Genomic DNA, 72,089 nt, shown 5'->3' on the forward strand with positions numbered 1-72,089 from the left:
CTATTGTGTACAGAACACAAATATACTTACGTGAATACATCTTGGTGAAAGAATTCAAGGAAACATGGAACTTCAAAGGCTAAAAAATATGGCTCTGATAATACAGAAACAAGGGTTAGGGTTGTTTTTTAGTATATGTAAATAATATATTTTGTTAAATTTGAAATTTGAAAGTACCGTATATAAATTAACGCTGCAAACAGCAATGATCAGGCTCTTACACATTGGGGTGTAGTTGAAGTGCTATGGTGTGTGGAGTGGAGTGTTATGGCAGAGCAACATGATGCAGGAATATACATTTTCATGAATAATGGACATTGCATGTAGGGGAAACAGTTCACTTCCTGTGTCTACTATGTGGTGCTTGAATACACACACACACTAAATGTACATTATCTTGCTGCATATAAAATGCAGACCACATGTTTTAAATTGTATATAAATCTGAATGAATGAAAACTCACAAGTTTAGTAACTTTGAATTACAAAGGTCTTTAGATGACACTGACCCAATTTGAAGTTGCTCTGGTTAACTCTTTAGGAGGAGCTTGTTAAAGTACAATGCCTACAAATGGCAAATGGCTTAGGGTATGGCTCCAAGAGGGTTATTTTTCAAAGTCTGGGCATGACACATATGCTCACCAAATTTGATATATCTAGGTGAAACCTAGTGTGGGGGCTTCAACTTTTTGTGGGGGACGCTATGGAACCATTTTACCACAAGACCCATAAAACATATGTTTCACCACTTCTGACACAAGTTTATGAATTTTCAAGCACCTTTAGAAACTCAAAAATGTGATTGTTTTGGATAAATAATCATTCTTTGCACTACAATAGGTCCTAAAAATATGAAAAACATTGTAATAATCTATTATATGATGATAGATTATATGGTTATATTATATAATCTAAAAATATTTTCTTCAGATTTACAGCCGTGACTTAAAATTAATAAGCACAAAAGAAGTATTTCATTTTCATGTTTATTTACATAGCGTAAGGTGTTGCAATAAAATTCCTTGTCACCATATTATAAATACACCATTTTAAACAAGGCTTGATAACCCTCATTAAAATACATCCTTCAAACCCTTTGCAAGTAATAATAATAATAAAACAAATGGTTTTAAGGATACAACTATTTCATTTTTGCACCTTTTAAATGTTAGTAAATCATGCAAAGCAGAAATATAGAGTACGAAAATAAAATGATATATAGATTGAATGTGTTGCTTTACAAAGGAGAATTAACATCAAAACAAAAATCTGTGTTGGAAAATAGAAATACTGAGTCTGGTGGCAAAGCTTAAAGATCTTTCTCAAACAAATGTTAATAAATGGCTTTCAGCAATAGTGCTCTGTGTAATCATCAATATACAGTACAGTACATATGTATGTTACTTGTCTGTGAGGGGAAAAAACAAACAAATAATGCAAATATTAGTTATTAAACATTCAAACCATACATTTTAGCCCTGTGTGACTATCATATGATATCAACTGACACATTTATGACATAAACTGCTATTATTTTAAAGTTAGATTGTAATACAGTTGGACTGTAAAAAAGGCTTACCTGATAGCACATTAATCATTCAGAGTTATGAGTAGCATTGCTCTTTCAGTCATGCATCAGTCGGTTTACAGTATAATTACTGCACCATCTAATAATATCAACATCCTCTCAAAGTGTTAAACAGTATTTTGCAGGCACTTACAAAGCATGGTATAGGCCTTTAAATGAGTTCAAGATTAGTCTCAAAATGGTCCACTGTTAAAATAATCTGATGAAATATTGTAGGAGCAAGTGTGTTTCTGTACTCTTGCATAAAATCATTTATTACAGTAAAGGTCATTGTCCAAATTAGTGCCATGGGTCTCTGGAAGACATCTGAATAAAGCTGGATCTGGAGAGGAGTGAAGACAATATCTGAAACAGATTTTTTAAAAGACATTACAAAAGGGTATTAGACTCAAGGACGCTAAATGACAAAAACATACCAAGAAATGTAAATCTTTTCTTTACATACCTTGTAAAGTATCCAGAAAGACAGGGACTTTATTTGTGTTATAGTCTTGAGGTTGCATGTGAAAAGTCCAGAATCATCAGATGGTGTTTATCGTCATATTTAGCAACATAATCCTTCCATTTCTGGGAGCTTGCGAATTGCAGTTCATTTTACAAGGTTAACATGTTGTGGTAACTCCAAATTTAATGACAGGCAATTGGGAATGGAGCAGAGTTCAGTAATTGGTAATTGGAGTATTGTGCGGCAGTGTAGCCCAGGAGAGAAAAAGATCTTGAAGCTTGGCATTCTTAAAGCAGACACTGTTAGACTCCTTATTCTGCTCTGCAGAGTGGCATTTTTCTTTCTTTAGCTATTTCTTTTTCAATATTCAGAAATATACACATGCACAGAAAAGTTTGTTTGTACATCCAATTTGGTTGTGTTTAACAATCAAGCTAACAGTCTTGAACACTTTCGGTTATAGTGTTACACAAACAATATTGAAAGTAAATAAAATCTTGTTTGTGGAACAGTAAATGCTTATGATTTCAGACTTTAAAAACAAAAAATATAATGTACACTTGAAAGGTTTGTGATAGTTATTGGAAATAATAAACAGATCTTGAGTACTGCTTACAATACAAGAATCAGAAAGTCTGATAAGACAGAATACACATAACTAAAAGTGAAATATACAAAAAACAAAATTATTCAACTTGTATAAAATTAAATACTAAAACAACCACATGCAGAGCAGAAAAATGGTAGTCTATATTCAACTTAGAATTAGGCATCTGGTGAGCACTGTGGCTTTGTAGTATATCCTTCCCTTACGAATTAATTCCTCAACTTTGTCAGCTGAACTCATCAGTATCTGCGGCCATAGCTTGGTGAACTGTAGGAAGAGGAGGAGAAGGTTGTTGTGAAACTTGATCCTGTGGCATCAAAGCTGCCTCTTCTGGAGCCTGACCTGGAACCAGTCCTGGAGCCAGACCGTGACCCAGTAGCAGAGCCAGACCCACTGATGCTATAGGGACTGTAAAGGCCTTTGCTTGATTGAGATGATGCTTCCAGTAGTCGCAGACCAGTCCCTTCCTCTATCATGCTTCTATCCAGAGCATCCTTGTAAGAGATTTTAAGCTTGGTTTTAGGACATGTGAGGTATTTTGAGTATGCACTAACATCTCGTAGCTTCTGTGCTGTGCGTGCATCTAAGGTGCCCTTCTTCACAGCGTCATCTATCGCAACTCTGTTGGTAACATCTGGTTCAATTAAACCACCTGTAAGATACTGGACCTCAAGGAATCGCTGTCCGGCCTCATAGTACAGCCAACCTTTCTTTAGAGCTTGGGCTGCTGACATTTTGGTTTTGGTTCTAGGATCCTCAAATCCATTATAAGCCTTCTGGGCAAGACTGATGCGGTCCACCATGATTTTATCCACAAGCCCTTTGGTCATTGCATCTGCAACAATGAATTTCTCTCCAGTATTTGGGTCGATGATGCCTCCTGTGCAGGCCTGAGCTTCCAGCAACCTTTGACCTGTTATGTTGTCCACAAGGTTTCTGTGTATGGCCTCTGTGACAGACACCTTCTCCAGTGTTTCTGTGTCTAAGATTCCAGCCACGGGGCAAGTTTCCTCTGTTGGGTCGCTCCATGTGGTTGCTGGTGTTTTGATACTAGGCACTGGACTCATGTTGTAAGAGGAAGAAGAACCAAAGGAGGATGACCGTGATCTGACACCACTCATGTTTCCAGACAGCATGTCTGCAAACTCTGTGATGGACAGAGTTCCTGCTCGGTACTGATCCAGAGCTGACTTGTCAATCAGGCCCCTTGTAATTGCATCATCAATGTCATACTGCCGACCAGACCTTCTGTCAATGATCATAGATTTCACAACTCCATCAGATGAAGTGATGGTAATTTCCTCCCATTCACACTCCTGCTCTGCCAGCTCTAAATAGGTCTGGTGGTCAATTAGCCCTTTCTGATATGCCTCATACACAGACATCTCTTTGCCCGTCTCTGGATCAACAATGACGACCCTACGCTTGCGAACAGATGACTTGGATGATGTCTTCCTCTCCCGCTTCTTTTCTTTCAGCAGCAGAAGAGCAAAGCCGGTTTCTGGGTCTATCATACACCTCTCCATTAGCTGTAGGTAGGTGAGGTTTTCTTCAGTGTTGGGGTCAAAGAAACCTTTTGTGTCATCAGATGGGTCAGTCAGGATTTCATTCATTTCCTCATCAAAGAGGCCACGTGAATATGCAGTTTCAACTGGCAAGCGGTGGCTCCCCTGTGGGTCAATGATTCCACCTGTAGCAATTTGAGCCTCTAACAGGCGAATGCCATGGTCTTTCAGAATAAGGCCCTTTTTCATTGCCTGAAATAGTGAGATGACCTTGCCTGAATATGGGTCCTTGTAGCCAGTGACAGCTCGCTCAGCAGAGAGGAGTTTGTCTTTAAACTCTGGGCCAACAACTGCCATCTTGACAGCTTCTGTGACATTTAGTTTCAGGTTTTTAATTGGGTCAATGACATATCCTGTGGCGGCTTGAGCCTCCAGGAGCTCAAAGGCAGTACCTGGTCTGATCATGTTCTTCTTCATTGCTTGGTAAATAGACAGTCGGTCTTTGCTAGATTCTACATACACGCCAGCAATGCAGCTGGTACCCTCAAGGTATTTCTTAACATCTCTGCTGACCTCCTCCACTGTAATGATGCCCTCAGTGAGTTCGTTGTATGTCTTTTGGCTGATGATCTGAGAACGAAGCAGCTCTTCCACAGTGATTTGCTTTCTGAGACCCTTGAAGAGAAGTTTTCTGTCTGCAAGTGAAAGTAGCCGCAAACCACTTTCTTTATCAACCCTGCATCTTTTCAGTAGCTGAGAATAGGACTGTTTCTCGTCTGTTGTTGGATCACTGTAACCTTGAACATCCCCAGTAGGTTCAGATATTCTGTCAATTGTCTCCTTATTGATGTATCCACGCTGCATGGCAACATCCATGGGAAGGCGGAAGTAGTATTCAGGATCAACTAATCCTCCAGTAGCATTCTGGGCTTCCAAAAGCCTTAGGGCATAATCCTCCGGAATCAGGCCTTTTTTCATTGCCTGGAAGAGAGAGATTACTTTTCCACTGTATGGATCTTTGTAACCTGTAACTGCTCTCTCAGCAGAGAGAAGTTTGTCATGAATTTCAGGCCCCACAAGCCCCTTGCGGACAGCTTCATCAACTGTTAGAAGTTCATCTTTAACTGGATCAATCATGAATCCTGTTGCTGCTTGGGCCTCGAGAAGATTCAAAGCAATTTCAGGCTTTATCTGTCCATTCTTCATTGCTTGATATATACTGATCTTTGGAGGACTGTCTGACATTATTCCAGCGATGCAACCAGTACCAAAGAGATACTGTTTTACTGATGGCATTTCCATTACTTCACGAATAGACATTTTTTCTTGTTTCAAGAGGTTGTATGTGTGCAAGTCAATGATTCTAGCACTGTAAAGCTCCTCAATAGTAATTCGCCTTCTGATTACATCACATGACATGCCTTGCTCAGACTTTAGAGTCTCTCTTTGTTCAATAATTTCAATGATGATGACTAGCATTCTTTCCTTTGTGATTTGTCCCAAGCGGTACTGCTCCATGAGGCGGTGCCTCTCCTCTTCTGGAAGCATATTAGAGTTCATGACTTCCCAAATGGTCATACTCTTCCCTGCAAAACTCTTATGTGGGATCTCAATTTGAGCGTTCGCTAAATCTGTTTGGGCTTGCTCCTCTGTGTATTGATAGGACTTTTCAGCAGGAGCAGGAGTTTCAACCTTTGACAGAGGCAGATAGCACAGACCAGAGTTGGGATCTCTTACACATTTCTCTAGCAATTGCTTGTAAGTGACACTTTCATTGGTGCTGGGATTGGTGAAGCCTTTAATGTCCCCTGATGGTTCATTGAAGGACTTGGCCATTTGTTTGCTGAAATAGCCACGTTGAATGGCCACATCATTGGGAACACGATGGCTGCTGACTGGATCAATGATCCCTCCTGTAGTAAACTGAGCTTCCAGGACAGGAATGGCTTGCTCCCTCAGAACAAGCTCTTTCTTCATAGCCTGGAATAGAGAAATCTTATTGCCTGTATATGGATCTTTGTATCCTGTCACTGCTTTTTCAGCCAAGAGAAGTTTCTCATGAAGCTCTGGGCCAACAATGCCAACCTTCACAGCGTCATCTACAGAGTATTTCAGGTTTTTAACTGGATCAGTTATGAAACCAGTTCCAGCTTGGGCCTCAAGTAGTGCAATCCCAGTGTTTTGTTGCAAAAAGTTGTTTTTCATTGCTTTATATATGCACAACTTCTCATTTGACTCTTCCATTGTGATTCCATCAATGCGGTCTGTGCCTTGCAAATACTTCCTGACCTTATCAGTTTGACCAATTTCTTTAGGTGTCTTTTTACCCTGTTGGAGTTGGTCAAATGTAGCTTTATCAATGATGTTGGAATCAAGTAAAGAGCTGGCAGTGACTGGTGCCCTAATGCCTTCAAAACAGGCATCTTCCTTTGTTTTGGACTCTTTTTCATCAACCATTGTTATGACAATTGTTATCAACCTTTCAACTGTCACCTGCCCCATTCTGTACTGGCGAATCAACTCTATTCTTTGCTCTTCAGTGATGTATTCAGAGTGTATGATTTCCCAAATAGTGACTTTTCTTCCTCTGAAAGGCCCATACTCCAACTCCATAGTGGCCTGGTTCAATGCCTGTTTGGTTTTAGCCTCTGTAATCTGTTGGTCATCTTTTGGCTTTGAGGCCTTCTTTGAGAGAGGAAGCAATGGTAATCCAGTTTCTTTGTCTGTGATGCATTTTTTCATGAGCTGTGCATAGGTTGCATCCTCTTGTGAGTTAGGATCATAAAACACCTTTGTTTCATCAGTGTTCTTGTTCAAGGTCTTGCTGATTTCCTCATCAAAATATCCACGTTTGCAGGCAACCTCATGTGGGATGCGATAGCTTTTATTGGGGTCAATAATTCCACCTGTTGAGAGTTGTGCTTCAAGCAGACGGATGCCATGGTCCTTCTTTATCAGGCCTTTGTTCATGGCTTCAAACAGAGATACCTTTTTTGCTGTATATGGATCTTTGTAGCCACTGACAGCTCTCTCTGCAGACAGAAGTCGCTCATGGAGTTCTGGGCCCACAAGACCCGACTTGACAGCTTCATCAACAGGGATCCTCTCATTTTTGACAGGATCAATTATAAATCCAGTTGCTGCTTGAGCTTCAAGCAGGTTAACCACAGTCTCTGGTGACAGTAATTCTTTCTTCATAGCTTGGTAGAAAGGCATTTTCTCCTTGGTTGGTTCATTTAACAGCCCAGCAATGCTCGGTGTTCCTTGTAGTGCCTTCTTCACAGGCTCCATCTCAGAGATCTCTTTAACTGTTGTCTTGCCATTACTCAATTTGTTGAACAAGTCTTTGTTTATAACTTTAGACTCTAAAAGTTCATTGGCAGATACTGTAGCCCTCAAACCATTGAACACATTTTCATTGTTCTTCTCCTTGTCCTCCACAACAGTGATGACTATTTTGATAATCTTTTCCACTGTGATCTTTCCTGTCTTGTACTGACGAATCAATTCTCTTCTTTGCTCCTCAGTGAAATACTCTGAGTTTATGACTTCCCATATGGTGACAGTTTTTCCTTTGAACTTTCCAAAAGGCACATCAACATTTGATTTACTGAACACTTCTCTTGTCTCTTTATCTGTGTATGTTCTTTCACTCTGAGCAGCTGGTACTGGTAATATGAGTAGGCCTGACTCTGCATCCTTGGTGCATCGCTCCAGTAACTGTTTGTAAGTGAGTTGCTCCTGAGTGCTGGGGTCAATGAATAATTTGCAATCATCACTGGGATCAGAGAGATTCTTATTCATGTCTGCATCAAAGAGACCCTGCTTGTAGGCTGTCTGCAGTGGTACTCTATGACTATTGATAGGGTCAATGATGCCACCAGTTGCAAGCTGTACATCTAGGAATTTGGTGGCCTGCTCCCTTTCAATAAGTCCCTTTTTCATGGCCTCATAAAGAGAGATTTTGGCTCCAGTATAGGGATCTTTGAAGCCAGTGGCTGCTCGCTCTGCAGAGAGCATCTTGTCATGGAGTTCAGGGCCAATTAATTCATCCTTAACAGCCTCATCTACAGAAACTAGTTTATTTTTCACTGGATCTACAATGTAACCAGAAGCTGCTTGAGCTTCCAGGAGCATTGTGGCAGTGTTCGGGGAAATCTTGTTCTCCTTCATTGCCTGATAAACACTCATTTTCTCTTTGGATGGAGTCAAGACACCTCCAACACTGTTCTGACCCTTAAGACATGATTTAATTTTATCAGTCTTTCCGAGGTCTTGCACAGAAGCTTTGCCCTTTTTCAGTTTGTCAAACTCCTTTTTGGTCAGGACACCAATGTCAAGGAGCCTTTCAGCAGGAACTTTCTCTCTTATTCCATCAAACGCTAAGGCTGATTCCCCATCTTTCTTCACTCCATCAGTTTCAACAGAGCCATTGTAAACCTTGTCAGTCTGGACCTCAATTTCCTTTGTTTTGGATGTGCCCTGTTTTGATGCAACCTCAAGAATCTGAAGCTTCTCTCTGAGCTTTTTATTTTCCTCTCCCAAGATTTTTTCTTGTTCATTCCGTTTCTTTTCCAGCACCTCCATTTCTTTTTGCTTGTTTGTCATCTCTGCTTCAGCCTCCTTTTGTTTCTTCAAAGCTTCATCCATTATGGCCTGAAGTTTCTTCTTCTCCTCTTCCATTAGCTTCCGCTGACGCTCTTGTTCATCTTTGAGAGCTTTGGCCTTGTTCACTTCATCCTCAAACTGTTTCTCAAGCTTCTTTTTCTCATCTTCAACAGCCTTTTCTCTTTTCAACAATAGTTCCTTCTCTGTGAGGAATGACTGCTGAAGAATGGCCTTCTGTTGCTCAATTTGTTCTTGTTGGGTATGTGCCATCTATTTAGAAAAAAAGAAAGAAAGTAGTAAAATGTTAACAAAACATCACGCAACAATTGAATGTCAATTGAATGAATGAATGTATAAATATATCATCATCAAACCTAAATTATATATTATATATAATAGTGACCATTTTTACTATGCAGTATTGTGATTTGACATTCATATAAATTGCTGAGAATGTTACAGTATGGCTCTGCAATTTACATGTAATGTTTCATGTGCTTCAACAAATACTGTAGTTAGTGTGTTTGACAGGGTTATGTTAATTACAAGGGTTGTAAAAACTACATTGTTTGACAATGTTATTTCATGTTACAATACCTCTTTAGATTTTTTCTGAAGTTCCTCTGCCTCTTTTTTCAGTTTCTCCCTCTCTTTTTCAAGGTCAGTGATGGCTTTCTTTAAGTCATCCGCTTCTCTGGTGCTCTGTAGTCTCTGAGTCTCCAACTTTTGCACAACAATTTCTGTAGTTTGTTTCTCTGTGCTTTGAAGACGAACTTTTGCCTCATCAGCTTGTTTCTTGAATTTCTTTGCTTCCTCTTCAGCTTTCGCCTGAGCATCACTGAGCTCTTTCACCCTTAATTTCAGTTTCTCAGCTTCAGCAGACACTTCAAGCTGCCTCTTTCGCTCAGCCTCTAATGATTTTTGGAAGCCCTCTGTCTCCTTATCAAGTTGTTGCTGTATCTGTTGTTTGTCCTCAAGTAGTTTTTTAGACTTTTCTTGTGCTTGGTTCTTCTGTTTCTGGAGCTCTTTTGCCTCAGCTTTCAGATTTGTTGCCTCCTGGATGGCTTGCATTTTCTCCTTAAGCATTTTCTCTGCAAGTGCCCTCTGTTCAGCCAAGTCAGACTCAGCAATCTGTCTCTGTCTGGCTGTTTCCTCAGCCTCCACACTGAGTTTGGCAGCCTCCTCTGCCAGGCTCTTCATTTTCTCAGCTTCTTCTGCAAGTAACTTCTGTGTATTGTCTTTGTCTTTCTTCATGAGACGCTGGTTTTCATTCTCAATTTTGAGCTTCAGTTTCAGGAGCTCATCCATTTGGATCTTAACTTTGGACAGCTCATCAGCCACCTGTGCCTTTTGCTTGACAGCATCATTTACTTCACCCTTCACTCGCTGAAGCTCCTCATCTAACACAGTTTTCTGATTGTCAGTTTCATCCAGTTGCAGTTTAACCATCTTAAGTTCCTTCTCAACCTGAGACTTCTGTTTAAGAGCTTGTTCAGCTTCTTTTTTGTGCTTGGCCATCTCTGCATCAGCCTGTTGTTTCTGCTTTAGAGCTGCTGCCTCAGCTGCTGCTCGCTTGGAAGCCTCCTCTTCTGCTTCTTTCTTCAGTCTCTCTGCATCTTTTTGTGCTTGGGCCTGTTTTGCAGCTTCATCCTCTGCAGCCTTTTTCTGTTTTTCAGCCTCCTCAGCTTTTTGACGAAGCAGGGCAGCCTCTTTCTCTGCTTTCTCTTTGGCTTTTTCAGCTGCTTGTGCAAGTTTCTTGGCATTTTCAAACTCATCTTTGAGATTTTTCTGAGCGAGAATGTCTTCTTTATTTTTACTGAGAACATCTTGGGCTTTTTGTTCTGCAGCACTGCATTTCTGTGCTGCTTCTTTTGCCAGAATAGCCTGCTTCTCTGCATCTTTCTCAGCCTTGTCTTTGTGTTTATTTGCTTCAGCAGCTTTCTTTTTCAGGCGGTCAACTTCCTCCTGAGCAGCTTTGCATTGTCGAGCTGCCTCTTCTTCTGCCGCTGTAATCCTCTTCACCTTCTCCTCAGCTTCTTTCCTTTTCTTCTCTTCCTCTGCAGCAAGTTTTTTCAGTTTATCTGCTTCTTCCTCTGCTTTGAGTTTGCTCTTTTGTGTCTCCTCAGCAACACCCTTCAGCTTCTTTAATTCTATCTCCAAACCTGATTTGTCTTTTGATGCTTTCTCAAAGTTGATCTTAATGATACGAATTTCTTCTTCAACAACTTTCTTTTGCTTTATAGTTTCTTCCACAATAGTTTTTTGTCTCTCTAACTCAGAATTAGAAGAGCTCTGCAGGTGTGTGATTTTCTCTGCTATGTCTTTCTTATGCTGAGCAGCCTGATCCTCCAGCAGCTTCCTCTGATAAGCTTCGTCCTCAGCTTGTCTTTTGAGTCTGTCATTCTCTGCTTCTTTAGCTTTCAGGGCAATCTCTGCTTCAGTTTTCAGACGAGTTGCCTCATTGATGGCAGCCAGTTTTTCCTTGAGAATTTTTTCAGCTTCAGCTCTTTGACGAGCTGCTTCTTCCTCTGCGATCTGTCTCTGCTTCTTCGCCTCTTCGGCAACTGATCTCAGCCTGGTGGCTTCCTCAGCAAGTTGTTTCATTTTCAAAACTTCAGATTCAAGAAGCTGCTTGCTCTTCTCAGTGGTTGACAGTGTCTCCTTTTCTGCTTGAATCTTCATATGCAGAAGATTGTCCATTTCACTTCTGACTTTAGCCAGCTCATCTTCCAGTTGTTTTCTCTGGCTTTCTGCAGCATTCACTTCATTTTTTAGACGCTGGAGCTCATTATCCAGCAGCCCCCTCTGTTGTTCAGCATGTTCAAAGTCAGCCTTTAAGCGTATGCATTCTTGTTCTGCAGAGAGCTTTTGATGGGCTACTTGTTCTGCAAATTTCCTTTGTTTTTCCAACTCCTTCTCTGCATTCTCCTTCTGTTTAAGTGCAGCTTCTTCAGCCTTAGCCCTTTTCTTGGCATCTCGCTCTGCCTCAACTTTCTGCCTCTCTGCTTCCTCTTGAGCCTGGCTCTTCTTTTGAGCTTCCTCCTCAGCTTGTAGCCTCAAGCGGAGAGCCTCATTGGCTTTCTGTCTCCATGTTTCAAGCTCCATCTCTGCTTGCTCCCTGGCTTTGCTAGCTTCCTCTTGTTGTTTCCTAAGTTTTTCAGCTTCCTCCTGCAACTGAAGGACAGTGCCCTGCTCTTTCTTGAGAGATTCCTCGAGTTTTGTTGTCTTTTCACTGAATAACACAGATTTACTTTGCAGCTGTGTAGCGGCACTCTTCTGTGCTACCTCCTCGACTACCTTAATCTGTCTCAGTTTCTCCTCCTCGGCCTGTTTCATGCGCCTCTCTGCCTCTTCAGCTTGCATTTTGAATTTCTGAAGGTCATCCAGTGCTTTCTGCTTTTGTTTGGAAGCCTCTTTTTCGGTCTCAGATTTACGTTTCAGCTCTTCTTCTGCATTTTTCTTTTTCTGAGTCTCTTCTGCCACCTGCTTGCGAAGCCTTTCTGCCTCATCCTGAGCAGCTTTCCGGAGTTTCTCAGCATCAGTAGCCTTGTCTCTGAGTTGCTGTAATTCAGCCTCAGCTGTGGTCTTCTGTTTTATTGTTGTCTCCAACTGAACTCTAATTATGTGGATTTCTTCCTCGATCTTGGTGCGGCTGATAAATGCCTCTTCCAGCTGCTGATGCTTGGACTTGATCTCCTGTTCTGACAGACTCTTCAGATGGTCCAGTTCCTGTTGTATGTTTTGCTTCTGTTTCTCAGAATCCACTGCGACATCTTGCCTCTTGGTGGCCTCTTCTTTCATCTTCAGCTTTAGCTCCTGAGCTTCTTGTTCAGCTTTGGCCACAGATTTAGCATGGGCCTCAGCCAGCTGCTTTTGTTTATCTAACTCGGCCTGTATCTCTGCTATCCTTTTCTTCTCCTCTTCTTTTAGTTTTTCAGAAGCTTTCTGTATTAGTAGAGGTAAAGATGGGGTAAAAGGAAATTGAGAAAATGTTAGAACTGTTAAAAACAAATCTTCACTATCAAAGTAGTTACAAAACATGTAGGTACACTGACATGTTTTAAATACTTGTGAATAGGTTACAACTATAGTTATCACTTCTTTTATCTAGAAGGAAAAATACTATATTGGGAAATTCATGTCATGTTTATTTAATGTATGGCACACAGAATGACACTTCACAACACAACACCACACTACACTTTGCTTCCATGCAGTTTAGGTAATTTAATTGCTTAATATTCTATTGTTCTTAATCTGTGTAATAAACCCTAGCACAATAACTTAAATTGTAAAATTGTAAAACTGTATGTATATAAAAAAGAACTATTAGTAATTATATTTTCAAGGTGTAGAAAGTATATTGCTGCGCCTATATTTCATCAGAAAGATATTCATACTTAAATGTCATATTTGATGTTGATATGATGTGATGTTGTATACTTCAGTCATCGTTCAACACTCTTTGGATACAGTTGCGTCTATTCTCAGTCTTTACATTCTCAAAGTAAAGCAGCTTTCGAGAAATGTGTAAAGTAATTGAGAAGAAAGGCAGGGAACAAATAATTAGCAGTATGCCAATAATAAGTGCTGTGGGAAAGATACCAAAGGCCTTAAGAAAGTTAAGAAAGTTAAGAAACAACAGAATAATTTGAATTAAATGATTAAAATGGAATTGCAGCGCAGCAAATCAGAATTCAGAGTATACCGTCACTATGAATAATAGCATAGTGATGCAGCAAACACAGCATGATTTCATGTTGCACAGAACAATAAATAAGCTTGGATTAAACCTGCAGTGCAGAACTTTTACATATAAATGAATGTCCGTTACATTCCAGTCTTTATCAGACGAGTTCATACAATGTTGATTAAGCCTATATCACTGCCAGGTAAATCTCTCTGTATTTCATGGTATATTTTAAAATCTTTTATCAGTGGCAACTCCTGCGTTGGCCGGCTGTGTAGCAAATGTGAAGTTAGCCCTCTTCTAATTTAAGTGGGATAAAACTATTTAATTGTGTGGCTCTTTCCAATTTCCAATCTTTTCCAAACTTTATCAGACCAGTTGGATAGCAGAGGTTATAGCCGCAACAGTAGTGACAGAATCGGCTGTGGTGGAGACCATGATGTAAGCACATGTTGACAGTGTTTTTGTAATTACTCTCACTGTCAGAACGGGTAGAAAAAAAGTCCTGCACTCCAGCTTTAAAGTGTAAGCAACAAAGCAGAAATCCAAGATCAAGTTACATCAATTCTGATAACATGAAGAGATGAGCTTTTTGTTAATTGTACAGGTGATTGATACCTAAAAGGAAGGTTCAGAATTTTCGAAATCCTCCATAATTGTCTCTAAATAAGCTCTGGTTTGGGTATTAAAAGCTGATAAGATTAGTTAGTTTATTGATTAGTTGACTATTTTGATAAAGGAATAATTGTTTCAGTGATTGTTCAAAGAAAAATGAAAAGATGTCAAATAATCTCTAATCTCAGTTTCTCTACCAAAAAGATTTGACGTATTTCTTATTGTAACACGAATATATTTTGGTTTTGGACTTTTGGTTGAAGAAAATTAGACGCCTTCAACTCATAAACTGAATGAGAATATTGTCAAAAATGCCAATAAATCACAAAGCACATTAAAGCAAAAAAGGCTAATAGGAAGTGTGCTGACTGATCTCATTCAGAGATATAAAAATTCTAAATAAACATAGAAGGGGTTCAATTATGAAAGGTCTCCAAAAATTCCTGAACCTTCCCTTCACTACAGACAAGGGTCTGATGTAGAGAGGAATGACATGAGAGCGTCTTCTTTTAAATACCTGGTGCTTTGGGGTTAATTCATCTCTTAAGCGTGTGATTAATATTCATCATGACAAAGCACTGGCAAGCAGTTCAAAAGGATCAAACACAATACAAAGTTAGAAAAGAAGAAAGGGGAAAAAGTAAAGCCGTAATTTAAAAAATAATATATCTGAGAAGGCAGGTAACCAAGCTGAAGCCTTCAAATCACAAGTGTGAGTGATTTCAAGAGGGAATAAAGAAGCACATATCCAAGGAGGGTTGAATTGAGAGCAACTAGATTTCTTGGTTGTAGTTACTCAAAGATGTTTCACTTCTCATCCAAGGGGCTTCTTCCGTTTTAACTGACTGGTGGAAAGTCCCATGTATTTAACCTCAAGGTCATTGATACCACTTCATTAGGGCCCCTGACTGTTGAAATGACGTGTCGTTAGAGTCAATGGAGTCACCTGAGGCCAAGTGTAAATGACAGTTGTTGGAGTTGACCTGGCTGTTATAAAGAAAGTCATCAGAGTCGTTGGAGTCACCTGATACTAAGTGTTAACGACAGTTGGAGATGTCATATGAGGTCAAATGTGAATGGTTGTTGAGGCCATATTCCAAACCAAATCAGGCATTGAAGGTGTGTTTATGTGTGTGTGTGTGTGTGTGTGTGTGTGTGTGGGGGGGGGGCAATTTATTTTTGCTCTAGAACATTTCTCCAAAACTTGATTTTGGATCAACCTTATTTAACTACCTTAATGCACTATCTATAAAATTAATGGGAGGACTGGATGTTTTTCGCAGCAATGCCTTTGGTCTGAATATGGCCTAAGTCTCCTGGGAAAGGACAGCAATATAAACAGGGGAAACGTGGTGTCACATACCTTCCACCTTGTTGAGATATGTTTTCTCTACTTTGACGTAAATAGCTTCATTAACTCCTCTTTCAAACCATCTGTCCTCCCTATCCAAAATATGTACGTTGTCCTCAAAAGGGTGTCCTTTATCTTTCAGGTGTCACTCTAAAACCAAGAAGTCCAGTTACACTTGATTCAACCCTCCTTGGATAACCATGACCTGGATGACTGAGAATCTTTACAGACGAAGAACCAAATTAAAACTGTTGGACAAGCAGTTGAAAAGTTGGAGAATGTGACTGAATTTGGGGCTGATGCCCCGCAGCCATATCAGAGTCATGTGCACAGACTATGTGACATGATTTGACTAAATACACAGTGTAGGGGGAATGAGAGACATATGCTGTAGTGGGGATGTGATGTGCTGCAACACTAAGATGAAACTGTTTGCTTCTCTAATTTGCGCTGTCCTATTATGCTAAACAGATTTGGACCCTAAGTAATAGAATCCACCATCTGGAGTGCCAACATTTTAGACGTATTTAATGACAAATGATTTCCCATACATAAATCACGTAATAGGTAGGGGGTGGTGTTGTTTGTGTTAGTGGGGCTTTGGGTTTTTAACAGAAGCCTGCTGCTGCTGAGTGTGTAATTACCTCACTATCCTCCAGGCGGCGCTGTGTGTCCATGATGAACTTAATATACTGGCTGGTAAGGGTTGTCAGCTCGCTGTAGCGAGTTCTCAGGGTAACATACTGAAAGAAATGCAGCAGCATCAAGTATTTAACAGTCTATTCACTTGATGTCTAACTCTAAATTGTAGTTTTGATATACATTTCCCATACTGTTAACAATACATTTATTTCCTAGAATTATGTATACAATGTTTAAAAACATCCCAGATCCATTACACCAAAACCAGATATGTAGACATCATTTTTTATATTTAATTTGTAACAGAATTAGGTGATATCAATAATACTGTTTGTAAAACTCACCTCTTGAATGATATTATCAGAAACGCACTCCATTTTGGGTTTCTTTAAAGGAGAGGCAATGGGATCCTGGAGGGCTTTGTAGGTCAAAATCTGCAGCTCATAATCCTAAAAAATAAATATGTTAGTCAAGTCAGAAAGTACAGTCATTTGGGTTTTTTTTTGTTTTTTTTAGGAGAAAACATCTGTACATACCTTGACTGAATCAATGTAAGCCTTTGCATTTTTCTCGCAATTTTCAATCTTGTCCTGGTTTTTCTCAATCTCTTCTAGGAGTTTCTGTATGTATAAATAAAAACATCAAGTACTGAAATAGGCTACAGCCTTTAAATCTATTGCAAAGAGAAAAAGCCACAGCTAGTCCCATTATTGTCATTGCCTTAAAGATATTTATTAAAATTAATTTATGGTATTTATAGTCATTGTTTTGCCATGTCATTTTTAGCACACATCCAGTGCATGTGTGTAATCAGTATAGCCACCAGGGGGCAACTCAATGACTTTTCCTCTCTGTACCCCACACAGCCTCCTTTACAATACCTTCTCCTCTGCCAGTTGCTCCTTGAGGGCCTTGTTGTCACCAATGGGCACAGCTTGTATTTTCTCCTGCCTCTCCTTTGCTTCTCCAAGCCAGCGGATAAGCCACTCGTAGCTTTCATGGTAGGATTTCATGTGGCGCCCAAGGAGGTCGAGCTCCCGCTGCCTAAGGTCAATCTGAGCAAACACAGCCTGCCAGCGCTCCAGGAGGCTGTTCACTAGCAGACGGTAATGCTCGAGCTCAGCATCACGCTCACTATGGATCCGTGTCATCTTGTCATTGATAACTGTAGCCCTCTTAAGCTCATCCTGCAGGCGGTCAAATACCACCTGGTTGGCTTCTGCTTCAGCATGCATTTTCTGTCAAAAAGACACAGTGATCACAGAGAGAGAGAAAAGTCACATCACTGGTTAATGCATCCAGGTAATATATTTTTGGAGATGAAAGCAATGCAGCCCAGTATGCCAAATATAAATTTAAAGATGCACACTGAATGCAGATATGAATGAACTGGAAACACCATGACATCCTCTCCAAAAGAGATAATACCTTTAGCTGACTGCGATGGTTCTCCACCTCTTTGTCATCAGCTGGCACTTTGCTGACATCTCGCAGACGAGTCTCATAAGTCTTCAGTGTGTCTTCTGCATCTTTAGTGTTTCTGATCACTACATCAATGGTTTTCAGCCTGGAAACAAGGGGTATATACTTCATAAAAAGCACAACACCAGTTGGAAATTAAACAGTAAGCATTCTGAGAGTCACAAAGCCTCACTTGTCCAGGTAGACTGAGGAGAGGCCATAGACATGGTCCATCTTCTTCACTGTGACGTCCAGTTCGGAGTGCAGCATTGGGGCGGAGCTGGACTGCTGAGGAGATGCCAGGACCTCCTCTGCCTTCTCAGAGATAGAGTTCAAGTCTTTTTTCAAACCCTCCAACTCTGACTGGACTTTCTGTTAAACAGAAAAAAGAAAGATATTTTAGTGAAAAAATTATTTAGTACCACAAGGACTTAGCCAATAACATCCACATATCCACACATACCGCATCAAAATCAATGTTGAAGAGATATCAAACACATATCATAACTTTACAAGCATAGAACAACTTACATTATACACATTATTATTAAGAAAATAAATACTGTTGCATGTTAGAACTGTTCAGTTTAATCCAGGTTATTCTGTATACTTCTGCATCTAAATTTGTGCTCCTGTTTTTCAGAGCTGCATCGATTAGGTCTTACATTACATAAAATGTAATATTTGGACTGTTGTTCAGACAAAAAAAAATGTAATGATGCCATTGCAGGTCTTATTTTTATCTCAGGTCTTATTTTCCATGATGTTACCATTTGCTCTGCAGTCTTCAGTGCACAGGCTTTGAGAGGCTCCTTGTCCACAGGCTGGCGAAGGCGTGTCACTGTTCGATTCTCGCAACTCTCCAGTCTCAGACGAAGATCTTTGATCTTGGTCAGGTAAGTCCTGCACACAGTCTCGTCTTGCTCACCTGGTTGGAACATGAAAAGTTATGAGATGTATTATGTTGCGGCAGAGAATGTCACTTCTGGATACGAAAGCAGGTTGTTAGTTTAAGTTAAGTTTTGCTTTGGATTTAGAATAAAGCTGATAGTATTTGCACACAAGAAAAACCTACTTTGACCAAACAAACCACAGCACAATCCTAAAAGTAATGTTTTAATGTAATGCATTTTGGTACAAGGTATTCAGATGGAATCCTAAAATCCAAAACATATATATATATCACTAAATAATTTGGTAAAATGAATCTATTTATTTACTATTTATAATCAGGTTCATATTGCAGGAATAACATGCTTGATTGGTTGCATGTTGATTAGTCTTCAGAGATTTACCAGCTGATTAATCAATTCACTGTTTAGGCCTGAAAAGTCAGTTACATTGAAACCCATGCACAGAGACAAGAAAGCAGTGAGGTTAGGAAGAATACCAAAATCAGCGAGGGTAATTAAGATGATTGGGTTCATGGATGGAATGAAACATGGCAGCACAACAGCCCTCAGTGCACACAAAGTCCGGTTCAGCCAATCTAAAGCTCTTACTAGACATCTGACGCTGTAACTTAAAACACCTTACCTGCCCTGGGTGGCACATAGCCTGTAATATGAATCCAACAGTCAACTTACACACAAATGACCATGGGTGAAATTTAACACATGTGGCTGGTAAATGATTGATTTCATGAGAATGAATGATCTGATCAGCTTCAAACTAAATAAAATGTTTTGACCATGTTTTGGTGATGATAAAAGAACCAACAGTGACATTAATTAAAAAGTACACACCTTGTTCTGCAGAGCTGACCAGTGTGTTGTAGTGCTGGTTGGCCTTGTTGTAGTTGGACTCCACCTGCATACGGTCTTCTGCCCCAAACATCTGAGAGTCCTGGCTGTCTCTCAGGAAGTCCTGATAGTGCAGCTCCAGGTTCCTCAGTGCCAGCCGGTACTCCTCCACTGTCAGGGTCTTAAACTGCAGGTTACACAATGAAAGTTATGAAAAGCCTAGTTCAACACTAAAGCTTTTTATTTAGATGCAACATATATTAACTAGTAGAGTGTAAAGTAAAAGTATGTGTCAGGTTTCGCTGACTGTGGCCAATAACCAGCCAAAATCAAACGGATTCTGTCCCATTGTAAAAGCTACAAATCAAATATATTCAACATAACTACTCAACAATACATGCATAAACAGAATCCACTCCAGATTAATGGTTTTTAGTAGTTTTCATACTGGCAGAAATCTAATGTATACAATTATATTAGAAGTAACAAATACAGACAACACATCTAAACTATTGAACAGCTATTTTAATTTAATCAAAATATGTTTTCATTTGAAACAGACAATATTCATGTATGCTCCAGTGATTTAACAACAAAAAGTAGGAAGCAGTGTTGTAGTGTTGCTTTCTCTCTAATATATCTTGTGTCGTTACCATGGTGATGTTCCAGGTCTTGATGATGTGAATATCTCTCATCAGGTACTGCCAGGACAGTAAGCTCCTCATGTCCACGAACATTGTCTGCCACATCGTCTCAAGCCTCTGCAGATTTCCATCCAGTCTGAGGAAGGTCAAGTGGAGTTAGTGCACTGTACACTGTGTGTAAATTTTGGTATTAACTTATCTTAAGAACCCCAGAGGGGACTCTTAGCTCACCCTGCAACGCTATTCACTGCATCCTTATTGGTCGGCGGAACCAGGAAGCAGATAGATGGTACAGTTGCCTCGTTGCCTTTATCATTCAGCACCCTCCACTTGTTGGGCTGCGAGTTGTTCAGCAGGGCACATTCATCTCCTCTGTGGACTGTGATCTGGAAAAAGATAAAAACGGATGTTCTTAACTGACTGGTCTGTGGACTGAATCAATTCTTGCAGATTACTGTATTTACTTGTGATCTGAAAACACCAGAAAAATGTATATGTAATTTCACTTTATTGAAATTTAATGAAAAGTTACTAAGTTCTTTGATGAGATTTGAGGCATCCATGCAAGGATCATTTCACCTATAGAAACAGATTTGATCTCCTGATTACCTCCATTTGTTTGAAGTCACAGACGGCCTGGACGGGCTGTTTACCCTTTATTGGGGTGGCAGGGTTACGTGGTTTGAGCTGGATGATGGTCTTAGCTCTCCGCTTCAGGCCTTCCAGGTGAGTTTTGAGCTCAGTCAGTTGCTCTTTCTCGTCCTGTGAGGAGCAAAATAAAGAATTATATAATGCACATCAGATTTTTTATGGTATTCCATGCACTATTAGCATTGTTATTGTAAAGCTGCACTAAGAACGCTAACATAATTATTTTTTCACCATCTCCAAGTGTACTTGTGACTCAAAGGAAATGTCTCAGGAGGAGTTCAGTTGCTTAAATGTCTCTAGCAGCTCTGAATCAAAAGTAAGATGTATTCTGCCATGTTACTCCAAATACTAACAAGGTCTTGATAAACATAATAAAAGTGAATAAACCTACAGCTGCATCCTGCACAAGGTCTTCTAGGCGTGTGACTGTGATGGAGCGGTCACATGTATACTTCCTCTTCATTGTATCTTGCATCTTTTTGATCTTCTCCTCTGCCTCTTTGACATCAGAGAAAAACTAGATGAGGAGAAAAAATAGAGAAATTAAGTTGTAGTGTTGTGTTGATTTCAGTAAATGCACGTATTTATATAGGCAGCAAGACAAACAAAAAGGGCAACAAACTAACTGATGGAAAAATTGTGCTTGGATAAATAACCCAACAAATTAACTCTTTATGGATGAGCTGGTAAACTTACTTGGAAGTAGGCAGTGTTTTCTTTCAGGTGGGTTTCGATGCAGCAGCACAGCTGGAGAATCCAACTCCACTGAGTCTGCAGAGCTGCAGTAAAGGCCTGCAGAGGGAGACAGGGCAGAGAGGAATTTAAGATGTATTGATGATGAGTATGCCGAAAACAGTTCAAGTCAGTTTTATTTGTATAGCCCAATATCACAAATTACAAATAAGTCTTTTCAATTTAAAAATAATACTGTTATATCTGTTTAAATTAAGATTTCTACAATGTAATATAGACTGCAGGAGGGCATTGAGTCTTACCTCTAAGGTCTTCCTGGCAGGGTGTCCATCTCTCAGCAGTTTGTCTCCTGTGGCCTGGACATCGTTCATCTTCTTCTCTCTGAGCTCCAAGTCTCTCATCAAACCCTGTTTGGCAGCAAATACATTAGTATACCAAACTTATATCACTGTCAACCTTACACTGCACTGTGAGTAAAAATACTATATCAAAACACTGTTACTCTACCGAATAATTGTCTTTCTTGGCTGTCATGTTGGTGTTTCGTTCACTCCAGTCGTAGTTGACCTCCTCCTCTTCTTTCTCATTCAGCCACATCAGCTCTTTGGTGGCTGCAGTGACGAAGGCATGAAGCTGGTCCAGATAGCGCAGACGGGCCTTAGAAGAATTCTGAAAGGGGACAGATGACACCTGAGTTATGATATATTTTTAAGAGACTGGAAGAGCAGTTTGGAAAGAAACTGGAAAGGAAAAGAGGGCTTCAAGGTTTCAGACTGCGAATGTTAACAGTAACATGACATATCAGCCATGTTTCCTTTGACTGCTCAACGAGACAATTGTTCATTTCCAGCCATTTCCAGTTTTTCTAATTTATAGTCTTTTATGTAACTTACCAGGAGCTTGCCGTACTGCAGCTCAAGTTTTCCCAGATAGTCTCGGTAGGCAGCTTTACTGACAGGCGAGATTTGACTCTGGAGCAGAGAAGAGGAAAAGCCACGGGTCAGACAAACAATATTTAATGCTGTTTTGCCCAAACTTTTGGCACAGTTACATAAATTGACACAGACACTAAACACTTGAGGGGAAATAGGAAAAAAAGTTTTGCACACAGTGTTTTCTGCAAAGCTGCAGTGTAGATGCTGGCAACTGCACAGTAAACATGTAGTCACTTGTTTTATTCTGACTTCAATTTTCCTGTCGACTGATCATACCTCATCAGCCTTTGCCCTTTCAATCTTGGTGCGGAAGTCCTCCACAGACTGGTGCAGGCCGCGGTGACTGCCAAGCTGGGATTCCACAGTGGGCAGGTCGGAGCCCCACTCCCCATCGTCCACCCTGCGCTGGTTCTCCTCCACCCAGGCCACCAGATCTTGGATGTAGCGCATGGTGACTTCATCCAGCTCCGGCCGCACCCTCATGGGGGCCTGCTGCAGGACCTGGGCTGTGTGGATCTGAGTCATGGGGATCTGTGTGGTGGTCACACCAGACTTGAGGCGAAGGTTGTACTCACTGCGGAGGTTCACCAGCCTCTCATGGAGACGATACACTCTAGAAGTAGAATCAGTTTAATAAGAAAAATTATTTAAATGAAATTATCAAAGTTGCGTTTCCATATTAATATAATTGTTTCAGTCATTTATCAAGACAAAAACACCAAACATTCACTTGTGCCACCTTCTCAAATTGTAGGATTTGCTAAATTTCTCTCTTACCTTTGAAATATATATTGTTGCTTTTATTAGATAATTATATTGATCAAAAAAACACAAATCAGGAGATCCACTGATTAAAAAATGTAATTCGTTGTGACCCTAATATCAACATTTTATCAATTTAAATGTTGCTAAATTTGATTAGTTAATTTCTTCTGCACCTGCGATACATCTGCTCAGCTTGAAGGTGGCGTCCATCTTTGAGCAGCTGAACATCATTGAAGAGGAAGCGAATCATTCCTTCTGCTTTTTCTAGATCTGCCTCCATCTCTGCTGTGTGCTGAGCAGGTTTTCCTGAGCTCAGCATCCTCACATCCTGCATAAAAACAGAGAACAATTCAGCTGCGGTCTGGGCTGCAATTATTTTTGGTAAAATGAATGTTGTTATGATCCCTCAAAAATGTTTTTTTCCACTTGAAACACAGGGTGGAGACTTACCGTCTGCAACAGAGTCTCCACCTGGTTGAGCTGCTCCTCACACACCCCTGACTCCATCTGGACCTTACTGACAATCCTCTGAAGTCGCTCCAGCCTGCAGTGAGGAGGGGGGGGGGGGTGGTGGTGGGGGGGTCAAAGGTGAAAATCACTTTAGACAAGGTAGACTCACTTACAGCCCTGTTGGCCCACAGGGTAGATTTTCTGGTTTGTCTGATGAAATTAAGAAAAACACATCTCATGACAAGTTAATAAACTAATAGAAAAAATATTTAAGTGAAGAAATTAAAGCACTTACGCCGTCTTCTGGCGGAATATATACTTAAACTCATATCCCTGATGCAAGAAAGCCATGATGGGCTCCTTTAATGCTCGCTCTGTCTACTAAGGTGGAAATGATATTTTGAAAATCTCTCCACAGCGCTCTCCCAAGTCTGCAAAAATCCAAAACCAAAAGCTACGCCCTGCCACCCTTGTGATTAAAAAAAAAACTTATGAGTGACTATCAAATGACCGTGTTATTGCGAGATTGTTGCCATGCCGATTGTCATGTGTTTTCCCTAATTCGATTTTTGTTGCCCACCCCACAAAGCCAACTCAGTAAATTGTATTACCAAAGTGGACATAATCATTAGGAAATGAATCATCCTCATGGTTACAGAGCAACAGCTGTGTGATGATTCATTTCTGATATTTTTTTTCCTAAAGCCCTGTGGTTTTTCTGCCAGTTTTTAAAAAAAATGTGTAGTTTGCTTTGGCAACAAGGTGCACTTAATGGGATTTGTAAGCATACTTACCGCTCAAATTCTGTCCTGAGGAGACGCTCTCTCTCCAGTATAGCAACGTGCAGACGACCCCATTCCTTCTCTACGTCAAATGGATGGTAACCAGGCGGCACTTTGACATGACCTGCCTGGACCGCACCCTGCAAAATAACAAACAGAGTAAACTGTGGTTAAATAAATCTGTTTGGATTCTTTCAAAACATGGATACATTACCCCATGGACTCATTTTGATCATTAGACTCTTATGATTAATTTGAACATAAACGTTTCAAGAATGTATCACACTGTTAGACGGCCAGAAAGATTCTTTAAGGACTCAGTTTTATACACTGCTATGGGACCTGTATTATTATTTGCGGGAAAAAAACATAAAACAACATCCATGTATCTCCACAACAGTAACAGTCTGTTTTCATGCAGTGTTTGTGTCCTGCAGGCAGAACAGAAGGTGAGGCAAGGTTAACTGTCATAATAAACTAGAATTTATCAGTTTTATTGTACAAAAATAGCCCTTAAACTTTGAGGATTCTCAAAACATATTGCAAATTTGGCATATCTGAAACTGTGTCACAGTGCAAAATACCCTTCAAAACATTGTGTGAACAGCTGTCTTCATGACTCTTAGACACAGATTCATTAAAGCTGGTCAAAAAACTCACCTCAAATGACTTGAAGATGTGTTTGGAACGGTTCTTGTCTGCCTCCTTTGCAGGAAGCTCTGTTTCCTTGAATTTTAGAAACTGACGCCACAGAACCTGCAGATCAGAGAAGGGATGCATCAAATCATCATCAGGTTCTTCATCAAACTAATCCTCATGTTAACTATGTCATAACTGTTTTAAAAAATAATAAAAAATAGCCCAGAGCCACTTACCTCAATCTCCTCATAGCTGGTGGGGAACTTCCTCTCCTCAAAGACGAGGATGTGGTGCCTGATCCACTGCAGCAGCACAGTGACCAGCTCGTAGTACTCCTGATAACGCAGCTCCAGCTCCTAAAAGACAGATGTAGATGGAGGTTCAGTTTTCCTGCATGAACTGAGACACTAGGCATCAATTTCTAAAACTTTCTACATTTTCTATGACAAGGAATTGTAAACTGACAGCTATAATATCTTTACAAATGCTTTCATTATATGCCGTCTTTTATCTTGATCCTGCTTTATAATTTCATGTTGATAATGCTAATAGGAATATATGAAGGTGCAACATTTGTTTTTTTAAACATATTAAGAGATTAGATTAGACCATGTATAAAATAGTAGTATCAATAAGAATATATAACAAATATGGCATTTATTATTTACATACTTAGTGCCAACCCTATTTCTTGTCTCTGCTCTTACCAGATCTTTATAATGATTTGGAGGAAAGATGAATTAATGATGAGGAGGGGGGATACTTACATTGGCTTTGACACCATCCTGAACATCTGGTACCCTGGGCATGACATCGTACAGTGAGGAGACATATGTGATGATGGATTTCTCATCGGGGTGGGGCACATCCACATCTATAAAGAGAAGAAAGAGTATTTAGAATGAAAAGTTACTGTTATTTTGAGTTAAACCTAAAAGGAAAAAAGGAATGTTGCAACTGTGTGAGTGCTAGATTTGTGCGAACACTGAAGAAAGAACACTTCTCTTAAACAAAAGCTACAACTGAAGTGCCTTCAATCTAACACCTTATTTCCAGTAGAGCTAATTAGTAGTAATTTATAACACATCATCTAAAATATTTCTAAAGAAAAATGTTAAGAGTGATGAAGTGATAACATTCAAGTCTTCTCACCTTCAGGGTCCAGCAGTCTGGTGACGCCCAGGTCTCTCTCTGCCACGCTGAAGGCCTGCTCCAGGTTCTCCTGATTGGTCTGTCGGTACACTTTACCCATGTCAATCAGAGTGGGCCTGCAGACAACAACCAGCCAGAGAGACAAGTGAGTGGAAGTGGGTTATTAATGTCAATCAAGATACTGTCATAGAGATATTTATTAATTACTTTTCTTCTAACTACCCCTCAGTGTTTTTGCAATTAATTCCAATTGCTTACCTGTCAGCTGTAAATTCACAATAATGGCTGCCAGGTAAAAACTGTAATGTTCCATATTTAACGTTTCATATTGCTGGAGGCAGTTTGATTGTGAGCTGTGTTACTTTCAAGAGGCATGCAAAAACAAGAATCCTCACTACCATAAAGGCTTAAATTTCCCCTGGCATTTTAAACACAAACAAGACAGATACATTGCCCTTGATTTGGCAGGAAGATAAATGCTAATAACATGTAGGCACAAGCACAGAGCATCGCATTAATCTAAGGAGATAAAAATGCATCTCATATCCAGAATTATAAAACAGGAGCTTTGCAAAATGTACAGTGAATTCTGCACAGTTAAAAAAGCTTCAAAGTTTTCATACACTTGCAGAACTCTGTAGTATTCTTTTTGTGCCTGCGGTGATTCCCTCTCCACATAACAGGCCTGTCTGTAGGACTGTCTGTCCCGGCTTAGGTGAAAGATTTGAGGCTCAGATCCAGATTCATGCCCGTCACTCTGGGAACCTCGACTGGAGCGGGCCCTGGTGCTCTGGGAGCCTCGATCCACGATGAAGGAGTTGTTAGTGGGGATGTCCTCACATAGCATGACCACCTTGTCTTCCAGGTCACTGACAGAGCCTGCTGTGCTGCTGGACGCACTGTTCAGCCGCTTCTTTGAGTGGAACTTTCTCTTCAGGTTCAACATTGTAGCAATGGTCAAGTTTGATACACAAAAGTTTTCCAAATGAGTGGAATCCAAATTTTAGCCTTTGTTTTGCAAAAACTGAAGTTCTGATAAAAAGTTGAAGTTATCTACACTTATTAACAACAACTTCATCCTCACTCAAGTCCATTGATAATCCCCGCTTGTATCCAAATCCTCTTTCCATTGTCGGTTTTCAGTCAGATTTCTGTCCCACTAAATCATTAAGACTCGACACTGCACTCCTTTGCAGCTCTGGAGCTATTCAATCTCTGCACATCCTCCTCTTTCTCCACCAAGAAAGAATCTATGGCAGAGTGGTTAACGTACTTGTGTTTTGCTACAACCTGCCAAGCCTCCAGTCAGCTTTCCCCCGAGGGCAATCTTTTTCTCAAATGAGTGTGATACGCCCACACTGTTAAAGAAAACGCTATCTCCTCTGAATGAATACTGAAGGATGCCAACTCGAGTATTACATGTTATTTTTGTGTCGTGTGGTGAGATATCCTGCAGGGCTTGCTTTCCTGCACAAACACACCCACGATTGGTGCTCCACCCAAAATTTATGGTTTGAGAATGAAATCCTTGATGGTGACTGTTAAAGTTGGAAACCAGCAGCTTTAATTCATGCCTGCCACAATGAATTCTTATGAGGACAGGTTGTCTCAATAGAAAACAACAAGCGTCCACAGAAACTTTTCAGACTACTGTTGCAGCATGAAAGTATGTTCTGGACAGTAATAGAAAATATTGCTAAATACAGTTAGAATCACACAGTATTTCAACATAGTTTGATGCAACAGTGATCTTCTGCAACATAGTAGACAGATGGGTAATTGGATTACAATGCAGGAGCAGTTTGTTAAGCTTTTATTGTAATGAATAAATGGAGGAGTTCAAGCCTGCGTCAAATATTATCTCGGTTTATGATTTATGACCCATCAACGTTTTGTTCTGACAAGTCAAAGGTGCAACTACGTAACTCAAATATGATTTTGGCATTCCGGCTGCGCCTACTGCAATAAATAATAGAAAACACAACATGAAAAATGCAAAAAAGGTCACAGAGAAGACATATTGACTGCACAGAATTCATGTCCTACGGTGTAATAAGCTCCCAAGTCCAGGCAAGCTTTCTTTCCCTTTCAACATAATCACCACTTCACTTTCTTCGGCCATTCATTATTCATGTTTATTATGTAATCTGATCTGAGTTACTCTAGATGTTCAGTTGTGGGTTTTTTGCCTTTTAAAGTGTTGAATCTTACATTTTTTGCTGAGTGCCAACAGCTTGAAATTTGTGAATGGGACTCAAATTCAGTTTCTCACCTGTGTTTGTGTATGACGGCATTGAACAGCTTGCCATCCCTCCAGCTTGTGGTGAAGTTGTCACAGCGCAGGCCTTGGTATCCCTCCACCATCCTCTGAGACCACAGCAGCAGCTTCTCTTTGGCCGTCATGTCGTCTGACTGGCCGTTCACCTGAATGTCTGAGATCTGGAGGGAGAGAGGGTGCAGATAGACTGAGCAGATAGTAAATGTACTTCAATTTTATTTTGGTGACATGAAGCTTGTTCCTTTTGAGTGTGAATGCACTAGTTGTAATTCACTTTGGACAAAGAAATGCAATGCAAAGTAAAACTTTCAGGAAAAGGATAAAGGGATACATTAGAGTAGTTGAAATTGAACAAAACAGTCCACAAACAAAACAGAATTTTTAAATAGTGGGACATATTAAAATTATTTCATGGTAAAAATGTTTTTTTTTCATAGTGGAGTATGATCTCTTCTGTGATATATTGAATATGACTGAAGTGTTGTTTGAAGAGCAGGAAAACTTTTTTTCTAGTTTGCCCGCTGATTTCTTCCAGACTTGAGATGAGTCACATTTGAAACCTCAAATAACAACCATGACTTTCACTTGAAGGGCGCATGAAATCCATTAAACACTAAAAATTCATAATTATATGAGCACAAAAAATAAATCTTTTATTGAATAAGAGTGAATTATGAGTCACTCATCTTACAAAGTTATATATTTAAAGCTAAAATTTCAAAACATACTGTGGAGGCTGTAAATGACTGCTGGACCTCCACAGGCAAATTCCTCTTTTTTAAGAGCTGCAAGACTAAGCTATGAGTCACAAGAACACACAACTAGACAAATATATATATTTATATTTATATAATATACATATACATATACATATATATATATGTATATGTATATAGGTACATGCCAGCCTTAAATTCATTTTACTGGTTTAATTTTGCAGTAGGTTGACTTGCTGAGTGCTCTGTCCTTTTTGCATTCATCCATCACCAAGTGAGTCTGTCTGTACCATGTCTATAATCAGATGTACAAACAGTACTTCTGAAAAGTCGTTGATGTTTGTTTTAGTCTGCTTGACGTACCAGAAGGGTGGGGTTTGCCACATAACCTGGCACACATTTAATAAAGTTATCACAATCACAGGAAACCTTTTATGAGTCAGTTCTGTTTGCTTTTTTAAACCCCTCTATTTAACTTGTCTTGAAATATTTATAATAACAATAATGAACAAAATCTTTGCAACAAATATTTGAGTATTTATATTACGTATTTATATTAATTGAAGAAAATTGACTGTGTTTTGGCTGCAGATGATGCATTGATAAAGATTGCACTTCCAGTTCAGACAGACTTCATGGTTTCTTACTGGAATAAAGACATCTTTATTACAGCTTGATACTATTTTCAGGTTTGCTGGTATGCTGATGAGTCACAGGAGAACTAACAATTTCACTTACACGCTCTATTTTTTGCAGGAAAGGGTGGAGGAGGGAAAAAAGCATGCATTTTTATTCCTTCTGTTATTTTCCCTCCACAAGGGAAACCCCGATGTGGTCGTGGGCAGAGAGTGACTCAGACACTGAATGGAATATAAATCTCCACCCTCACAGCTTCTTTTAAAATTGCTGAGAGATCCCAGCTTTACCTCTCTGTCATGAAACAGGCCAGTTATATAAACTAGTCCCTGAATTATCAGCACACTGTGAGCTACACCTGGGGAGCTCACAGGAAACACACCTTGGTATGTGATGACTAGCGTGTGCCAAAATAAAGAGGTTATGGGTTTGTTTTGAAGACATAATAGCTGCCTGATGACTAGGTGTGTCTACAAAGACTTGTTTTGTTTTATGACTCCAAAAAGTATATTTATACTCAGTTAATATCAGTTAAGTTTAAAAACATGAATGAACAGCAGGGGATCGTTTCTCGTGTGTCCTGAGCTGTCACACCCACGTCTCTTTCCAGCTTCCTCGTGGGAATCACTGAGTCACACAAGATGAGTAAAGGATCCCACATCCAAATCCCAACATAAACATCATTATAGCATCAAAGAATGTTCATGTACTCCCTTTCAAAATCATCTGCTAAACAAATATCCTGAAATTCCTCTTCCTCATCAGAAACACATCTGCCACACTGACGAATGCTTTCCTTCACTGTGGCTTGTGCTGCCAATAGGTGGTATGAGCCATTTTAAATTGTTTATGTTTTGGAATGAGGGCTACATGTTTGAATTAAAACTCCACATTTAGATTTACCCATACATGCAAAAAAGGCTCTGAAACGTACTGATCAACATCCTACTTTAACAAAGAATAAATAGCTTTTTTCTAGTGTTTAGTCTTTGTGCACTTAGGAACTCCAGAAGCGGTGGTAGTTGTGTATAAAAGCATAAGTGCTGCCAAATGTCCAATAAAACCCATTTGGAAGTGATTGGCTGCTGGACTCTACTGTAAAATACCAGCAGTCTAAACAAAGGATAAATTGAGGCAGATGATCAAATGTGTTTAAAATGAGGGAACACTGAGCTCGGATTTTCCTTACTGTGCCACTCAAGCACACACTCTGATCACAATGTAATGAAAATAAACAGTACAACATGCATGTTAATCAAACAATGGAAGAATTGAATCAAATGCAATTAAGTGCAAACATGCACTTTAAAAGATAAACACCACATGTAGCTCAGGAAATATGACTCAGCTATCCTAACAAGGCATTTATTTCTCCTAAAACTCACATGATCATTGCCCATTTAAGTTCACTGCCATGATATTAATAATAATCTTAAGTCAAATGTGTCCTAGAAAGTGCCCAACATTACCTGGAAGTGAAGGATGATGGTCCATATCAGCCCCAGAGTCAGCTTGGGGTTTCCATCTGCAATATCGTCATTCCTGATGTTGACCAGTTTGACCTGAAATGGTATTTGAAGTTATTTAGATTTCTGTCAGTTTGTGATATGTTTCTGTTAGTTAAACTGAATGTTTATCTTCTAAAATTACAAACATTGTGGTATGTAATTGTTTTGTGATGTTAGTTGCCTTACCGGGGCAAAACAGAGGCCAGAAGATTGTATGCAATTATGAGGGGAAAAAATAAAAATGCTGCTTGGTTATAACTACGCATAAAATATCTTTACTGACCTGTCTGTGTTTGAGAAAGTCCAGTGCAATCTGTACATTCTGCAGCTTGTGGAAGCGCATCCGGCCTTTCTCCCGTGGCTGTAAGAGACAAGAAGACGCCAAACATCAGGAAGAGACAACACATGAGGTTTGAATGACCAACAAACAGCAAGACCCCATGACTGAGGAACCATTTTTCAAATATCTGCTCTATCTACTTTACAGTCATGGTCTTGGAAACTTTAAATTAAAAGACAGCAAATTTGAAGTGCGATTCAAATTCTGCGTGGTTGTGATCAAAGCGTTTTGGCCAGACCTTCACCAGATCTGACCCTACATGACCCTGAAATGCATTAAAGATCCAGCCACGATGTTTGCAGGTGAAAGCATGATAATGAATGATAAACATTCGCAGTGATTCTCCCAAACATCAGTCACAACTCTTGTTTCCTCCACAGAACTACCAACAACTTTTTCCTGTTGCTTATAAAATATCATGCTATGTCTTATACTGTCCTGTGTTAACTAACGACTCAGTCCAATCCAGCATCTTCAATAGACATCTACAAACCTTCACCCCCACTGTGTGCGTTAGCCATGACATGCACATGTGCTTCAAGTCTTAAGCTTTAAGCCAAGCTGTGCTGCAGAATTAGCCGACGTATCAGCTTGCAGTGATGAAACGTTGCTTTCAATACAGTGAGGGAATCCAATACTTGCAACTCTTGTTTGACCCTAGACAACTCCATCTGAACACTTTAAAACCATACCAGTAGCTTGCATGTTAAGGCCTTTTAATTAAAAAAGACTTTCAAGGAAAAAAAGCATCCAAAAATGAAATATTGATTCCATACTATGATTCTAGTCATTTGTAAATGAAATGTCATTCACATAATCAATTTTAAAAAATATATTTGTCGTGTATTCAGGCATACTCTGCTGATGAGAAGCATTGGATTCATGAACTACATTTTTGGAAAATTGCACCAAGAATAAAAAATATGAAAATTATGAAAAATAATATTGTCAGTTGTCAAAAAGTATTTGTTTTGCACTTTTTTATGCCAATTCTGAAATCTCATCACATATTGATTTGGCCACTTACCAAAATTTCAATCTTACCATCAGTTTTAAACATTTGTCTTCTTGACTTCACATATGAAAACAAACTACCACCGAATGTCTTATCTTATCTATAAGCAACATCTGCAGAACCTCTACGCAACTAGAAGTCAACTACTTAAACCTACTTACGCCACTAATAACACTACCTTCATTACTTAGATAACATCTGATGAATTTAAAAGTTCTGCGAGCTCACAGATCAGATGGAAGAGGACAATGTTGGACACAGAACGGGACATTACAAGAAGTGTCATCATGCACAACCCAGCAGCCACCTGGGGTGGTGACACATGCCACGCCCGAGGAGGCGGCCAGCCACAGTCCAGGCGCCACTCACCAACCGAACGTTCCTCACAACGTCACGTTCCCTCGGCTACCACAGCAAGAGCATCGCAAGAAAGGAAGGCAGAGGCAAAGGAGGAAAGGTCAGGGCAAAGGTCAGCAAAGAGGAATTAGAAAAAAGGGAAAAACCAGGGCTCAAACAAGTCAGTGCAGTAAGATTACGAGATGGAAGCAAAGAATGAAAATTAGTGTTTTCAGGCTACACCACCAGAAGGTGTGTTCCCAAAAGACTGGTGGTAAGGTAAGTAAAGGAAAAAAGTGTGCATAACCTCAGCATGTACTGAAATGTCCGAAAAATCTCGAAGATTCAAATCATGCAAGACTGGAGACAAGAAACCACCAGAACAATATAAAGACACAAATAAACATTTAGAGCAGTTTGAGATACAATGAGTAGACTGGACGGTAGAACAAATATGACAGCAAATAAAGTCTGTAGGACGGGGGAGCAGGAAGAGAAAGAAAGGTTTGGACAGGACATGGGGTTACAGCAGAAGCATATGTCCTAACATCTAAAGATCAGACATCACCAAAGCTCACCAGTGTCTCTCCAGAGAGCACCTCCAGCAGGGAGATAAGGTTGTGTCCATCTCTGAGGTCCTCGTACAGGTCGGTGATGTGTCGCTGGGCCTGTGGAGAGAATAGGGGAGATAATTTGGAGGTTTCATTAGTGATAATATTCATTGCAGGAACCCATCATGTCAGCATCAGTGTTGAATAAGTTGTTTTGAACTCAGCATTGAAATCTCTGATCACTTCAACATCAATAGCAAGGAATTTCACACTAAGCATGATTGCGCTTTACTTGAATCCTAAAGCCTTATCTAAAAAATATATAAAGCAACATAAAGGGAAGGACCTCCACACAATAACACAGTCAGGAACTTGAGTGCCTTCTGCAGTCACAACAGGGTCCATATTTAGGTTTTTTTTCAAGGATCTTTCAACAACATTAGTGTCATTTTCATACTGACTTTTGGCCATCATTGCTTATCATATCGTTTTTGATATCATTTGACCCACCAGGTTAACAAGGACAAGAAACATGAACGGTTAGACGATCATATGAGCTATACACAAACACCCAGTTTAGCCAGATTATGTAAAACACTTATTTAAAGGTGAAAATTGAAGCAAGTGCTCTGAAATGTTGGGTATAATCCCTCATTGCTTAGAAAAACAGTGCACACATAACTATGAAGTACATGAGCACATTCGGTAAAAGCTGAGCAAAGAGCACAGTCTGCAAACCACGATGAGCATTTTCAATAGAGAAACAGGGTAAACCTTCTAAGTAAGTAGTTTGGTAAAAGTTGGGGTTTGTTTGCAATTTCTCTGATCATCTAATGACTAGTTTTCTTTGAAAGGAATTCTCCTTAACGGCATGTAACTACAAACTTAGCAGAAGATGCTGATCACCACCTGTAATCTAACTGCATGCTCCTGAACACTTTTTTCATTTTTAATTGTTTAACTGTAAATGGAGTTATAAAACATCTAAATGCTAGTTGCACTGCAGAAAAGGCTCTTTTAGCCGTTAGAAAAATGTTAAAATGAGTAGAAAAAAGGTTGAATGTTAGCAGCAGGTAAAGGATGTTAACACAGACATGCAGGCAGAAATGAATGTGTCCACTCAGCACTCTGCTTACAGACAGCAGCACCTACCTCTGGCTTCCAGTGCTGATGTGAAAGGATGGTAGGACAGGATGAAGGATGGAAAAAGGAAACAGTATAATGAGAGAAGATATAAAACTGTAGGATTTGTGTGGGAACAGAAAAACTAAAGACAAGCATGCAGACACTGGTTTGATAAGACTGGTGTAGACAAAGGCACTTGATCATTGTTTGTTTTTTATCATTTTATTTATCTGATTGATTTCATGTTTGAAACTAAAGGGAAACTAATGTTTTTCAGTTTTTATGAATGTACATGTGTTTCAGCAGTCTTTGTCTGGTCTTGATTCTAGTTGGATAAACTTAGCTAAAAACACTTAAATAAAACACAGAATAATGTCTGGTTTTCATTCCCTCTAATCTTAAGCGAGGTGTAAGACATGCTACAGTAGATGGCACTTTTGAGACGTTCCTGGCCTCACAGTTTAATCCCATGACTATTTTGTGACCATGAGTCCAAAACGCCTCGGGGGGCAGTCAAATAGGCGACTCGCTCAAGCATTTTGGATCCAAATCTGAAGGATTTTCCGACAAAGAAACGACTGACGACAAAGCCTGTGAGTCATCACGCATAGAGCCTAATTTCACAGGACGCACATGGAGAACAGTGGACATTCCTCACAGTTTAATACACTTCGGTTCCTGTGTGAAAACAAAGATTCGACAATCTGAACGTGCCTCTGAGGAGCAATAAGATGGAGCTGAAACTCTTCAGGTAGAGCCAGGCTTTACACTTAAATGGGAGCTAAAACATTCCCTGAAAATATGAAATATGAAGTAACACAGTTACAGTATAAAAATGCAGTTTATTCAGAACATGCAACTGCAATTTTCTTTGGTCTATGTATTTTATATAATTCCTTGAAACCTCAGAGACCCTGATTACACACAAATATGACATTGTGTGTCGTCATGATATAGAAAAACATTACAGGATCTATTTGAAGGGTGCCTGTGAATGTCTTAAAAGAACGTTCCCTCTGACAAGCTCCACTCCTCTTGTGTCTGTCAAAAAATCATTCATGAAGACTGAAATGTTTTGATCCTGCCTTTCGCCTTCTGGGAATATTTAATTAAACAGTTCAAAGGGGAAAGATTCTGTTGAATGAGTTGGCAGAACATGAATTAGTTATCTGTCGGATAACCCGTTGATAACTGTCTTAGTCAATAATTAGGAAAAGTCCCCCAATTTGCTGATTAAAGTTTCATAAATGTTACGATGCAACTGTTTTTCTACAAACTCTTTAAAGAAAAGCCTCGTCAATGACTTAATGAGTCACTAATCGAATTAAAAGATTGTAAAATTTCAGAAAATATTAAGATCCCAGAACCTGAGGTAACATCTACTAATTATTTGTTTTATCCAACCAACAGCTCAAAACTAATTAGTATTAAATAAAATGCACTTCTTGTAAGCAACCTATAATTTTGACCCTAATTAATTCATACTGAAAAGTCAGGGGCCAAAGTATTGCCTTACAGTATACATGGGTGATAACATATGTAGCTCAGACGGCCCTATTAAGTGTAGTGAGTTCAGTCCTGGAGCTTCCCGTTCCCCTGCAGAGCCCTGAGAAGCCGCCAGTCTGGAACACAGATGTGAAACCTGAGTGAGCCTGACCCACAATGCCACTATTCCCGAATGCGAGCTAAAGCAAGGCAGGTGTCCATGACTCACTCTCTCACACGCATGCAGTTAACACAAATAGCATGTGTGTGTTTCATTGTGCAGGGAGAAGCAGTTTCTTTAACACTGATTTTGCTTTTTGTTCTTTTCCCAGTTTATGTGCTGTCTGTATTCTTTCCCCCTAGAGAGATCAGATAGTCCAGTATCTCCTCTGGAAACCTTTTTACATAATCTAAGCAATTGCAGCCAGCAGTGATATGAAAGTAAAGGCTGGAATTTGACTTTAACAACAATAACAACTTTGAGGGTCATTCAAGGACATCTGGGTCCTGTTCCACAAAGCAGGATTACCAAATAAACCAGGCTTATTTCGTTAGTCTGGCTCTTATTTCAGCAGACCCTAACCCTAACCCATAAAGCAAGCTCAGCATAGTTCAAGCTCATTTACCTTACCATAAATAAAGTTATTGTGCAATAAAGTGGAATGACACAGGAAAAGAAGTGTTGGTGTGTTCCTTGATTGAGGAGGTTGTACATAAAGGAGCTGCCATAGTACACAAGCCACTGCAACAAGAGCGTACCTTCAGAGACAGATCAGACCCATTCAATCTTCCCTCTTTTTTTTTACCTCTATATGTCTAAATTCTTCAAATGTCTCCAGCAGAAGTGTCTGCTATCTCAGCCTTTATGGAACCGGACCCCTGGAGTCCTTCTGTGTACTACCATTGAGCTGAAGTTAATACTGCTAAACATTTTTTTAGTTTTTCAACCTAGCTGATTGTATATTTGTTGTGAAAATAAATTAGTAGATGTTGTTGCAGTGGGATCTTACCTTCATAAGGTGCTTGTTGACCCATTTTGTGAAGGTCTTTTTCTGAACTCGGTCCCGTTCATCTGTGGAAAGACAAAAACTCTGTTTATTTAAGTGGAAATAGAACTACAAATTGCGTAAACTGTACCTAATATTTCTTAACACTTTCCCAAAATGACTAAAGGTGTATGATTAAGAAGCATAAAACGTGTTTGGGAGAAATAACCCTTTACTCTGAATATTCTGTTTCTGAAAATGAAAACTTTATTGGGTGGTTCATTCAGTAATGCTTGAAGAGTGGGTTGTCACAAATGATGCATTCAGAACCAAACCTGGACACTGTAAAATAGATGATCTGATTTTTACAAAATGTTGTTGTGTTAGCTAAGATTATCACAAATAAATTTGAGGCCTTTAAAAGTTTTCCTCACATAGTGAAATGACTAGAAATCAATGGCTGCTTGGAAGAATCGTATCTATTTGAATCATTTTTACAGGCCAGAGGAGGTAACATTAGGTATTCCACAAGAAAAAGAAAAAGCTAAATCTGAAACAAATAAATATTCATTTGTTGCTGAAATAGATTTTTCATTGCTTTCCCATCCTTAGTGATCTCACATCCCATAAGATACATTTTGTGATCCCTCAGAGGGGCCCTGGCCACTAACATCTTAATTTAATTAGATAAAACATCCAAAAGTTATGGTCCCACATCTCATGAGAGGCATCGCTGAGAAACAAATAAATATGAATTTGGTTTTCCCAGAGTCACAGACAGTCTGATAAATATTTGTGCTCCCTAAAGTCAGAAACCTGAGTCTTGTACATGTGAGCTCAGCAGAAGATGTAGCAGATCTCGACAAGTGACCCGTATTCTCGCTTATGGTTGTTTAAAATACCTCCATCAAAACAAAGAAAGAAAGGTGTCGTAATTGTCAAGGAAAACATGAGTAAATAACTTATGTCACTCCTCTATAGGAACATGATTCATCCTGCAAAACTGTTGGCTTTGATTTCCTGGTATGATTATTCCAACAAGTGCTCTCACATACCAGCAGGTAAAGGGTGTGCAATGTTTAGAAAGATAACCACCAACTGAAGTATTTCATCTGTTCAGCACAGTGGTTTAATAAGTCATGAGAGTGTTTGTTAAACACAAAGGTCTGTAAGACATAACAGAGCAAGTCTGATTTGAAACAAAGTCATTCAGATTGGACACAGTGTGGTTTACTGTTGCACAGTGATATATCTGACGAGACAGTGAAAGCCATTATCTGTAATTTCCTTATCAGTCAGACACTGTGAGGAGCTTGATTGCATTATCAGGATCAAAGCTTATGCAACAGAAGAAGAAGTGATCAGATGGAGAGGGAACAGAGAAACTACAGAAGATGAAATCCAGTGGTGCCAACGCCCATTTCAGGGGGACATGATGTCGCTGACTCATAAACACGCTTGTGACTCGTGTCTAAACAGAGAAGTGGGAAGAAACCTCAAAAGCAGAGAAATTCTACTATTTCACTGGATCATGAGAAGCATGACTTTATATCAAGGTTGGATACATGTGATGAAAAGAGAGAAAGCATTCTTCTGTAGAAAAAAACACATTGTAAAAATACCAAAGTGTTGACACGCTCACTGTTTTGTTAGCTGCTCAGACACTGTTGTTTCTATATGCCATTAAATACAATGTGAGGAATGAAGGTCAGACTGAGACTGAAAGCACTTCATATTCCAAAACTCAAACCAGTCAAGTAAATGAAAGTAAAGCAAACTTCACTGATCCCTCTTACAAATAATGTATTTGCTTGGCTGACTTTTGTTGCCTGGAGCTGCAGGCAGAGCAGTGGGTGTTTTCTTTCATCCTCTGAGTCAAAGAAACTCCTAAGTCAAGGAGAGAGATATCAGGTCTCGGATATTGAGCGCTTATTTCTGTATGGCTGCGAGATATCGACTAATCATCCTTTTGAATAATGCAATTATGATGTGAACTGTCTAACAAACAGAAACAACTGCTTCAATATCATTTAGTTTTTAGCCCTTGAAGAAAAACATGTCTGGCTGAAACATATGATAACTGCAACAGGAAGTACTGAAGCTACTTGAACTCTCAATTACTAAAAAATACAGCTTCTGATTTGAAAAAGTTTCTCCAAATATGTTTTAATTTCTTCTTTCTTTGTGATTAATGCTGTTTCTTTTGAGCAGCAAATATTTAGATCAGTTCATTAATTTCTGAAGCAAAACAAGTGAGATGAAATCAAGTCCTGTCATAAATCTTTCTGTTTTTCAGTTTCTCCTCAAAATGGGTGTCAGCAATATTGACCAATAAAAAGAGGAATTGTCATGACTCATTAAGGGGTGTGGCTCATTTAATAAAAGGGAGGCAGAAGACCACCACACACAAAAAAAGGGATTTTCCATGCTATGCAAATAGAGACATTAAACTACATTTACCATTATAGAATAAAGCCACAAAATGAAATGAAATGAAAACTTCTTTTGATAAGATTCGACAGTGAGCTGTTGAGAAACAAACTGAACAACCTCCACTCAAAAACTAAGCTTTGAATCAAAGTTGTATGCTCTAATCAAAGTTGTAGAAATAATGCATACAAGTTTAAGGCCGTACCAGCGAAACAAAGCAAAGATTAGCACAAACTCTACCTTTCTTGTAATCCATAGCCTTGAGTATCCCCTGGTAGTAGGACTCCTCTATGAAGACCCCATCACTACCAACACTGTCAGAGGAGTAGTTTCTGAATCTCTGCTCCATTGCCATGCAGGTGTTATCTTAGTGATCAAAAATAAAACAGACGTCTCTGCAAGTTTAAAGGAGACGTTGCCCACTTCTTATTGCCTGAAACACTGGTCCACAAAGAGGGATCCTGTTGTTAAGTGGGAGTGTTAAAGCCACTGATTCAGTTCCTTAAGACAACTCTTGCTCTCTTTTTTCCTCTGACATTCTATGCTCCCATTTTTTTTCACCAGCTCTTGCAAAATGCCTGCCTGCGGGCTATAATGTCAGAAGCTGTCATTCATCAGAGGGTGGCCTGTGAAGAGAGAGGGAAGACTCTCCTTCTGGCCTAGCCCTACTATAAACACCCCAACCCCACCCACCAAACCACACCTAAAAGACCCTCACAGAAGATCCAATTAAAACAGACCTGAGCAGAGATTACGTACAATGCATAGATAATGTAGAGTTGTTCTTCTTATTGTTGTGTGATAATCTTGTCATGACATTTAAAATGCAAACAAAACAAACATGGTTCAGTTTAACAATAAATGTGTAATCACTTTTTATTGTGTGGATTTGATTTTAAGTCAGCAGCACTAACCCTAACCCTAACTTCTAAATAGTTCCTGCTCACAACCGCTTCATTAACCCACAAAAATGGGTTTTTTTTACTTTAATTTAAAGCCTACTAGATCTCAAGAATGTTTAACTTTTATAAAAGTTAATTTTCATGAATGATTGGAAAACCAGTGGTTGGTCCTTGTGGCATTCTTTAGAGAATTATTGGCAATTAACATATGAGCACAAATACAGTATATGTAGTTGAGGAGCTTATATTTTAAATGCAAAATCACTGGTACAGTCCTCCCAGTCACAACTAACGAAAGCATCAGCAAATGTCTAAGTTTATGGAAACTGCAGGAAGATCATTTTCAGAGACGACCTGGTGAGTGATGCACAAAAAAAGCGCTTTGTGTCAAAAACCTAACCTACCGTTTCAAACTATTGCAAAAATCACTAAATCAGGAAAAGTGATGCATTCTCTCATTTAGACCAGGCTTTACAAAATCGATCCAGTGGAAATTGTTAACTCCACATGCACAAGCCAACAGTCGCATGTGTGTGGTCAAAGTTGGGAAGGCTCAATGAAAGGCCTTTTCCTCAACACAGAGAAGACCAGGATGTGGCGGTACCCAGCAGTGGGAACAATGTCCTCAGCCATTTCACAGTACATGGTACAATCACAAGAAAAACCTCGAGGATAAAGGCTCTTCCTCCATCAGGACAAGGTTACAGGGAAACTGGCACCAACAACGTTTTTCTTGGGGGAGTTGTCCATGGAGCAGAATGAATAGAAGCGTTTAAAGATCTTTAACGAGAACAACCTGTAAGACTTTATTTGAGGCTTTTGGTTTGGACTGTTTTTCTTAGATCAATTTCCAATCTTGTATAAAAGCTTCTGTTGAGCCAGTTCAATAACAAAGCAGACAAAAAAAGACAAAAGAGGCACTAAGACTAAACTTTCCAAAAACTCTTAATAGGGTAACCACACTGCTGCAGAAAATGATCCCAGACACAAAGCAGCTATTGTGGGGCTGAGTGGATTGACTGAACAGTGTGTCTATGTGCATGAGTGCAAAGAGAAAAGGACAATTGTTGCAATCTACATCTTTTACATGCAATCAGTTGCACAAATTATCTTTGGAGAAAATAAAACCTACGCTTTGCAGTAAGAATGCAGAAAATGTTTAATGCCGGAGGAGCTTTAAACCAGCACCTCCACACTACCTCATTCAAGTCCCATAACACCTGAAAACATGCAGCACCTTTCACCTCTGGGAGCATCAATTTTCTGTGCAGATACTGACATAAGACTGTAAAAAAGAGATTCCCCGGATGCCTAGAGAAGGAGTTGGCTTGTCAGGGCATGAGAAGTGAAAGCTGCTGATATTACACCTTCACCAGACATCAATTTGAACCTTTAAGCAGTGTTTTTGCTAGAAATTAAACCCTAGACTTTAAAATATGCCTTGAAGTCATTGACAAGAGAGAGACGTCAATGTTTCTATAGTATCTTTACAATCCAGTGTAATTGGTGTAAATCATAACATGCTTGGCAAGAAGTTAAATGACATTTCAAAGGTTTATGGCTTATGAACTGCAATTTCAAGACCTCATGACGTAATCAGACACTGCAGTACAACTTGTGTTGATTTACTGATTTAAAAAATGATTTTGTATATTTACGTTCAAAAATTAACAAAGACGCACATAGTTTTTGGAGAAGGAATTATGTGACTTACAAAAAGTGCTCTCATCCACCACTATTTACAACAGCCTGGGTGGCACACACAGAGCAGCACTATGTGTGCAGCACTGCATGGATATTTTTCTTTTCCCTTTTACTGATAACACGCAGTGATAAACCTGAGTAGTGACAGCTGATATGACTTTTACGGTGCCAGTTCTGCCGTGAGAAGCATGCAAGTCCATGCATTCTTGTTGAGGGCGAACCCACCCTCCTCACATACAGGAGGAGCCGCCTTCCTGCGATTAAACCTCCAGCCCTAAAAAACTCTGTCTGCCTGTTCTTCTGTACAAGTGACAGCATGCAATGCCAATCTCACTGAGGACAGGAATGTTAACCCACAGCAGGTATCATCTGGCTCGCAGGTCCTGATGGGGTCTATGATGGATGGGTGATAGTATGAATGTTGGGCGGTTCAGGGAGGAACTTTGCCACGGTGAGGAATGGAAGCCCCTGAGCGTTCTGGTGCAGGTCCAACATGAAGCTCGAAATGAGAAGGGCATGCACTACCATGGAAGAAGACAGAGATCTGTCTGTTATTATAAGACTGTGGAATTTATTCCTTTCCAAAACAAACGCAGGTGCTGATAGGTTGCAGATTTCTTTTAAAGTTGGGGGTGCAGGTGGACAATAATTCAATAAACCCAAAAGCAACAATGTTGTCCTTAAAAGTTGTCCTTGAAGTTGCCCGCATTATTTTTCATTATGTTTTTCTTTCCATGAGTATAAATGAACTAATGAGTTCAACAATAATCACATCATTTTCAGTGAGTATAGCAACCAATGCATGGTGTTTACAATCTTGCAGTTAGATAAAAAAAAGAAAGATAATTCTGGATAATCTAATTATCTAATTTTGCAGATAATTGCTGGATTTATGATCTTCAGATGTAACAGTCAAGGCGAGCCAAAGAGATGATGAGCTTGTTGCTCAACACTGTTTGTCTCCCTCTTCTGTTGAAAGGCTGCAACACAAAACATGGGAAAAGTCTGAATATGTAAAGGTCTACTCTAATCCACTTTCATGTCTAACTAGTAGCTTCTGAGACTACTGTTGAGAAAGTCCAAGGTCACAGGGGGGGAACTGCAGTGTGGCTTTATGTTCATGGTCAGTCACTTCTCATTGTGGGAAACATGATCCGGGAGAGCAGTTGCCATGACAACAAAGCAAAAACACACAGCAACCATGAGTGTACTGTTTACAGAGGAGCGGGTTTGGCCCCAAACCCCTGGAGAACAGTAACTTTTAGGAGGAAAAAAGAGAAGGTATTTCTTGAAACTGGCAGTCAGAAAATCTGAAACATAACAGGTTATCTTTATAGCACATTGAGCAAGCATGATGAATGATTAATCTTCTAAGCACAGAAACTAAATTTACTTAGTTAAGTAAGTTTACTCAAGTCATTGTCGGTTAGTGTGTTCACTGAATGTCAGTGACGATCAAACATGAACGTGGCAATCACATCAAGAAGAGCAGATGAGATGTAATGACAGATGCATACAGAGTTTTTAGCAGTTAAAAGAGTTTGCATTACTGTTACTGTGGTGCTGCAATTAATGATTATTTTCATTGAAGATTAATCAAGAAGAATCAATTAAGAATAAAACTATTGTGACTGAACTGAGCCTCAAGTAAATAGTTACATTGCTTGTTTTGTCCCCCTGTAAAAATAACTTTTGGGGCATTTCTACTTTTTTTTTTTAATAACTTGGACTAATTATCAAACGTTTTTTCAGATTGTTATTATTATTATTGTAATTTATCACCAAATCGATAATGGGTCCAGCTCATTACTGCACAGTATCACTTATATTGGACTGTATTCTCTTTGTGTCTTATAATTAAAAGCGCAATAAAAGTTATTAACAGGACAATAACATCACAGAGTTAATAAAAAAGCTTTGCTCAGAGTCCTCCCACCCCAAACCAACTTTGTATCTGCTACACTCAAGTTTGACCCTTGGGGCTTGTTGTATTCTGGGAGGAGGCATGGAAAAGGTTAACATCATCATTATGATCATCAGCCCCTCCCTAACAGAACCTCCTCCGATTACAAACACAGAGATGGAGACGGCGGCTGAGCGCTCGGGACCTACCTGCGCAACACATTCTGCTGTAAAGATGAGACCCAACTTCTCCGCAGCTCATTTCGTGGATGTAATTAGTTCGTCGATACATCATTTCCCAGTTGAATCCGCCTTGCCAGGACGGTACATCGGCATCCATCGTACCCTCCACTTTAGCCATCCTGCTGTGTGTGTGCGAGCTGTGCTTTCTTGAAAACGCCCCCTAAATTTTTCTCCTGAGTGGTCCCAGCCCTGAAAACTTTCCCCTCTGCTCTATCAAAGCCACATGGAGGAGCGAAAAAACACACACATTGAGTCGTGTCAGAGTGCAGACACTTTGGCACAGGCCCGGCCCACTTTTGTTTTGTTTAGTGAGATGAACAAGGGAGCCCTCCGCAGCTCCATCCTCCTCTGCTGTCGCCTTCGTGCGTAATAACAAGTTGTGCGTTTAATGCTGGGAGGGACATCCCCGAAATACAGACCGGAGGGTCGAATATACTGTGGAGGACTCCGCGCTGCGTCCTTATTATAGCATGTGTGATATCCGTGCCTTTCCCAAGATTATATAACCCCCTCCAAGCCCCCTAATGCAAAGCATAACTTCTGATGAGACACGTTTGATAGCTGCTTATTATTATGTGTTATAACAATAAATAAACGACGCTTCCTTTGTTTGTCTCTCTGTGAGGCAGAATACAGGTTTTACAGCGTGGTTACGCAGCGTTTGCCCGTCGGTTATGCTGTCGCTTTCTCCCCACATTCACAACAGCTGTGGGTCATAAATTATGGTTGCAAGTGGGCTTTTTTCTTCTTTGCGTAACAGTGAGAAATACTTCTCATTCACAAGCTTTGTTTTACTTTCAATTCTTGGCAGCTGGCAAACTGCATTTTTTATGTCAAGGTAATTAAACATGTATTTTATTGAGGAGGAGAAAGTTAAGGAGAAAGTACTTTTAGAGTACAATCTAAGAGTACCGAGTTGTTTCAGTTAAAGCTGAGATAATTAAACACATTCTTAAGGCAAATCTCAGGTCTGTTTTTAATAAGGTTAATTTAAAGACACAATAAAGCTTTCAAACTTCCAGTTACGGTCAGCCAATTTAAAGAAAGAGTAGCTATGTGATGAGGACATAAAACATGCAAATTTGCAACTCTGCTTTTGTAAATACTAAAAGTTAATTGCTACACTCAAATAACTACACTATGAATTTATGTAATCTATTTAATTAAGTACACATTTGGTGTTTTTTTTATGTTTCCATTATTTACCTTCAACTACTGTATTTTGCATTGTACTTTAAACTGTAAGTAAGTTAATTTAACATGCCGGCATATCTGGACGGCGATATTCAAAGTAGGAACGATAAGAAATGCAATTCTCTGTAACACAGTAGTGCTATTCATCGGCATTCAAATGTTGCAGCTACTGTAGTCGTTCTGTGTTTAGGATGAAGAGCTTTTGAAAACATCAGCAAACACCATTAAATAAAATAATTCAATCTCTTATTACGTCTGCATCTTTCGTTTTGAACATTAGAAATGGGAGTTGGCATCATTTTTTCCAAAACGAGTGATGTAGATTTTTCCACAAAGCGTGTTGAGGAGACACAGTTGGTGGTTCTTGACCCTCTGAAACATAAACACAGATGGAAACCAAGTTCCTGCCTAAATATGGGACAGCACCAACATGGGTACACTGTGTATTAATTTACATGTACTGTATGTTATTTATTTGACCTTTACTTAACCAGAGAGTCATTTTAAGATTAAGATTCTCTTTTTCAAGGGTGACCTTGACAGGCAGCAGCATAAATACAAACTCGTAGTTACAGACAGAAAATACAGAGGACACTGTCCTATGATAATGAGAGAGGTTTACTGCCAGTGTGCATTATGTTTCATCAGTTATTGTGAAGGGCATGTGGGGACATGGTGGGTGTGCATTGTTTTCAACACATGGCTTGTTTTCTCACTTTTCAGTTTACGCAGAGCAGGCTGTCCTCCCTCCAAGCCTGTTATTACTGCCACAGTGAAAGGACGCAGTAAAGTGAGTCACAGCTGTGCACCACCAGCCAAAATCTGAACCCAATCCTACAGTGTGCTGCATGTGACATGTGGTTTAACAGCCATAGTCGCTAGTCTAGTGGGCCGTCCATGGACGCTGCTTCAAATTTGGGTGTGGCTTCCTAACAGGATTAGATAAAATTCAGTGTTGAAGCTAGTGTTGTGACTATTCCTAATCTTTTAAATCTTCAGAGAGCTTCACTCAAAATCATTAACGGAAATCTTGAAGCAAAAAACACAACAAGAGACAGCACCTAAGAGAGTTCAAAATCATCAGAAGCTTTCAGCTCAACATGGTTTATGATTTGTAGGAACTCACATTTACTTAGTGCAAATGACTCCTTAATTATGTGTATACCCACAGCACTCAGATTCTCTTAAAGGTCCAGAGGATCAACTTGAGGCCTCATGAAGGAATACCATATACCTTCGCCTCCAGTTTGTTATGATGGTATCCAGGATACACAATCCACCGTCCCCAGTGTCAAGTTTACTAGCATTTGCCAACCCCTATGTGTGGCACTTGGTGAGCTTTTTTTAAACCTGGCTCTGGTTGAAATCCCTTCTACCTACTTTCACCTTCAAGCTGTGTCAAAGGCACCTTGTTGCTCCAGCAAACTATAGTTCAACTTACATGAGTGGACAAGCCGCGTCCTTAAGTCCAGCTCATGACGCTGCCCCTGTAATGTAAACAGTGACAACACCCCCAGACAGCCTGAAATCGATCCCAAGCTCTGTTAAAAATACATCATTAAACTACAGACAGAGTCTGGGGAGAGGAAATATGACCATAGCCTATGTGCAGGGTGTAGACTTATTGTCTGCACTGCGGCAAATGCAGAGCTGAAAGCAGATCTCTTCAAATTCAAATTCAGCTGGATATTGACAGAAGGTAGAGATAATACATGGCCTAGTTTGCAATGTCATGGTGCTATTTAGCAGTCAAACTACTCTCCTAGGCAACCTATACTTGATCAGTACATCAGCTGAGCAGAGTTCAAAGAATACACATGGTCAAGCAGTATAAGTGGACTAGAGAGGTGGATTTTGGGGATAAAAAGTTCTAACTTTTTGTTTTTGTTCTATGATTTCCATTTTAAGTCTCTGGATGGGCATTTTCCTTTTACTAATGACTTATCATTGCAATGAAAGTTCACCTGTCATAACAAACTCGAGCTCTTATCTACTGAGGTGTGTCCTCTCCTTGGCTTCCTTTGAAAGGGGTGGTGCAGTTTATTATCTACCTTAGACCACTGGGAGTGATAAGGGAAAAGTACAATACCTGGCTTCAGTTTAACAAAACAATCAAGCATTTCAAGACGATGAGCATTCTTTTACAAACAGTTTCCATATATTTTAGGCTTTTAGGGTGTTTTAATCTGTTTCATCATTTAAGGGAATCTGTTATATTGTTTCACTAAAACCAGAGATTTCTTTGTTAGAACTGTTACTACTTATCAGAAGCATTAGAAATGAACCATTGCAGACAGCATATTAAAAATAACTTTTTTTCAGGCTTCCGATTAGCCATCATAGCTTTAGGGTTATATCGTTGCTTATTGGTTTGGCTTGCTCTTGACAGTGTTGTTGTTATTTCATTTGGACGGAACTTGTTTTAAGCAGTGCTTGTGTTGACAAGATTTGTTTTTTTAGAACGGAGGAGGGAAAGACGTGGTTATATGTAAGTGTGGAGAGCCTCAGACTGCCTGCTGACCAAACTGGTTTCTCATAATAATTCCAGACACAGAAAAAACAATTGTCCTCTTTCTACACCTGCACACTGTCACTGACATCCTTTAATTTGCCTCAGGGTGGGTGTGTCGCACGCAAACATGTATTGGACAGGACCCATTGTGACAAGCTGTGTCAACAGTAAAACACGCTGCAATAAGGTGTGTCTGGTTACTCTTAAGCCCACAGATGCCTGAAGGTAACCTTAAGGCTGTTCAGTTGGCTGAAAAGAGTCTAATTCTTTTTCCTTGGAAGCACATGATTGGTGTGTGAAGAGGATACAGCATGCTTAACTTAGAACCTTAAGCATTTTTGGAGGAAACCGGCTCGACAAGCCTGTTAACAATACAGCTAACACAAATATGATTAAGATGCTCTGAATAGTCAAGGGCTTAAGACACATTAAGTAACCTTAAAGGAGCCACACACCTCTACAAAGACAGAACTTGACGAAATTATGGAGAGATTTTTAAAGAGACATTATTCAAGGAAAAACTCCAGCAGAGGAGCAAAGCTGATGCTGAGGTGTTCACATGAAAGCTCTGACAAAGCCAAAACCCTCCAGTCACAACAGAGTACTCGAGCTCTGACGTCATCACATTACAGCCAGCATTTACATGGTTAACTACAACATCTCTATAGCACAGGAAACTGAGACGTGTGAGGGAAAAAAGAGGGGGGAGTGAGGAAGAGAGAGTGTGCGCCACAAAAACACACCGGACAAGTGAGAGCAGAGACGACGGATGAGGACAGCCGGCAAGAAACTATTTGCAGAGAAAAATCTTTGATCTACCAGCCTTTTAAGACCTCAGGGACAGTACCGTCATCTCTCCTGAAGTAAACCTCGTAGAAAAGAGTTTTTCCAGCTTTTCTTACCTTGCTTGTTGCGTATTCTCCACTGCCATACAGCGATCAAGGTAACAATGTGACCCACAACCACCAGGGCTGGGAACACATTTCCAGGGGGGCTTGTCGGCATCGGGCCTGGTACAAAGTGGAGAGTCCCAGGCTCTGGAAACAGGTGGGAGGGCTGGTGGCGGGGGGGGGGTGAAAGGTGAAGGGGAGGGGAGGGGAGTGGTGGGGGTGTGCGCCTAGGGGTGTGGTGCCATCCCGGACATTAAAACAAGAGCTGCAGCCAAGTTGTCCGTGACTTTTACAAGAGAGAGAAGAACGAAAAAAGCACCCCTCCCGCTCCGCTCCTGTCTGTGACTCAGTGAGCTGGCAGAAGTGGCTGATCTCCCTCCCTCCCTCCCTCCCCCTTTTTCCCTATACTTTACTCTAACAATTCCTCTCTTTCTTTTCTATACCCTCTTCTACATTAATTCTGTTCAAAATATGCTCCAAATTCTCCAAACATAAGTAACCTTTCAGCCATAATAAAGTTTAGAAGAAGGTTTCTCCTCCCCTGAAATTACTCTACTGGTTTGTTCTACAGGAACTGGCTCTCCCAGCTCGCTGCAGCCTATCTACAGGGGTTAATAATATATGAGGCTGTTTTGTGTGACTCACACAGCGTGCTCACTCAGGTCAGCGTTGATAAGAGGCAAAACTACACAGAATTGAAATCCACCTTGAGCTGGTTTCAAAGTTTCTTATTCATTCACCCCATAAGATGTTCTTTCTCCTACTGAAGCCCCTTGCAGTTATTTTCCATTTTGGTTTACGAGTCACAGATCAGCCAAACCCAACCCCTTCCTCCTTTTCCAAATGTTTACACTGAAGCCATGCCTCCACATTTCATTTTTCCACTCACAGAATAACCTCCCTCACTATCAATTCATTCTCATTATGTAACTTTACAATGTTTCCTTAATTGCTTCCTTATGTTTGGACAGCACAAGTTATAAGTTTCCCAGAAACCTATTTAACTGGATACCGTTTTACCACCAACTATTCCAAAATACAAACTGCTTTTTTTTAACCCTTAAATCAAAAAGTGTTTTTCATTTTTTCTCTGGATGAGCCCTGTTATTAAAACAATGAAGAGCCTTCGGGGGAAAATGCTTTCTCAAACAAGGCTTAGCCGCGTCTAAAAGCATCTCTTTAAAGTCCAGTATTTAGGTATTTTCAAACCTGCTAATCAGCCATAATTACCTGTTTTCTGTCACTGTATGATCACTAGTAAATTCCATATGAGCATTTCACTGGAGCTATGCATGCACTGTAAGTCCTTGACACTAGAAAGATCTCTCATAAGAAAAATCGCAAAAAGAATAATACAAACTTAATCCCTGTTTGCGTCACTATTGAGACATCAAAAGCATCATGCTGCAGGCAAAACAACATATTTGCCAGTGTTTGTGTTGCGCTATCAGAGCATTGTGCAGGTACTCGTGTACAGCACTAACAATGTAATGCTACACAGAAACCCAACACCAAGACCAGAGGCACGACCATGCAATGAGGGCACGCCAACCGTGCTCCATAAAAGAAGCAGAAATATAACTTAAAATACAACTTAAACCTCAGCTCACTTTTCGCATGAGAACAGTGTCACTTTTTGTGCAGAGGAGAATTCAGGATGCTCTTATGATCTCCAGCACTTCTACTGACAGAAACATCTAGGATACAGTATAGTATGGTATTAATACATTCAAAAAGACAACTAGTTGAAATCAGAAGTTAGTCATAATTGCAACAAGGAATAAAGGGTTATGCAACTGGGTCAAGTTGGTCTGAAGTTTTGGCAGTTGATTCTGTGCAAGACCTTATATGATCTCTATCTAATAACCAAATACCCAAAGTCTTTGGAAACTGCGAGCTCAAATTGGCAATTAGTTACAGGCAAGACTGAGCAAAGGGGGTATAAGCAAGGGAGCAGTACAGATGTCTGAAACAAATTCATTCCACCACTCCTTCATGGGAGGAGTCAGCCCACTCCCACTCTCTTCACATGTGTTTGGCCAATGATTCCCATATTGTGATACATTCTCCGCATACACACATTTATGGAATATAGCCCCAATCTCACACACCTATGCAGTCTTTTAAGTAAAAAGTACTTTTGACTTTGGTTTAAATGCTTAACAGTTAGAGAAAACATTTTCCTCGCGGCACAGGTTGATGAGCTGAGTTGGTGAACAATGAGAGGAATGTGAGAGTTGTTTTTAATCTACAGTCTTCTAAAATGATACTGATGCTGGGAGCAGCACTGCCCTCAAATGGCATGTAAATTACAGGAATTTAAAGCCAGCCTATTGTAGTTTAATTATTTAAAAGCATCAGCATGTGCACAGATAAAGAGTCAAAAAGGATATTTTCTTATGAAAGGAAAACCTACCGTTTGGTGGTCCTGAACAGAAACAACAGCATAAGTCCATCTTCTCTCAGCGTCTTCACAACTTTTAGAGAAAATACTGAACTGCCAAAGACTCAGATCTGACCTCATAACATTGTGTCCTGATCAAAACCAGGGGGGCGTGCTGAAAAAGCAAGAGAGAGAGGAAAAAAAAAAGGGGGAACCGGAGGCAAGGCTGGGAAGCAAGAACTAGACAGCGTTGCAAGTTTGATTTAATTCATGAGGCTTTCCTCAGTGGAAACAGCATCTCATGCGTGGTGGTTTCTGACTAGCGCCACTGGATGGAATCCATGTGCAGGACTGCAGAAACTCCCAGGGACACATTCACATTTTCGTAGAGGATTTAGACAAAGAGCGGAAAACGTGATTTATGCCAGCAAACTATTATAACAAAGGCTTCTCTGTGGAAGCTATAAAAAAGTTGGACAGTGCAATTATGCCCCATCTCCACAGGATATGGATCATACTGTATGACTACTAGAGCAGTGCCTTTGATTTAAAGTAGTAACAATGAGATCTGGAACATTTTACCAATATTAGACAATATTTTCATTTTTCTGACTGTTATTGTCATATTAGCCACACTTCTGTGGCTTTGTAAGTGCACTTCTTATTTTTGTTTATAATTCTTTATTTTATTTTGTTTTAGTTGTGTTTAGCTGTAATTTAAAAACATACATTTTCTTGTCCTGTCCCATTTTAGAAAGTTTTGTGATATACTAAAGATAAACTGTGCTGAAAAAATATTTGATTAATCAATTTGTCAAAAAATTGTCAACAATTTTGATTGATTATTTGCTAAAAATGCAAGAAATGTACTAGTTTCAGCTTCTCAGATATGTTTTTTTCTACTTTTCTGCGTTATGTATTTGGCTTTGTTGGTAGGACAAAACAAGCTCTATAAAGATTTAATTTCAGGCTCCAACTACTTGTGATACAATGTTATTTTTCTCTTTTTTTGTACATTTCTTTCATTGCAATTATTAATCAAAATATTCTACAAGCAACCAATAATGAAAATAATCATCAGTTGCATCCCTTAAAAATACATTTTTAATACAATGCACTCTACTCCAGGCAACATACAGTATGCGTGCCTTAAAGGCATGCCATCTATGCAGCTGTGCGTTATTCTTGAGCCCAGCCAGGCCTTGTACTTCACTGTGATGCCTAGCAGTCACCCATAATAATCTTGTACTGGGGAGAGACAGAAGCAGCCAGTCAGGGGCCTTCCCATTGCCCACACCCCCTGGATTTAACACCAGGGAACACGATCCCAGACACGGCCAGGCAGTGTGGGTGGTGTCTAACTCAAGGTCTCCAGTGTATAGTTGTGAACTATAATTTGCTTCAGTCTGATTCTCTAAATAAACATTCACTCTACAACTGTGATCATAATCAGGCAAACTCAGAGGGTGCAATGCTGGTATATAAAAAACAAACTAACAAACAAACAAAAAACAATCCTAGCAACACATAGAACAATGTGTTGCCCTTATTTACAAACACAGGGTCGGGTTATCTGACTGGCTGTGAGAGACACAGCCATACCCGCTTCATCCTCTTTGGTCCTCTCCATAAATTGAGACTCACCATAAAGTATTTCTGTGCTGACACCTTTTGGTAAGAAGACAGTACTGTTCCAACAAGAAAGATTCCTACCTTGGCCGTGTTGAATCAAAGCCTCCATGAAGTCTCTAGTACAATTCATTTCCACCGTAGCTCTTTGTCACTATATTACAAAATAAATGCCACACACACAGTAATACTGTGAGACAGCAGGTTTGTAGTTCTGTGTGCTACTGTGTGCTATTCCATTGAAGTACAGTATGGTCTTTTTAAATGTTGGAGTTTAAGATTATTGCAGGCAGGGCTAAAACATTAAAGGGCAGATGAAAGGTGGCAACCACCACATGTTTTCATCTGGACTGCTTCGGCTGGTTCGCTGCTTCTTGTGGAGGCAGAGACAGGAAAAGCCTAGTGTGGCTTAATTGGACTCACATTTCCCGGTCTCTGCTTAGTCATATATCAGCCTTGACAATGGAAAGTTGCAATGCAGGCTGAGCATTAAGGTAAAGCTTGTTTTATATGTGACTTGTGCAGAAGAGCTGGTCAAACTAACATCTTATTAAGGTTTTCATAAACATTTATATGGGAACTTTGGAGTATATTTCATGCTCTGTAAGATGCAGATAAAAGGATCTAAGTGGAAATTGAGTATCCTAACATACAGATTTTATACAGTGGCAGATCACTTTCTATCCAGCAGATGGCAGAATTATCTCCACAAGTCATACATGTGCAAACAGCAGCAGAACAGTAAGCATATGGACATTTGATTCACAGGCTCATTAATTTTTATACAGTAGTCTATGTATGCAAAGTGAGATTTCATCAGGTTACAATAAATAAATATGTGTATATGGATTTAATTCTGAACATGCCATACAGTATGTAGCTAAAGGCTTGACTAAACTATTTAGGGTTTTTTAAAAAACAAAACAATAAAGACTAATCCACAGCTATTCTTTGAAGTAAACTCTATGTATGCAAGTATGTATACTTATTGCACTGATGTTTTGGTAATTAGAGCTGATGTACAGGGTGATGGAGTCCAAGAGAAGTTTTTGCGTGGGGATGCTAGATACACTGTATGTGTGGGTTTATGTGTAAGTATAGACTGCAAATACTCTTGGATAACTGCATGTTGTATATGTCTTTACTTGTATGGAACACGCATATATCTGCATGATTAGACTCATGATCTGATACCTCTGCTTGTCAGAGACAGAACAGCCTCATGGCAATGTAGTAAGTGTTTGGTTTTACCCCTAAATATCTAACAGGAAGCCTTAAGCCGATAAACAGAGCAGAGTTGAAGCATCACAGACCACACATAATGCAGGGAAAATAAACAGCGTGCACAGAAAGATTAAACAAAATGGCACGAAAACGCACTGGGCCCTTTTTAACACACATTTAAAAATAAACATTGTGCAAATATTTTTTAAATATGTGCAATTATGTGAGATTTTAATTCAGATGTAAAAACGTGTACCTAATAATTGGCCATGCAAGCAAGCCATGGGGTTGGAACAATTCTCCATGCGTCCTGTAAAATTATACCTAATTAGCAGGCTGGTTGTTATTTAGCTATATGGAAAATGACAAGACCATAACTTAGTTAGAAGATCAAATTATCTCTCTCAGCCTCCCTAATACAAACAGTATCTATAGCAACACCCAGATAGCCTTTACTACAGACAAGAGGAAAGAGAAAGAAACAGTGGAGAAGGAAGAGGAGGAAGAAGAACTAGGATACATTCAAACCTTCTAGGAAGTCAGGCCAGACCCTCTGGACCTGCTCAGTCTCAGAGTCCTCCGTGAGGAAGCCCCAGTCTGCCTGACACAGAGTGGTCTTCAGGGCAACAAATGGATACTCTGAAAGGTCTACAGGGGCTGGACATTCGGCCTCAAAGGTTGCACTCTTCTCCTGCTCAAGTCCAAGACCGGAAGCGGTGTCAGGTGTGCAAATGGATGAGGTCTCTGAGGCAACGAGAAGCTGAGAGATGACTTTTGTAGGAATGATCTCCACCATTATTTTCTGGCTGTAATCTAAATCAAAATGAACTACCTCTTCCTCTAATGGGTCTGCGAGATCATCTGTAACTGTTGCTAGCGGGGTTGATAAGTTGTGAGCTGATGTATCAGTGACAATCACTTCCTCAGGAACACTTTCTTCATCTTCCTCTTCCTTTTGCTCTCCCTCTCCAGAAAGCTTTGCCAACAAAGGGATCATTTGGGGGTCCACCACCACAGCTTTAACATCAGGTGCAATCTCTATAAGCCCCTTCAAGGCTAGATTCAGGGTTTCTCCTCTTGTTATATCTGGTAACAATTCTTTGGAGGACTTCTTAATTGTAGCCTGTTCTAAGATTGTGTGAACTACCAGGTTCTCTTTGGGGACCTTTGGTACAATTGGAGAAGGACCAAGGACTAAAGAAGTAGGTAGCGTGTCTTTATTGACGAAGTCCTCAACAGAGGGGGAATCTGTTCCAAAACATTTACTGTTACTTCCCTTGAGCCAACAGTCCTCTCCTCTGCAGAAATCCTTGCCTCTCCTGAAAAAGGTCTGAAGCCCAGGCTCAACTGATGCATCACGTTGACATGAGGCTTTTAAGTTTTTTGGAGGCCTCTCTAATTGTTCTGTCTGTTCTCCAAGTCTCTTGTGACGGTAAACATGCCTGTCCATCATGGCCTCTTGGTTTTCCCCTCCAGCCCTGGGTTTTGGAATGTAAATTGTGGGGGCTTTCACTATCTGGACTCGAGCAGAGGATGCAGGTCGACGAACCATTTGTAGGGTTGCAGGCACAATCTCCAGTGGAAGGTGAAGGTAGTCACGCAGGTATGAAATTCCTTCATTGGTAAGATAGTAATAGGCATGTTTCCAAGCGTAGGTCTCCCTGACATAGCCCTTAGATTTGAGGGAGCCCATGGCACGGGTCACCTTCAAGTTGGTGACCCCCTTGACATCAGGGTGCATGGACTGTGGACGCTTGTCCTTCTTGGCCACAATGACACCATCTTTGAAGAGAAGCTCATAGATTGCCCTCAGATCAGCTAAGGGCATTACCATACCAGCCACCATTTTGACTCCTTTAGTTTTCCAATAGTTCTTCAAGGAATTTCTTCTTTAAATATTTCCGACTATTACGACTTCAACATATCATTTGCATGCAGTAACATCCCATTAACAAGACTTGTCAAAATGAGTTCTTTCTGTATCTATTTTTACTTTACTGTGATAAAGCATCTATCTACCAAATTGCCATCATGAGTCAGCATGGAGAAACAGCAATGCTCACAGTCCCTCCTACCTTTCTCAGTCCCCAGTCGAAAGAGAAACAGTGTGGATGAGCGGAAAGAGGAAAGAAAGGAGGAGAATCTAAAGGGGTGTGTGCACGCACAGGATGCAAACAGAAACCAAAAGGATCAGAAGGAGCCAGGCAGAGGAGGTTGGTACCCAATGTGGTTAATGAGCATTACTGCGACAAGCCCACCTCATCAGCGAGCTGTAATAAAATGCGCAGGAATCCAACAAATGATCAAGACAAAAACAAACTGTATGTAAGATAAAGTGAGTTATGTAACTACAGCATCCTACCCTCACTCATCCAAGACTATCTCACTTTCTGACAAATACAGCCATCGTAACTGTTTTACCAAAAACAATTTCCACTATGTGAATGGTAAATATTGTGTGTAATTTTAGTTGTCATTGAATAATATTTAGTGATTTTACAACCTGACTTATGATCAACTATAACTGTGGACCTCCAATTAAGCTGCCAAACCGTTGCAGATAGAAAAAGCTTTGGGTCAGTAATAAGTGATATCTCCCCGGAAAACAGTTCTATACAGTAGGTGCTGCACCCATGAAAATCAATGACATACATTTAATCAATACTTTTTAAGGGACTTCTTTATAGACCCAGTTGAGTCATTGATGAACACGGAACAGTGATGAAGTGTCAAACTACTAAACAAAGCCTTCAACAGACAGTGCTCTCACCTCTATAACACTATTATGACTTGCATTAGACTCTAGTGTCCAAATCAAATATATTATTTTGAATGGCAGCGTTTAATAAATACATCAAACTCAAGTTCTGAGGATTGAAATGTCTTAAATAAAGTGATAAAGTGAGGACAAGTGTTCAACAGTGTGTGTAATGTCTGTGTTTATAAAGTCAACATGGCAGAGAAAGTGCGGTGCTGAGTTGGTGGTGAATGGTCTTCAACCAAAACAGAGTCTAATAATATTGGAATGAATAACAAAAGGACAGAAATAATCCAGACATCACGTACTGCTTCTTGGCACACCACTGAGAAAGTATTTTACCAATCTAGGTCAATGATGAATGTTGTGCTGTTCTCACATGAGTGATAAACAGGTGAATATACAGAACTGTAACATACTGTATATTTGCTTGATTGAAGACTATTGCCAACAATTACTTAGTCCTTTTCTGAGGCCAATTCATCTCATTTTGTTCAATATTTCAAATAATCTATTTTGCCATGGGGGTGAGATCATGAATTGTTTCTAATGCAAATAATATTTTAATCATTTTTGAGAATCAAGTGCTATCTTCTTAACAAGTGCAGTGATCTGTCTTAATGTGCAGTATTTTGTTTTAATATAGCTGCAATCATTCTTTTTAAAAAAAAGAAAGAAAATATTGAAAATGTGTATATGTAAATATCAACTTCATAACTTGGTGAGATATATATTTTTCTTGCGGGGGGTGGGGGGGGGGATTAATAACAGGCATTAGACAGTTATCTAGTCATAGTTTATCTAGTCATACTGAAAAGCAATAAGTAACGTCACATCCTTTGTATGGAGTTAAGATGTATGACAGTCACAGAAAGTTGGTAATACCAGGTTGAGTGTATCCAGAGGAGGAATGGGGCTGATAGATAAAAAAGGAAGTTCATCTAATAGGCAGCAGATATGACACACAACCACAGGCCTGAAGGAAAAACCACCATCCACACAAAACCCAACACATAACAGAGAAAGCTGCAGCCAGTCCTCAATATGTCATTCTCACGAAATAAATAGACTTCTTTGTAAGTAAAACTGCGTAAGGTGCCCAATATACTGTCGCAATCATTATTTCCAAAGGTAAGGGGTTGTGTCAGAGGGTTCTTGTGTTTCTTTTGGAAAAGACTAAAAACATCACTAAAGGTCACTGACAGAATCCATAATCTCTGGTCTCCCTGCTTTTCCCTCCACAGTCATAGCCCACATCCAAAACCAGCCAATACTGCAAACCTAAATGGAAAAGCCATCAAATCATACAAGACAATTGTGCCTGTGTTAAATGCTCTTTTACGCAACCTCCTCTTAACACTGGAAAACATAATGGAGTCCAGGATAATTTAGGCTGCCAATCCTAAAAATATCAACAGGAGGTTTGGAAAATGTTTGTAAAGATGCTGTTTTTTCACATTTCACTTTAAATAAGGTGCTAGAATTCAGTCTCAATCCTGTTAAGGCTGTACTGATTCCCTGTCACCCTTGAATTATACTATATTAGGATCTACTGTATATTAAGGTAGTGCACAAGTCTGTGCACAGCATATGGCACACAGTAAAGTAATAAGAGACAGCTGAGAAGCTTCATGTTTTGCAGACATGGGGAGAATATCAGGCGTCGCTGTTCTGTTTCGAACAGTTGTCGTTCTAATAATTCATCCCCTTAATGAAAATCACCTTTGGCCTGTTCATTTGTCACTCCATTTGTCAAAAAATAAATTCGGAACAGACTCCTCCACTGGGAGTGATGTTTCATAACAAATCCCTGGGAGTAACAACACACACAAGAAGCACTAAGCCAAAGGACTCCAGCAGATTTGGGTTTAATGGTATTAACCAACAATACTTATATTTTAATAGGTTTCTATAGTATTTAGGGCACATTGAAGTGTATAAATACTATAATACTTTAAACTGGATTAAGTATGTATTTGAATAGAGTATTACTTTCTGTGACTGATAACCTACTTGACACTGTGAACTCTCCAGATGGAGATAACCCCATCCCTCTGAGGCATGGCAAAGTTAAAACAACCGCAAAATAGTTTTCCCCTCGATTGGCCTCCAGCACTGCAGATAGTACCAGGAGAATAATGTGCTGCCAGTTCCTTGGTATTTTGATAGTCTGTCACAATAATAACAGATTTGATGTACTGAAGTGATAAGTGAAGATATTTGGAAAAATCGCAAATCAGAAAGGTGGATACGATCCTGCTTTCCTTGCATGGGTAAAGTCTTGATATATGACACAGCAGATAAAACCAAGAAGAAAACAGATCTCTCAGGGCACAAGAATTCAGTGGTATTTTGATTCGAAAGCCTTGAGGCCTGTGTTGAGTTGTTGGATTGGATAGGCAGACTCTACCTCCATATGCTTCCCATTACCTGTCCTGTCCCAAATCAAACAAAACACCGGCAACAAAAGACTTTTGTTTGGTTACTACCCACAAACACAGATGGAGAGTAATGAAACCATGTGTACCTGTGCCAAACCTCTACCAGCTCACGACTAAAGCCTTTATTATTACACACTGTGCACAAAGTATTGGCTTTTACAAAATGCCAAATGTATAAATAAATACATTCGTTGTCAACCCAATGTTATAAATATAATGCAGTGGAAAACCCTTCTCTGAGCATTTGCTGTTAATGTATACCTCAGCATGGCAATGTATCATCACAACATACTGATTATTCAGAGCAGCTACCACATGTTAACTGTGAAGCATGGTCTGAAGCTCAACTGTTCCTAGATATAAAAAAAATGTGGTTTATAGTGGCTGTGATGGAAGCTCATTGCCATGGCAGAGGTGGAAGAGGACAAGGGAATGGAGACGACTCAAGGTGACAGCAGTTGCTTTAAAATAAACCCATTCAACTTCTCTGGCAGATTAAGTGTTTCCTGCATTCCAGTTAATGCTTTATAGCAAGTCATTTAAGCTATACTGTTGTCTTCCAAGTCGTTAAATGCAACTCTGCATTTTGACATTTGGAAACGAAGAACTGGGAAAGGCGCTGGAAAGAGTATTGCTTAAACGACGTACACAGTACACACTATAAATCCTCAAACTATTCTGCAACTGTCACATTTTAGCTTGCACCCAGTACATTGAGCAAGAAGAGAAACACATTCTGCTTGCTTAATTGTCTGCACTGAAATAAAAGTCAATTTCTGTGGATTTATAGTGGGGGTGTTACTTCATCTGCAATCTTCAGTGTATCATCTGTTTTCTCTGTTCTGGAGTCGGTGCTTACATTTGTCCACCTCATGTTAATTTAAGTTTAATATATTTTACTAATTCAAAACTCATAGGTTTTCTAAGGTAGATTCATGATGCTTGTGTGTCTCATCACAGATAACCTTTAAATGAGCTGACAGACAAAAAACAACTATGAGCTGTAAGGCTTAATGCTTATTTAATGAAGCTTTGTCAGAAACCATAGACAGCAGGACCATATTTATACAGGACTATGTTAAATCGTTCAAGGTCTCAGTCTCCCTATTCTCTCTCGAAACCAAACCTCAATATTCATATGTATTGTTTGATCCATATTTCATCATATTTACTTTGTAAATAAAGAAAATGTGTCCTACATAGCAGTTTAGATGTATGGATTCCTTGCTGAAATGTGTGCATGTGCACAGGCCACCCTGCACTTGTATTCATATCAGTTGTTGTATGTTTATGTGTGTGTTGTGTGTTTTATGTGTTTTTATGCTTGTTGCAGCACAAATTGCCCATCTTGGGACAAATAATAAACTAAACTTAAACTTGGACTGAATGCTGACATGTCATTGTCCACAATAACAGGATTTGCAATTTATCAATATCAAGAGTTTGTGACATGAAGTGAACTCACTCCAGATGCATTTGAGTCACTTGTTTAACAGTAGGACAGTGAGGAGGCCCTGCCAGATGTGTATTTTGGCTATTTGACTTCGGTCCACCTGGAAATGATACAAACCTGCTGTGTCAATGAGTGGGCAGCAGAGGTAATGACCAGTGAGGCACACCAGGCTTTCCCTGGGTTCACAGCCTAATGACTACAAGGTGTCCTCAAGAAAGCTGAAATGAATCGTCTGCTGATTGTTGTTCTATCTTTCTTATTAATTAAAAGAACATCAAACCAGACCTTATTAATTGGGAAATGGGAAAAGTGTCTTCAACAAGATGTTGCACATAATGAAGCAACACAGCACAAACAAGATATCACATAAAAAAGGTTTTATCTGGTATTGCACAAAGCACTTAGGGTATTAAAGTTCTCTACTATAAAATCATTGAAATATGAGCTGTTCAGAGGGCAGCCGAGCTAAAATGGCTGTCAGTATGAGCCGCTAATGGATGCTCAGAGGACTGTGCACCATGACTTTAGCAAAACTGCAGAAACCTTGTGGGACACAGCAGAGAGGCACTGCAGTGCAGTCTTGATAGAAGGATAAAAAGGCAATTAAAGTGGAAACGCTGCTCAGTGCAAAGGTGGCTGTTGTTAAGTTTGAACGATCACAGATCTAAAATGGCCGACTTAAAACGTTACTAATGGATGACTGCACTTTGCCAGAGTTGCCAGTTTGCCAAATCAGATCAAAAGAACATTGTGTGATTAAGAGGAACCACACCGTAGCAACAGAAGAGGAATAAAAATGAAAGTTTCCATGTTTGTGTGTGTGAGAGAGACTGGCCTCTGCAATGAATCATCAAAAAACCCATGGTGGGGTGTGGTCGGCCAGGAATGCCTGTAACCATAGAAACATGACACACCACAGAAATATGAGTAAATACAGCTCAAGGCCAGAACAGTGGTCAGAGGCGATAGCATTGCTACTGGCAACACACAAAACAGACTCGCTCAGTGAGTCATCACCATGGAACCATTACTGAGCATCCAAAAGTTACAGATGATAAAAACATCAGAAAAATGGCAAACTTACACCAATATAGTATAATATGAGAACAATCTGCCTTTGTCATTATTTTGAAGTGGATGCTATTTTATGTTGCCATGGACACACTATGATCCTGAAACTTAAAGACATCAACTTGCATATTTAAAGGAATACTCCACTGAACATTTTTCGACATCTGTTGATCTGAATTTTGAGTATATTCTAAACAGTAATTAAGACTTCCTGTCTTAATAGACACTAACTAACAGTTGAGAAAGAAACTTTGTCTACAAATGCAGTCACTGCAAGGATGTCACCCGAGGGAATTTAAGTAATGGGTACTATATCTCTTGTGTGCAACAATGGCGTGAGTGCCAGCTTAGCAAGAAGAGAACTTAATGGTACTTTGGCAAAGCCCTAGATGACACTCCAGCCCTCTGTGATCCAGGAAAGACCCTGAGGCCACTTTGTCAGCATGATATGTGTGGGGTGCCATTAGTGGAGTCCTATATATCAGCTTGCCCTCCTCATAAACCCAACTCTGACAGTGTGAAAGGACTACTTTAAAACAAATACTTTCACTGGGTGTTCCACCACCCCTCCATCCAGCCCTTTCCAGATCACTCCCAGACCTTGCACCACCTTGACAAAAATGCATGATAGCAACAACGATTTGAGCGAAGGAGAGTGGTATGGAAGAGATCTCATGAGGAAAGAGCAGTTTTTTTAATACGGCGGGCGCCTTGCTGGCTGTCGTCGGCTGTTTTGCCTGCGGTGAAGGTTGGCAAACAAACAGCCCCTGCAGCTTTTATAACTTCATTTCATGCCAACCAAGTTCTGGAAATGGCACACACACAAGAGCTTTCTAGCTTACAATTACTGACAAACTTAAATGTTAGTGGGATGATTTTTAAATCAACAGTATGACTTTGACTTGTTGCTGGAATATGACTAACTCTGGATAGTTATATAAGAAGAATATAGTATGAGTAGTGTATGTGTAGAGTGTCATCAAAGCTGATCATAAAATCAATGGATGTTGCCTTGTGCTGAAACAATTAATGAATTAATCACTGTCAATCATAATGTTGTTCAAGAAAAAAGAAAAAGTGCTAAACAATAACTGGTTCAGGCTCCTTAAATTCACGAGTCAGCCGTTAGTCACTAGTTTTGACATTTTCTTGACTCACTGATTCATTAATAATAAACAGATTAGCTGATGAAAATAATGATCATTTGAAGCCTCAATACTGCTCATAAACAGATTGTGAAATCTGATGTTAAACACATGTGATCTTTTCATTTCATCAAGGGATTATAGTTGTCCTTCAAGAAACAGAAGTACATATAAAAAGACTAGAGAAGAGACAGAGATGTAGCCTCGAGCTGCAGACCAGAGCCAATTGATTCACTTGGCTTGGTATAAGAGCAAAGAAAATGTCACATATGATGATAAACATCCTGAAGTTTCACAAGGCACCAAAACCACAGGATAGATTCCCTAGTCACTGTCTGGTATTAATATGTCAAATAAAAAGCTAAATTAATCCTCAATGGTGGTTTGTAATAAGTGGAACACTGAGAAATTGATACTGGGACATGAAAAAGACAGATACTCAATATCATAGAAAGCTCTTGTTTGAGATAGACAAAACCAGAGATCACTTGGGATGAAAAAAAGACAAAACATTACGTCACTTTGATCTGCAGCACATACAGAGAGGTAAAGCTCACCCTTTCTGTGCCACCTGACTGCCTTGACCAGCCCATACTGTCACTTTGTAGCTACAGGTCAACCCACAAAGAGCTTTCAAAAGGCAGGAACAGCCACTTACCTAAAAGGAGAAAACACAGAAAAAGGAGCAACACAGTTAGAGAAAATTATGTTTGTCCCAAAACATACCTTTAAAATGTAACTGCCTGCAAAAATAGAAAGAAAGCACTTTAAATGCTGGAGTGGTGTTGACATACAAACGCTGAGTGTTTCTACAGTTGTTAATGGATTGAACAGTACCAGGCTTATTAGTGAAAATACTTTCAGTGGCATGATATACAGATCAATGTGTAAAACCGCGGGACCATTTCAGGCAGGATTAAAGAAAAATAAAATAAATCCAAATATAATGGTAATGGAAACAGCAGCCCTCTTTACAACACTTCACTCTGAGAATGCAGCCTCATTAAGGCCTCCACCATTTGTGGCAATTTGCATCAGCCCGTAGTAGCTTCACTAACAGTGCCATCCTCTGGCCACTTTAAGGAAAGCTCAACAAGAAACCCAGTTGCAGCTGTGTTTTAAAACTTGTCTTACAAGTGGCTTAAAAGTCACCTGGATTCAATCATGGAGCTGATCCCCTGTCTCCCTGAGAAAACAAAGCATAAAAAGTGTAATTATGTCCCACGGAGAGTAGGATTAAAGGAGGGAGTGGATGATTGGAGAGGATGTGTCACATTACGGAGGCAGTTGCCCCTCTGAATTACAGGAAACCTGAGGTTAATGAGATTATGTAATCACATCAGTGAGGGTTAGGATGCTGCTCAGCTAGCTTGTGGCCAGACTTATCAACCAGCATGAGTGACAAACCTACTGACAGCTCTAACAGGATTACACTGACTATTACTAGGGAATACAAACCAAAGCTGTCCAGATATTCAATGTTCACAGACTGAATTAAACACCAAGTATACAAACTCTTTATTACACAGGCTCTCAGTTAGGTGGCTGGAATGCCTTGATCTTATTGGACTTGGTAAAATGCCTGTTTTCTGGTTGAAACTTTTTTTAATCTCATCAAAAATCCTGCAGTGACCCATAATGCACTTCTACAAATTCCCACCATGTGAAATGCAGGTTCTTTCACTCATACTACTGTTTGGTTTCTAAAATGCTTAATTGCATAACTTGATTTTCTTTCAAGGCCTGAAACCTGGTTTGACAACTGTATGGTCAGACTTTTAGTTATTCTGTAAAATATATCAACATCTTCTGGACAGACTGGATAATTTAATTTGGGTGGAATTTAGGTAAGGCTCTCTGGATGGCAATGTCTGTCTGACAGTTGCTTGGTCCACCACTTTGGCCAGGATTGAAATTTCTCTGCAATTGTTAAATGGATTACAATGACATTTTGTACATTTATGGCTCTCAGATGAATCCTAATCATGTTAGTGATCCTGTGACTTTTCTTCTACACCACCATGAGGTTGACATTTGTGGTTTTTACTGAAATATCTCAACAACTGGTGCAGACATTCACGTCCACCTCAGGATGAATTCTAATGAGATTTCTCTCAACTTCTCATTGTAGCTTCTTCTTAACCCATCACAAGGTCTAAATATTTATCTTTCAGACATCTTCCTGCAAAACTGATGGCATTTTTATCAGTCTCAGCTATTGTGTTTGGGGCCAATTAGCGTATGTTAGCATAACATGCTAAACACAGTTTCATCAGTTTCTTGCACCATTGTGCATGAATATAGTGCAGATGTAGTCTACACTACATCCACCAGCTGTAGAAGTTTAGTCTTGTTTGTACTTAAATCAGATGTGTTGGTAGGTTGGGGGCTACAGAAACAACCTGTTAACTTATTGTTGTTGTTAAGGGGAAAGTTGTAAGCAAACTTTGCTTATTTACACATACAGCAGCTAAGGATTAACATTAGCTATCATTTAGAGTTCCAGGCTACCTGATGGAAATATGCCTGATACTAATTCTCCTTTATGTGATTATTAATTACAGCCTATTTCATCAGGGTGGGACAAAAACTTTTATTTATTTTTGTGTATTTTCTGCATGCAGTTTTGAGTTATACTCTTTGTGTGACTGAATGTTATCCCATCTGGAGTGAATCATACTTCTGGCTGGACAGAAACAGGTGAGGAATCTGAAACATGGTCATCCAATCCAATCCATCCATCCAATTCCTGCAACTCAAATAGCCACTGAAGCATCTGAGAGCTAGTGAATACTGCTGCTACTGAAACTGGGAAAGTGACATATGAGCCCTTCATCTCTGAGCATGAAATACAGACAGGATGTGTGCATCAGCAACATCTAACTGAATGAATGACGCCACTCGATACATGATACATTTGAGATTTACAACAGTACATAAATGTGGTGAAAAAAGAACATCTAGTGTTTTATGCTTTTATTATTATTATTATCATTATTATTATTATAAGTCCTTATGCACCACCTCAAATACAGCAGCCAATAATTTATCCAATGCATAGTCCTCTTGAATCCTTTTATGCTGGTAAATTCTTGGCAAGCAGAAAGTGCAGCAGTGGAGGAAAGAGAAAATGCTGATCTGATGCTGGACTGGACTGGGCTGTAATCTGTAGATATCAAACAGAGCATGACTGCTGATGCACACATACAGGATACTGTGGGGCAATAAGGAAGCACATCATAGAAGAATACGTACTCATCCCAAAGATAGCAGATTCCAATCTAAATCATCTACTTATAGCCCATCAGGGAGCCACATAATGAGCCTGTCATGATTTTAACCATGTTTTTTATTTGTCCCATAGGATGATGCAATCAGGCCCGTCACTCAAGGAATCATAATCACTGAGGAGGTGAGATTCCCAACAGTATAACTGAGAAAACATTTGCTCAAAATCATCTTTTGTTTTTGTATTAAGTATGATCAAAATTTAATTCCGTAAAAAGACAAAAAAGCAAATATATTTTATTACAGCTTTGTATTTAGTATACAGCACATGTGCCTCACTGATATTGCTATTACAACGTCAAAATAATATCATGTGAATTACTGACATTTAAAAGCACTTCCTGTCTGCCTCTGCTCTTATTCCACACAATGGTCTGCCCTCTGCATGGAGAAGACAGCCGATGACCCCAGATCAGCTGCAGGGCAAACAGGCTGTCAGCTGCTGCCTGTTCAGCAGTATACAGAACAAACTCTTTATACAGTAAAAACAATGACTCATGCTGCCTGAGAACCCATCACTTTGATTATGATCAGTTATCAAACCACATACACTTGACTATGAAAGGTCCTTGACTACAAGTATCAGGTAATATTGTGAGCAATGGGTTTATTGTATTTTCTGGCACAACAGCAGCAAGACGGATCTGAAAACCAAAGTAACCACTGATGGGAAGCTTCTTTAAAATGTTTTCTATCACAGTAATTTCTTTAAATTTTAATGAGTAATGCACCCTGGTTGTTTCCTATTCATTTCACATTATGTTGCCCAATTTAAGACATAAATACGGTAGTTCAGGAAAGAAAAATTGAATATTATTATAAATATTAATAAGTTGGGGCGTGCAGGTGGTCGAGTGGTTAGAGCACATGCCACATACGCAGCTGACCCCGGTTCAAGTACGGGCCGGAGGTCCTTTGCTGCATGTCACAACCCCCTCTCTCTTTCCCATGTTTCCTGTCTGTCAACTTCTGAATAAAGGTGTCTATGCCTAATCTCTGTGTTCCCACCAAAACCAAGTGTTCTCAATGTAAGAGATGTGGAGAGATGAACTATTGCATGCTCAGTTTGTTCTTTCCATGGGTTGAAGTTGTTGAGAAAAACAAAAATATAGTCTATCACTGGCCTTACCCTTCACCCTAATTGAAGTTGTTATCTGCCTTTTATGTCTGCAAAATTCAAGACTGAACCTGCTGAATGTCACCAAGGCACTTTGCCTCTTTGCCACATACTCAAGTAACACTACACCATTCAGAGGTCAACTGCACTGACCCCTACCCTGAACTTCTTTTTAACTGGATATGCCTAGTTTGAACCTGTGCTGATTTAACGCCCAGTGATCTTCCTTTCAGCAGCACATAACCTTCAGAAAGCATCATTCATAACAGTGTACTATTTGTGAAAACATGCTGATAAGGGCTAGGCAGAAACACAGGAGTGGAAGGAGTGTTGAAACATGAAGATCAACAGACGCAAGAAGTGGTAGGGCTCCACAAAGGTCAAAGTTAAACAAAGTTAAGACAGGCAGTCAAAAGGCTTTTGGCTAAACTTGTAGTTACAAAAGAATGAAAAAGTAAGTGAGAAAGACAGAGAGGATTCATCTCCTTTTAATCATGTGGGGTCTCAGTAAATGGAGCTGCATTCAGTTTCTTGGGATTTTCCAAAAGTGTTCCTAGGTGCTGAGATCTGGATAAGCCCAAAATTAGCTCAAAATATCTGGGTCAAGACCCTGAGCCAGCTGGTAGAGAGAGGTAAAGCAGAGAGGAACACAATGCTACTTTATTGGGTGAATACTACCGTCAGTGACGAGGTCATGCTTCATAAGTGTCATTGGTGATCTTAAAACAAACAAGAGATCATCAACACACTCTTGTATTAAAGAGCTGATTCTGAACCAAGTGCCTGAAAATAACTGACAAGAATGGACAATGGGAGCAATGGTCTTGAGGTGACAACATGCTTACAAATGAACTGAGTCTGACTGAGTAAGCAGCAGTGTCCAACATATTAAGTAACTCCATTGGTAGCGCTCAGTGAAGCGAAGGAGCTTTTGTCTCCGGAGCACAGGGGAAAACATTCTCAGCCTATCCGAGTGGGTAGGACTCCTTCAGATCCCTCTCCAGGATCATTTAAATGCCTCTGCCGCTTGGAAAACTCTTCCAAAGTGTTGCCATATTTCACCAGGCCAGACAAACCTCAACTCTACACAGAGAAGCTTTTAAAAGGGTTCTCAATTGGGCTGAGCCAGTTTCACCAGTCTGGCTGGGTTCTGTCAACTCAAATTAGAGGCTTTCTGTCTAAAATTGTCAGTCAGTCTGCTATTAATTCTTTTCTTAGTGAGATGTACATGGAGAAAATTGATTAAAAAAAGATGTGTGTAAAAGTAGCACACTACCCATGGCATGAATATTTAAGTAAGTCTAGAAATACCGCCCATGCCGTGTAGACAGTAGTACCTGCAGGGTAGTGGAGACAAATGGGAGGAGAGGAAGAGTCTTTGAATAAATTACGATGCTCAGAGTATCCAGACAGTTGGGTGGATGCCAATTAAAAAGTTAAAGAAATACATAAAGGAGGATTTTTCTTTGCAAAAGTGGTGAAGTCCTATTGAGTAAATCCTTTTAATGTGTTGTCACAGCAACGTGACAAACAAATGCTGACAGGGGTCCCAGTTGGTTTGTTTTTCTCTAAGACAGTGGAGAATAGGGCTGGCACTGTTTGAATATTTGGAATTAGTGCAGATACAATTCTTAAATTTCAGTACTGATATTAAAACTACACATTTTTTTCAAAACTGCAAGATTACGAATTTATAACAAGCATGACATGCATTATAAAACATTTAGTGGCACTGAGGTGAAGTAGGGAAACACCTGGAAGTGAGGAAGGTGGGAGGAGCAAACATTGATGATGTAAGCAAACATGGAGCCATGCTGTAGTCAGACAGGCAGAAAGAACACAAAGGTAAGTTTCCTCTTCATGAACAGATGTATAGTTTTAACCATGCACTCTGCAATAACCACTTCCCCCGAGTGAGGGGCAGGGCAACACTTGGCCGCTGTTACCGCGGCGATGCAGCAGCAACCTCTCTGCTCTGCATCTCCCGGCGCAGACGCATTCACTGTGCCGCATGCAGCAGCAGCAGCAGCAGGAGCAGCAGCCCCTCACAGCATCTCACACACACACACACACACACACACACACACACACACACACACACACACACACACACACACTCATAAAAACACATCGTCTCAGCACAATGATTACCCCTGACCCCCCGTCCAACGCCTGCGGTCATGCCTGGACACAAAGGGGAACAAAAGCTTTTCATTCCTTTTATCCACAAAAACATGCAGTGAGGGAGTGTGAACAGAGGATTATAATTCCTCATTTTAACCCAGCAGCCCTGAAACCTTAAAAACTGAACTTTTCATTCAGCCTGCATCAACACGATGAGGAAGTCCTCACCAGAGAGGGATTGTGGGAAAACAAGGCGGTCCTGAAAGCATATGATAGTGATGACAAAAGTCTGAGGAAGCAGTATGAAAAAGTACCTTTGAGAGAGCTGATCTCATGCTGGATAGACCTTGCAGGATCCATGCTCACGGTCTTCTTGCTCGTGGCTGCCTGAGGCTCCAAACAGTCGAGTCTGAGCTCTGCAAGGTCAGCTCAGCGCTGCACCACCACACTGGAGGATGTAAACGTCTCTCTGCTAACGGCAAGCTGTTTCTAACCCTCTCTGCCTCTCTTTTGCTCTGCTGCTGCCACAGGAATTGGCAGCTTAGTTTCTCTGTTCACTCCCTTTCTCTCTCACTCTCTCTCCCTCTCTCCTGCCCTCTTGCATACAATCCCTGTCAGCAGAGAAATTGTGAAAAGAAAGAAGCACACCTCCCTCCTTTCCACCTCCCACCACTCCCTGATGTCCCGTCTCATCCTCGTGGTGTTTCACAGGGAGGTGCCTCAACCAGCAACACTCACACACTACCGTCACATCACAACAATGCATGTAGCCTGGCAGTGTGAAATGATGACTGTTTGCAGCTGATAGGAAAAAGATACAGTTTAAACGCACTTATAAAATATTCCTCTAGTATTACTAATCTAGGAAAAAGTTAAACATTTACTTTTGTATGTGCTGAAGTAAAACTATGACTTCCTTTCAACTAAACATACATTGTTAAGGAAAATCTGAGCGATATGGGTGTTTTATTTGTTCTTCCGCAAGATCACAGCGTCATTTCCCACCCAGTGACTCAGCATTATTTCCCCCTAAAACACTCTACCACTGCATGAGAGGAGACTCTCTATTTTTCATGAGAAGTGGTGCAGAGGGGACCATGGACCTCAGATGGGTTGGTATTACAGAGAACCATTTAGGAAACTAAAACTTGCTCTTTGAATTCTAAATGCTAAAAGCATATTTTTAAACAATCTATAATAATGTTAGGGGGCCTATTACTGTATTTGTGACTTTCTGTTATTTGTATGCTGCTATGATGTCGGACATCTATGTTAAATATGGTAAAAGTTCCATAACTTGAGGTTAACGTATGTTGAAATGCTCCCTGTGAGTCAAAGGCCAGGATTCAACTTGTTCTCAACACTTTGTTTGTGGTGTATGCCTGTAAATGTCCGTCCATTCCATAGCCGTGGTTGCTAAGGTTGTTGCTAAGGTTTTTCCATGTGTTGGTTCATGGTCTGTTTACGTAGCCTTCCAAGCAGCAGGAAGTCGGCCATGACATTGTGTCCTGAAGCTGACCAGTCAGAAGAGAGTGGGCTCATTGGGGAGTTGGGGGGGCCTTAAAGAGACAGGAGCTTAAACGGCTTGTTTCAGACAGAGGCTGAACTGAGGGGCTGCATAAAGAGCCAGTATTACATTAATAAGGAGAGTCTTTTTTAAACTGTGAATGCAAAGCTACTCAAGTGGTGTCGCAGAATAAAAATATGGAGTTGGAAATTAGTACAATAGGTCCCCTTTAAAGCTGTACTTGAAAAGAATGATAAATAATGAAATTACAGCATATTCCTCCATCAGCTGCAAACAAGTTATCACAAAATAAAGTTCTTCATCACAACAAAGTGACATAAACATGAGTAATAGCCGTATGTACAATCCAATTGTATTATCAATAAATAAGACATTTTAAACAAAATAAGAGTACTTTATTGTCGATACACCAAGAGCTGTAAAGGTTTGAATTTCAAAGCCTTGACAGTATTATTTCAGAAGATGACAGTGAAGGTTATGGTGTCTTTGACTCAGCAGTCTCTTCAAGCCTCCAGTGACTGGCCGGCACTTCTCTGCTGTGCCATGCCTGAACTCAGCAATACTGAAAATGCTATATTGACAGAGTATGAACCAACAGGGGACATATGCATCTACATCTAAGGCCAGAAGTGGAAGACAACACATGGCTTGTGTATGAAGAATGTACATTTTCTTAAGCTACATGGGACAACCTTTCCTTTTGCCAACCCCAAATTTACACACAGATTTACACACTGTAATGAAGACTAATAATAATTCTAGTTGTTAAAAAAGTTGCAAAAATCATTTAATTTGTATACAAAGTTAACTGGCTCAGACTTTTGCAGCACTGCAGGGCAGCTCTGTTATGGTAAAATGAGAAGCTAGGACAAGGTTTTCACAGATGGGAGGAGGAAGATGCATCAGAGGACCCTGGGGTCAGCACAAAGCAGGTTCCAATCTGACCTGTGTTTGTCTGAAATCAATACCATCAGCTAATGTCACTCCTGTCATCTCGCCAAGATGGATGTAATCATGTTATTATAGTATGAAATAAAAATCCAGATTTGTTTCTGCATTTACTAGCAACGTAATTTTAGTGTTTGATGTTTAATGATTTCTTTTTTTTATCATTGATTTATCTGATTATATTATATATATTTTTTGATTAATCAATTAGTCATCTGGTTTATAAAATATCAAAAATAGTGAAAAATGTGAAATACTGTTT

The 72,089-nt window shown here is 39.8% G+C and overlaps 1 protein-coding gene across 1 annotated transcript; it reads right to left on the reverse strand.

The window, feature by feature from the left end:
• Positions 1-978: 978 nt before the first annotated feature.
• Positions 979-39,726, reverse strand: pleca (plectin a). Its single transcript, XM_053334854.1, has 34 exons — positions 39,612-39,726; positions 36,966-37,027; positions 33,373-33,462; positions 31,387-31,464; positions 31,065-31,157; positions 28,238-28,404; positions 25,966-26,081; positions 25,581-25,687; positions 25,050-25,169; positions 24,835-24,930; positions 24,187-24,314; positions 23,393-23,486; positions 23,116-23,270; positions 22,454-22,790; positions 22,136-22,213; positions 21,750-21,911; positions 21,545-21,649; positions 21,246-21,341; positions 20,941-21,066; positions 20,508-20,660; positions 20,130-20,284; positions 19,908-20,034; positions 19,258-19,441; positions 19,049-19,069; positions 18,283-18,440; positions 17,706-17,884; positions 17,480-17,618; positions 16,933-17,289; positions 16,588-16,671; positions 16,396-16,500; positions 16,054-16,152; positions 9,351-12,698; positions 2,034-9,023; positions 979-1,933 (listed from the first exon to the last, which is right to left on the reverse strand). The coding sequence occupies exons 1-33, from the start codon at positions 39,724-39,726 to the stop codon at positions 2,880-2,882; spliced, it is 13,578 nt and encodes a 4,525-aa protein (XP_053190829.1). The 3' UTR covers positions 979-1,933; positions 2,034-2,879.
• Positions 39,727-72,089: the final 32,363 nt, after the last annotated feature.

Source organism: Scomber japonicus, chromosome 15 (genome assembly GCF_027409825.1).
Source record: "Scomber japonicus isolate fScoJap1 chromosome 15, fScoJap1.pri, whole genome shotgun sequence".
NCBI classification, from domain to species: domain Eukaryota; kingdom Metazoa; phylum Chordata; class Actinopteri; order Scombriformes; family Scombridae; genus Scomber; species Scomber japonicus.

What these genes read in the sequence shown, in the direction of transcription:
- pleca (XM_053334854.1), bottom strand. Translation starts at nt 39,726, where the DNA reads ATGGCAATGGAGCAGAGATTCAGAAACTACTCCTCTGACAGTGTTGGT. An exon ending in CCATCATCCTTCACTTCCAG is followed by an intron (nt 28,405 to 31,064) that starts GTAATGTTGGGC and finishes CTCTCCCTCCAG; the next exon opens with ATCTCAGACATTCAGGTGAA. An exon ending in CCAAGAAAGACAATTATTCG is followed by an intron (nt 21,650 to 21,749) that starts GTAGAGTAACAG and finishes GCTGCCAAACAG; the next exon opens with GGTTTGATGAGAGACTTGGA.